Source organism: Cotesia typhae, unplaced genomic scaffold (genome assembly GCF_013202065.1).
Source record: "Cotesia typhae breed Kobodo isofemale line unplaced genomic scaffold, CoteBio_Ctyphae contig_42, whole genome shotgun sequence".
NCBI lineage: Eukaryota > Metazoa > Arthropoda > Insecta > Hymenoptera > Braconidae > Cotesia > Cotesia typhae.
The window spans coordinates 1,249,519-1,321,607 of record NW_027423751.1 but is presented as its reverse complement, the minus strand read 5'-3'; the positions used below and the strand labels follow the sequence as shown (position 1 = coordinate 1,321,607).

The 72,089-nt window shown below is 30.7% G+C and overlaps 7 protein-coding genes and 1 long non-coding RNA gene across 25 annotated transcripts in view; 3 read left to right on the top strand and 5 right to left on the bottom strand.

The window, feature by feature from the left end:
- LOC141528047 (uncharacterized) overlaps positions 1-491 on the bottom strand; it is a 13,417-nt gene extending 12,926 nt beyond the window's left edge. Inside the window, exon 1 of one of the 2 annotated variants that reach the window (XM_074243887.1) lies at positions 1-491. This exon is cut by the window's left edge and continues 92 nt beyond it. In XM_074243887.1, coding sequence (XP_074099988.1) covers positions 1-74 — 74 coding nt within the window. In that variant the 5' untranslated portion in view covers positions 75-491. The other variant, XM_074243886.1, reaches the window with a different exon arrangement.
- An 18,641-nt stretch (positions 492-19,132) lies between these two features.
- Smox (Smad on X) lies at positions 19,133-37,065 on the bottom strand. 3 transcript variants are annotated; one of them, XM_074243862.1, is made up of 7 exons: positions 36,682-37,065; positions 36,164-36,454; positions 24,886-25,094; positions 24,575-24,777; positions 24,283-24,506; positions 23,896-24,209; positions 19,133-19,802 (listed from the first exon to the last, which is right to left on the bottom strand). In XM_074243862.1, the coding sequence occupies exons 2-7, from the start codon at positions 36,364-36,366 to the stop codon at positions 19,534-19,536; spliced, it is 1,422 nt and encodes a 473-aa protein (XP_074099963.1). In that variant the 5' UTR covers positions 36,367-36,454; positions 36,682-37,065; the 3' UTR covers positions 19,133-19,533. The 3 variants fall into 3 exon arrangements, with proteins under 3 accessions (XP_074099963.1, XP_074099964.1, XP_074099965.1); XM_074243863.1 differs by having other exon boundaries at positions 36,688-37,065; XM_074243864.1 differs by having other exon boundaries at positions 36,164-36,449; positions 36,688-37,065.
- A 7,227-nt stretch (positions 37,066-44,292) lies between these two features.
- LOC141528029 (uncharacterized) lies at positions 44,293-48,252 on the bottom strand. Of its 2 annotated transcripts, XM_074243858.1 has the most exons (4): positions 47,857-48,252; positions 45,659-45,885; positions 45,182-45,278; positions 44,293-44,654 (listed from the first exon to the last, which is right to left on the bottom strand). In XM_074243858.1, exons 2-4 carry the CDS (start codon positions 45,838-45,840, stop codon positions 44,547-44,549), a joined length of 387 nt encoding a protein of 128 aa, XP_074099959.1. In that variant the 5' UTR covers positions 45,841-45,885; positions 47,857-48,252; the 3' UTR covers positions 44,293-44,546. The 2 variants fall into 2 exon arrangements, with proteins under 2 accessions (XP_074099959.1, XP_074099958.1); XM_074243857.1 differs by lacking the exon at positions 47,857-48,252 and having other exon boundaries at positions 45,659-46,490.
- A 9,461-nt stretch (positions 48,253-57,713) lies between these two features.
- Positions 57,714-59,105, bottom strand: LOC141528090 (uncharacterized). 2 transcript variants are annotated; one of them, XR_012479308.1, is made up of 5 exons: positions 58,942-59,105; positions 58,633-58,735; positions 58,418-58,550; positions 58,099-58,321; positions 57,714-58,015 (listed from the first exon to the last, which is right to left on the bottom strand). It is a non-coding gene; the product is annotated as an uncharacterized LOC141528090 (long non-coding RNA). The 2 variants fall into 2 exon arrangements; XR_012479307.1 differs by having other exon boundaries at positions 57,715-58,015; positions 58,633-59,097.
- A 262-nt stretch (positions 59,106-59,367) lies between these two features.
- Dus2 (Dihydrouridine synthase 2) lies at positions 59,368-61,899 on the bottom strand. The gene is made up of 5 exons (XM_074243947.1): positions 61,529-61,899; positions 61,111-61,451; positions 60,607-61,025; positions 60,186-60,530; positions 59,368-60,111 (listed from the first exon to the last, which is right to left on the bottom strand). The coding sequence occupies exons 1-5, from the start codon at positions 61,740-61,742 to the stop codon at positions 60,003-60,005; spliced, it is 1,428 nt and encodes a 475-aa protein (XP_074100048.1). The 5' UTR covers positions 61,743-61,899; the 3' UTR covers positions 59,368-60,002.
- An 824-nt stretch (positions 61,900-62,723) lies between these two features.
- On the top strand, positions 62,724-64,175 carry LOC141528015 (uncharacterized). Its single transcript, XM_074243836.1, has 2 exons — positions 62,724-63,080; positions 63,546-64,175. The coding sequence occupies exons 1-2, from the start codon at positions 62,973-62,975 to the stop codon at positions 64,173-64,175; spliced, it is 738 nt and encodes a 245-aa protein (XP_074099937.1). The 5' UTR covers positions 62,724-62,972.
- A 132-nt stretch (positions 64,176-64,307) lies between these two features.
- On the top strand, positions 64,308-65,801 carry LOC141528028 (uncharacterized). Of its 2 annotated transcripts, none has more exons than XM_074243855.1 (4): positions 64,308-64,425; positions 64,496-64,703; positions 64,756-65,131; positions 65,593-65,801. In XM_074243855.1, the coding sequence occupies exons 1-4, from the start codon at positions 64,367-64,369 to the stop codon at positions 65,784-65,786; spliced, it is 837 nt and encodes a 278-aa protein (XP_074099956.1). In that variant the 5' UTR covers positions 64,308-64,366; the 3' UTR covers positions 65,787-65,801. The 2 variants fall into 2 exon arrangements, with proteins under 2 accessions (XP_074099956.1, XP_074099957.1); XM_074243856.1 differs by having other exon boundaries at positions 64,756-64,928; positions 65,593-65,746.
- Positions 65,802-69,986: 4,185 nt separating this feature from the next.
- The window catches only part of LOC141528057 (uncharacterized), an 11,139-nt gene continuing 9,036 nt past the window's right edge, over positions 69,987-72,089 (top strand). For 4 of the 12 annotated variants that reach the window (XR_012479286.1, XM_074243905.1, XM_074243904.1 and 1 more), the window contains exons 1-4: positions 69,988-70,268; positions 71,126-71,224; positions 71,288-71,386; positions 71,450-71,564. The gene's annotated coding sequence lies outside the window, so the exon portion shown is untranslated. Of the gene's footprint in view, positions 70,269-70,741; positions 71,044-71,125; positions 71,225-71,287; positions 71,387-71,449; positions 71,565-71,644; positions 71,789-72,089 lie in introns of those variants that run through there. The other 8 variants (XM_074243911.1, XM_074243910.1, XM_074243909.1 and 5 more) reach the window with 6 other exon arrangements.

The following is a 72,089-nucleotide window of genomic DNA, read 5'->3' as shown; positions in this document are numbered from 1 at the left end:
TCCAAGATGAAACACGTTTCTAATATTTTCTTTTCATTTGATTCTAACGGTAATAATACTAATGCATGACTCATTGTTATTATTTTTTAATTAGTCCACAACTTATTTTGATAGATACTTATGAATAAAATAATCATTAACCGAGCGTGCTGGACCACAGATCACCGAATACTAATAATAAATTATAGTATCGACACCACCAAAGTATTTTTTGTAGTCCCTTGCCCCTACCACTAATTTCCCCATCGACACGTGCGTAAACCTTGTAGATAGACTGTAGACAAACAAGTGAGTGACTGCTCTCTTCTACGTAATATGTCCGTCTGTGGTTTCACGTGAACTTGAAATACTAAAACACAATGCTAATATAGGATACGATGCCTTTACACTGCTACTATTATCCCTTATTAGAAAAAGAGATTTACAAAGATTAAACCCATGTTAAAAGTATACCTATATAGTATCCACATCAAATCTTTTTTAATCTTTCAAAATCGTTTTTAATCATTTCAAAGCACTTTTTCTAATCAGGGATATGCAACCAATATTTTGTATTTGATATATATATATATATATATATATATATATATATATATATATATATATATATATATATATATATATATATATATATATATATGGGTATTATATATATATTATATTTATATTTATATTATTTATATATACATATTATATACACTAGTCACAAAAATTAAGGGATATAAAAAAAATTCCAAATTTTTTGGTGATTTTCAGCGAGCTGTAACTCCGAGGAAAATGATCGCACAGAAAAAAAAAAAAAAAAGCAAATTGTAGCTCCAAGTGTCTAGTTTTTAGATATGACCATGAAAATTTTTGTCATCGTCAAGTCTGGAGAAATCCTAAGAAAACTACTGAAAAAAATTTTTCGAAATTTTTTTCGTCTTAAAAAGGTCTACGGGCTTCAAAAAATTTTTTCGATTGTTTCGTTTAAAAGCTCTTTTAGTAAATTCAATACCCTTTAATTTGACGTAATCAAAAAGCCTGTACGATAATTTGCCGCGGAGTTATCGTCAATCAAAGCAAAAAGTTTTTTTGACTTTGGAAATCAATAACTCTGGAAATAATGACCGTATAGGAAATCGAAGGAGGGTTTTGAAAACTACACAATATTCTCTATAAGAAAACGTAAACCGCTTTTGAAGAAAAAATTTTTTTGAATTGAAAACTCGGACTGAAAAAAGACAAAAATTCGCATAATTAAGGATATTTGGATAACTTGGTATAACTTTGGATAAAATGGATGAACGAAGGATATCGTTGGTAATTTTTAACTTCAAAGTGTCCCCTAAAATCTCTAAGAAATTCAAAGCGCTGCGATTTTTTGTTCATAGTGCCCAGAAGCTTCAAATTCTGTGTTTTCGCAAAAATCACCATTATGAGCAATTTTGTGATTTTTATTCATTTTTCCATTGAAAAAATTTTTTTCAAAATTCTTTATTTTTCGATCAAAGAGATTGATTTTTCAAGAAATTTGAAAAAAAAAAATTTCAATTTTTTTCGAAAATTTTTTTCGAAATTTTCTCAATTTTTTTCGACTGTTGTTTTACCGCCGGCATTAGCGTTACCCAAAGCGTACCACGTGGAGGTTGCTCGGTCGGATTTATGCTTCTCACACACACACACACACACACACACACACGTGTGTGTGTGTGTGTGTGTGTCTTTGTCTGCGTGTTTGTCTGTTTGCAGCTGCCGAATGACCTCTGTACGCACGGCAGTAACTGCTCAGTACCGTGTATTGCCACCTCTGTTCCGAATCACAGCTCGTAAACGCTCTTGCATGTTGATGCATCGTCGAATATCACGTTGCGAAATTCCTTGCCAACAACGTAACAATGCTTGAGTCAACTGATGAAGATTGTGCAGTTGCATGAGGATAGTCTCGCCGCAATCGACGCCCAAGCATGTCCCAAACATGCTCAATTGGGTTCAAATCAGGACTCATCGCTGGATGATTAAGCGTTGTTACGTTGTTGGCGCGGAGAAAAGTTCGCGTACGAACTGCAGTGTGAGGACGAGCATTATCCTGCATCAAAATGAACCGTCTTGCCCCCATGCGTGTGCGCATAGGCAGGACGTGTGGCTCCAGAATTTCGTCGACGTACCTATCGGCAGTCAACGTCCCTCGAACGATGACCAACGGGGTTCTGGTATTGAAGGACACGCCTGCCTACACCATGACTGATCCACCATTGAAAGCTGTAACTGGTCTCGTAAAACCATCCCGATCTCGTTCTCCACGACGGCGCCAAACGAGAGATCGTCTATCACTGCCATGAAGACAAAATCGAGATTCGTCAGTCCATAATACACTGGTCCACTGTCTACGACCTCAATGGTGATGATCATGAGCATAGGCCAATCGGGCTCGGCGATGTCGTGGAGTGAGCATAGGCACGCGATTTGCGCGTCTAGCGCGTAGTCCTTGCTCTCGAAAGCGATTTCGAACCGTCGATGCCGATATGTGTTGTTGGGGAGGACGTTGTCGACGATTGCGACATTGATGAGCGATCGTGTGGGCATGCGCAGTAGGGTTTCGACGAGCTTCTCGAATGATAGCTCGATCATCACGCTCGGTAGTGATTCGTAGTCTACCTTGACCCGGACGACGATCGTAACTTTGAGTCGCGTTAAATCGGGCATAGGCCCGACTGATAACGGACTGGCTCACTCCCATAGAAGCTGCTACTTCCACCTGACTGTAGCCCTCTTGAAGGAGGGTAACAATGCGAGCCACATCTGTGGCAGCTAAATGTCGACGAGGCATATCAAAAGGTGCTTATCAAAGAAAAGCTTACATAAAATTCACGTAAGGAATTTAGGCTAAAAAGAAAACGTAAAATTCAAGTTTTGTGTGAGGAAAAGCCGAACTCCGCGGGGGGGTATATCAATTTGTTTTTATTGAATTTTTAAAATGAGATTTAAAACTAAGGCAGTTGTAGCGGACAGAAAAAATTGAGTTAATTTTTTTGACAATAGTGAAGCATTCTGAAGACGATAAAAAAAAAAATTAAAAAAAAAAATTTGATAAAAAATTTTCGAAAAAATTGAAATTTTTTTTTTTTTTTCAAATTTCTTGAAAAATCAATCTCTTTGATCGAAAAATAAAGAATTTTGAAAAAAAAAAAAATTTTCAATGGAAAAATGAATAAAAATCACAAAATTGCTCATAATGGTGATTTTTGCGAAAACACAGAATTTGAAGCTTCTGGGCACTATGAACAAAAAATCGCAGCGCTTTGAATTTCTTAGGGATTTTAGGGGACACTTTGAAGATAAAAAATTACCAACGATATCTTTCGTTCATCCATTTTATCCAAAGTTATACCAAGTTATCCAAATATCCTTAATTATGCGAATTTTTGTCTTTTTTCAGTCCGAGTTTTCAATTCAAAAAAATTTTTCTTCAAAAGCGGTTTACGTTTTCTTATAGAGAATATTGTGTAGTTTTCAAAACCCTCCTTCGATTTCCTATACGGTCATTATTTCCAGAGTTATTGATTTCCAAAGTCAAAAAAACTTTTTGCTTTGATTGACGATAACTCTGCGGCAAATTATCGTACAGGCTTTTTGATTACGTCAAATTAAAGGGTATTAAATTTACTAAAAGAGCTTTTAAACGAAACAATCGAAAAATTTTTTGAAGCCCGTAGACCTTTTTAAGACGAAAAAAATTTCGAAAAATTTTTTTCAGTAGTTTTCTTAGGATTTCTCCAGACCTGACGATGACAAAAATTTTCATGGTCATATCTAAAAACTAGACACTTGGAGCTACAATTTGCTTTTTTTTTTTTTTTTTTCTGTGCGATCATTTTCCCCGGAGTTACAGCTCGCTGAAAATCACCAAAAAATTTGGAATTTTTTTTATATCCCTTAATTTTTGTGACTAGTGTATATATGGGGTATTCCATGCCAAATCGACCACTTTTGAACCCGACCCCTTTAGATTTAGCTGAAACTTTTCTATTCTTTTCTACCCTTTGAAAGACATTTTTGAGAATTTTTTCAAATTTTTTTATCCAACCCAAAAAAAGTTATGAATTTTTCAAAAAAATGGCTTTTATTTTCAAATAACCATAACTTTTTTGGACATTGACCTTTGGGTACTTTTTTTTTTTTCAAAATTTTTGTTTTTAAATGTACTTTTTGAATAAATACAAATAAAAAATTAAATACAATAAATTCGACAAAATATTCGTGTTTTTCGAGTAAAATCGTTTTTTTTTCAAAGTGTCATTTTTTTTTAATTTTTTTTCTCAAAAGAAACTTTAATCAATTTGACAACTATTCCCGCTCATCCCGGAGTGGGCCGAATTTTTTTTATATTTTTTTATTTGATTGAAAAAAAAATTGTTGAATTTTCTAAAATAAAAAAAAATTTTTTTTTTCGTAAACTTTATTTCTATCACAAAATAAATGTAATTCAACTATTTTATGGTATGAGATTCTCAATTTATAGACTTAATTTACGAATGTAATGGCTAAGATTCAAATTTTAACATATCAGTAAGATCTATAAGTGTTAGGGTATGACAATTATAGACTTACCTTTAATCAATATACTAGAAGCCATACGCTAGTATGTTTTAATTTATAAACACGGCTCTTTTATACATAGATCTAAAACACAGCCTGTAAATCTTTTGTGCGATTTAGTGTTCAATGAGAGATTTTTGTCATTACGTTTGTTAAATGAAAAAATAATTCTAATAGTTTATGAACACTTTTTTGATTTTTCTTAATTTGAAAGGCTAATTATGTGAATTATCCTAATCTACATTGATTGAAATAATTTCATCGAGACGTGATGGCATCAAAGAAACAATTCCATTGCTGCTGTAATCCATTTGAGTTTGAATCATGTTACGTTCTGGATTTTCCGAGCTTCAATAATTATTTCTAGGCCGGCCGCGTTAGCTGATCGATAGATCCCCGGCGGGCCGCATAGATAATGTCTCGTACCATGATTTTTATTTATAAGATTATTATTAATTTTTACTGATTGAAACAGGATGGAACAGCTAGTAAGCGCTCCCCCTATAGAAATATTAGGAAATAGGGTGAAACGCTAAGAAGCGCTCGCCCCTATTAGAAGTAATTAGTCAAGATTAACATTGTAACATAAAAATTTAATGATAATAAAAAGGTTAGATAGAAGCCGGTGGACAAGGTCCGAGCTCGAAGAGCTCTCCCGGTCGACTGACTTCCCTTGCAACCTTCACCTCACTCTGGAATCACTCTGTATTCAGAGTCAGAGTGAAATCATATTGAAACCAGTGTGGATCCAGAGTGGTTTTGTGCCTTTTTTCCAGAGTCAAATCACAGTGAATCCAGAGTGATCCCAGAGTGAATTCAGAGTAATCTCAGAGTGAATTCAAAATGAAACTAGAGTGTTTTCAGAATGTCTTGAAAATGTTTTTAACGTGGGTTTAGCGCTTTTCAGAGTAAATTCGAATAATTCTCAATTTTGTCCTTAGTATATTTATGATAACTTTAACACGAGTGTAGTGTATTGAGTTTTCATAATTTACCTAATTATATTAATAGTTAGACGACAAATGGTTTATAAATTGATAATCATATAGCATTTTTCGACTACATAATTAACAACCATTTCATTCTACAAAATAAGAGATAACAAATTTTGTAATTTGAAAATACTTTCAATTAGTTAAAGGTCTATTTTTATCTTTATTATATTAAATTATGAAGTCAACAGGTGAATTTAGTATTATACATTATTAATTGATTCCCTATTTAAAAATTTTTAAATGTTATGAATTTTTGTATGACTTAAAAAGATTTTATTTTGAAAATACTAGAAATTCACATAGGGATCAGTTTGATCCCGGGAAAAAAAAATTATATATAATTCTATAGAACCATATATAATCTATATATGATTTCATATAATTTATATATAACTATATGTCTTTACATATGTTTGTTTTTAAGATTATATGTAATTATATAAAGCTATATATAATTGCAAATAATTTATATATAACTGTACGTCACTACATACATTCGTTTTTAAGATTATATATAATTTTTATATAACTACATATAATTACATATAATTTATATATAACTATATGTCATTACATGTATTTGTTTTTAATATTTGATCGAGCTAAATTTTAAATTATTTTAATTTTTAATTATTAAAATTTAACCAATTAAATAATTGTCTTCGAATAAATTAATTTATTAATAGTTAGTAAATCTTTTTATCAGTGTATATTGATAATTAATAATTTACAAACGAAATAAAAAATTTTGTTCATTACGCATTGATCGTGTATACGATTTGCATTACTTGTAGTTGTTAAAAACCCTGATATTCAAGTAATTCTCATCGGTAAACTGGTAAAGAATTAGTCTTTCAAGCGTCAGGTCCCAGATTCGATTCCCGAGCGTAACAGTTGTTTTTTATTTGATTCCACTCTGGCTTTAGTCTGGGTTCACTCTGGTTTCATGCTGGAAAATAGGCACAAAACCACTCTGGAACCATCATGATTCCATACCGTTTCCAGAATTTTTTCAGACTGATTTCAGAATGATTTGAAAGTCGCAAGGGTTAGTTAATTATTTAATTACACAAATGATCAGTAGCAGCCATTGTTGGGCTCAGGTTACATCTCGGGAACGTCGTCGAGGCCCGGATCCCATGCTGACGTATGTACATTAACGTTTCGCGGGCCGCGATGACTTCTTATCGTCTAAAATTTCCGTTGCCGCGTTGCCAATTCAGCAACGAAGCAATGAATCTCCTTTGGAATGTAATTCTGAGAAAATCATTTAATAATTTTACAATAAATTATCGGTTTACAGTTCAAATTTTTGCCAGAACGTCACAAATCACATTTTAGAAACATAGGTTTACGTCCAGCAGCTGACATTATGAAAGTAACGTTAGGATTAGGTGATAATTTTTTATTATGCAGTTCGTGTCAAAAACAAGCTTCAAAATCAGTAAAGGAACAAACAAATCCTATCGATGATCCTAATGTTGATGCAAGTGACTAGGAAGATAATTCTATAGTGACAGCAATGAGAACAATAACACAATGTTAACTGTATTAATCATCAAACTTAGTCATTAAATTCGTAAATTGAGAATGTCATCCTTTGATATAAAATTGAGATGAAATGTATGTGGCATCAATTTATTCGTAATGTGATAGGTCGAATATATCATAAGCATGAAAATATATGCAAACTCTATATTCAAGCGCGCGCTTGCGCGCGTAAATTCAAATTCTAGTACCATAAAATAGTTGAATTACATTTATTTTGTGATAGAAATAAAGTTTACGAAAAAAAAAATTTTTTTTTATTTTCGAAAATCCGACAATTTTTTTCTCAATCAAATAAAAAAAATATAAAAAAAAAAAGCCATTCGGCAGCCGAAATGGAAGTAGATTTCATAAACTATATAAATTCACATGTGAAGTATAAAAAAAATAAAATAATTATCATAATCATTATGTTTATAATTAATTTAATGTTCCCCTCCTGTTTCACAATGATTAAAATACACGCGTACATTACTCAGGCGGCAATGTAACTTTTTCATCCTTAAAAATAGAGTGGAAAATAAACCTTTCAGCATCAGAATGATAGAAAAAATTTAGAATTTTCTGGGACAATGTGATTCTCTGCGACAACTACCTTACGATGAAATTTAATGTAGAAAGTATTCATTATGATTAGAGCTGTATTTTTGCTTCCTTTCCTCCTCTCTACGTGGTAAAGGCCTACAGGGGACCCGCCACGTTAAAGAAAGGGAACGCATCTCATTACACAGTACCTCTTGGGTGATGTGGAAATCTGCGTAATAACTGAACGAATTATTGACTAACTAACATCAGTATGGCAGAATGACAAGGGGTGTTATTTAACATCCAAAACGACTACAAGAGTAAAATTTCATTGAAATAATCCCAGAACAGATACATTTTTTCGGGCTAAAAATACGCGTAAACATGTAAATTAAAGCTTATTTTCTCAGCTTTAAGATGCATTTGACCAGGATCGAATATCTCAATGTGTTCGAAAGTTACACGAGGGAAAAATAGCAGAAATACTCAATTTTCGAATTTTCAAAATTTTAAAATGATGTAATTTCTAAACTAATCGACCGATTAGGCTCAAATTTGAACTCGACCGTCGTAATTAGTCATAAACTAAGTATGTTGAGTTTCATTATGATCCGTTAAGAATTGTAGACGGTATCGTGCTGACAAGCCCGCGTTATATCCCATATATATATATATAAATACATACATTAGGGTGATTCAAAAAAAAAGAATATTTTTTTTTTCGTTTGGTACTCTGAAAAATAGGTTCCTAGACACCTCTAAGAAAGCCTCTCCAAGCATGAGTTCTTAATTGTAACGGGAAGGTCCTCCTTCTTACAGTTTTCTATTTTTTCTTATTATCAGATAGAAAAATTTATATCTCGCTTCCAACTACTTGAAAAAATATCTTGTTCCTTAGATTTTGTAGGAAATTGAATGCTCTACAAAAAAGGTCTCTTACGATTTTTTCGTAAACCCAACCGTTTAAAAGATATTAACGGTTAAAGTTTGATTATTTTTGGGAAAATTTTTTATTTCTTATGAATTTTATAACTCAATGAAAAAAATCATTATGAATGATGAAACTCATAGTTTTGTAGGAAATTTACTGCTCTATAAAAATGGTCTCTTATGATTTTTCGATCAAGTTGAGCGTTTACGAGATATTCATCGTCAAACATCAATGCATATTAATTTTTCTAGTTTTTGATCAATAATTCGAAAAATTTCAATTTATTCTGTGAGTTTCAAGGAAATTTAGACAAATTTGAGTTTTTATTATAAAAGCAACTCCTATAGATGTTTTCTGTTCAAAAATTCATTTGAAAGTTTTTATTCTAATAATATTTTTTTTAAATTTTATCTTTAATAATTTAAAATCTTAATCGCGTTGTCATTTATTATTATGAAATTTGTTCAGTGCGTATTTTTAAATTGTTTTTCACAAAATATACATAAAATTTTCGTTCGAGGGGATTTTTGTTTTGAATTCCATTTCTTCTTCTGTTTGTCTTCTGAAACTAACGCCATCTATGTTTTTTACTCTCAACTATCTTATCTACCCATTTAATACCGTATTTTCAGTGTTCCTAAAACTGATCATCTTGAATACGTAATAAAATAATTCATTTTAAATAAGTCTTATAATCATCACATAAATTTATTTATCATCAATTAACCTACAATGAATAAAGAAATACGTTTTATCGGAATACCTCTACAAAGAATTTCGGAACGTAAGTTACCAAAAGTGAAAGAGGTTATGCGTGTGTTTTTCTACCAACTTAAAATTTTAAAGTATTCAATCAAACAAAGTGCTAAAAATTCAGTTGACCAAGTTATTGAACTGTGGAGAAAAATTAGATTCCAACTAGTGGAGCTCCTAATGCAGTCAAAAAATTTCTTCGCTATCACAGTCAATGGTTAAAATTACAAAAAAATTTCGATAAAAAGAATTCAGCGCAAAACCAAAAGGAAATGAAATTTCAGACTGATCTTGAACAATTATTCGACATTGTGAGCGAAAAATCCTTAAAAGTGCTTGATGATAATATTAGAAAGTTGTATTTGGATCAAAAATTCGGTACCCATAAAGAGATTCTTTCTAATAATGTACCTGTATCAAACTTAACCACAACTATAATGGGAATAGATGAGAGTAGTAAGTATCTGAGATATTTAATTATTATAAAGTCAGGTAGTAGTGTAACTTTTCATAGATGACTAGATGACATTTGACTAGACAATTTTTGGAGTCCTTTCTTAATTATTTGTCATCAAAATGAATAAATTCTATACATTTTCTTCGTTTAATTTATAAAACAGATCTTATTCCAGACTTAGATCAACCGTCTACCAGTCATGCGATTGTTCCAAGTGAAAAATCAGAGTCGTTCTCTACGTATACATTAAGTGGAGTTACAAATTTTGGATCTGATTCAGAGTATGAACCTCCAATTCCGACAAAACGAGCGAAACTTGATGTCTTAACTCCTGAAGTCATTTTTGGACTCGACCGAGCTAATGTCAGCAGTAGAAATGCGATGTTTATTATTGCTCCGGTTTTACTAGCAGTAGGTATTAAAATTGAAGATACAACGCTCAGTTATAGTTCAATTCAACGAGCTCGTATGCTTCAAAGAGAAGACATTGCTAAAGGACTTAATGACAACTTTAAGACACACGATAAATACGTTGTGCATTGGGACGGAAAAATGCTGAATGACCTTGTTGGATCAAAATCTGTGGAATGGCTACCAGTTATTTTAACTGCATTTGGTACCGAACAATTACTTGGGGTTCCAAAATGAATTCTGGGACGGCAGACAATCAAACATCAGCCATTTTATCGACATTGAGTGAATGGGGTATTACTAATTATGTTAAGGCGATGTGTTTTGACACGACGGCAGTTAATACAGGTAACTTATCAATGATAATTTAATCTAAAAAATATTTAATTATTAACGTTCTAGTTTAATTTTTTGCTTACTGAATTTCACTTTTGAAATTATTGAGAATTATTTACTCATTTGGATTTTAAATATAATCTACAATTTGTTGAAAATATTAAATTTAACGATAGTTATCTATTTTCTTTATACAGGAATTCATAACGGTACATGTAAGGCAATTGAAAAGACTTTGGGAAGAGAGTTAATCTGGTTACCATGTCGTCACCACATTTTTGAGATCATATTGAGAAGTGCATTTGAAGTATATTGGCCTGTGTCATCTGGGCCAAACGTACCAATGTTCGGAAGATTTAAAAAATCATGGGATGAAATAAATAAAACTAATTATAAATCTGGAATTGAAGATACTGTTGTTGCTGATATCATTTTGGATAAAAAAATGAAATATCTAGTTTAATTGCACAATCCTTACAGGTATGATTTAACTGCGATTTTAAGAAAAAAATTTTCTTGTTTCTGACAAATTTTTAATTGTTTTTGATAGTTACTACAACCCCGAGATGACTATAAAGAATTGTTGGAATTGTCGTTGATTTTCCTTGGAGAAATGCCTCAAGAAGAAATTTTTTCAAACGTCCTGGTGCAATTCATCATGCTAGGTGGATGGCGAAGGCAATTTACAGTTTAAAAATGTTTCTATTCAGAAATGAATTTAAACTTTCTAATAAAGAATTGGACGGTCTTCGGCAAATTTGTATATTTATAGTTACACTGTATTTAAAAGCTTGGTTTTCATCAACTTCTGCAACAACTGCTGCTAATCATGACTTGCAGTTTTTGAAAAATTTATTCGAGTACAAAAATATCAATTCATTGATTTCTTCAGCAACTTGTGAAAAAATAATTTTGCATTTATGGTATTTAAGTGATGAACTTGCCATTTTATCATTATTTGACGATACCGTTTCATTGGAAGTAAAAAAATATTGTTGGAGCTGTTAATACTCGTAACGGTACAGATTCTAAAGCTAAAAAATTTATAATTGATAAAAACGATTTGAATTCATTAACGCAAAAAGTCTGAGTGACTTTGTTTCTAAAAAGTCTTTAAATCTCTTTAAAATCTTTGATTTACCATATGACTTCCTTGATAAAGATATTGAATCGTGGCCTACTAATGACAGTTACATTGAAAATAAAGAATACTTTAACCAATTGAAAGTTGTTAATGATTCAGCAGAACGAGCTGTTGCATTAGTTAGTGAGTATAATCAATGCTTGACAAAAATGAAGAGCAATTCCAATACTTATTGCAAATTATCAAAGAACATCGAAAAAACTACCCAAACTGCAATAGAGGAAATTATTTACAGTAAAAGTGTACCGTTATGTTGAAAATATTGAAAATTATATGGCAGTTGATAATTAAATAAATAAATTCTTCGATAAAAAAGTGAAACACATGTGAAACACACTAAATTGAATTATATATTTAAAAAAATGCACTAATTTTTTGTTTTAATGTAATCAAACATGTCCAAGACTAAAAAAACTAATTAAAAAATAGTTCATAACATATTTCTATTCATAGAAACTCAAATTTGTCTAAATTTCCTTGAAACTCACAGAATAAATTGAAATTTTTCGAATTATTGATCAAAAACTAGAAAAATTGATATGCATTGATGTTTGACGATGAATATCTCGTAAACGCTCAACTTGATCGAAAAATCATAAGAGACCATTTTTATAGAGCAGTAAATTTCCTACAAAACTATGAGTTTCATCATTCATAATGATTTTTTTCATTGAGTTATAAAATTCATAAGAAATAAAAAATTTTCCCAAAAATAATCAAACTTTAACCGTTAATATCTTTTAAACGGTTGGGTTTACGAAAAAAATCGTAAGAGACCTTTTTGTAGAGCATTCAATTTCCTACAAAATCTAAGGAACAAGATATTTTTTCAAGTAGTTGGAAGCGAGATATAAATTTTTCTATCTGATAATAAGAAAAAATAGAAAACTGTAAGAAGGAGGACCTTCCCGTTACAATTAAGAACTCATGCTTGGAGAGGCTTTCTTAGAGGTGTCTAGGAACCTATTTTTCAGAGTACCAAACGAAAAAAAAAAATATTCTTTTTTTTTGAATCACCCTAACATACATATATAAACATTTGAACCATATGTATTTTCTGATTCAGCTCGTCGAGCTGAATCAGGATATAGCAAAATTTTTCAAAAATTCCGACATGAGGACAAATACAATAGTTAGATTTCTATTAAATCTACTAAAAATTTCATTGAAATAATCCCAGAACAGATACATTTTTTCGGGCTAAAAATACGCGTAAACATGTAAATTAAAGCTTATTTTCTCAGCTTTAAGATGCATTTGGCCAGGATCGAATATCTCAATGTGTTCGAAAGTTACACGAGGGAGAAATAGCAGAAATACTCAATTTTCGAATTTTCAAAATTTTAAAATGCTGTAATTTCTAAACTAATCGACCGATTAGGCTCAAATTTGAACTCGACCTTCGTAATTAGTCATAAACTAAGTATGTTGAGTTTCATTATGATCCGTTAAGAATTGTAGACGGTATCGTGCTGACAAGCCCGCGTTATATCCCATATATATATATATATATATATATATATATATATATATATATATATATATATATATATATATATATATATATATATATATATATATATATATATATATATATATATATATATATATATATATATATATATATATAAATACATACATATATAAACATTTGAACCATTTGTACCATATGTATTTTCTGATTCAGCTCGTCGAGCTGAATCAGGATATAGCAAAATTTTTCAAAAATTCCGACATGAGGACAAATACAATAGTTAGATTTCTATGAAATCTACTAAAAAGTTCGGCTCACTCCGGGATGAGCGGGAATAGTTGTCAAATTGATTAAAGTTTCTTTTGAGAAAAAAAATAAAAAAAAACGATTTTACTCGAAAAACACAAATATTTTGTCGAATTTATTGTATTTAATTTTTTATTCGTATTTATTCAAAAAGTACATTTAAAAACAAAAATGTTGAAAAAAAAAAAAGTACCCAAAGGTCAATGTCCAAAAAAGTTATGGTTATTTGAAAATAAAAAAGCCATTTTTTTTAAAAATTCATAACTTTTCTTGGGTTGGATAAAAAAATTTGAAAAAATTCTCAAAAATGTCTTTCAAAGGGTAGAAAAGAATAGAAAAGTTTCAGCTAAATCTAAAGGGGTCGGGTTCAAAAGTGGTCGATTTGGCATGGAATACCCCATAGATATTAGACTGTTTCAAAAAAATTGACAATTTTTTTTTCTTTATTACATCGAAAATATTGTTGCAAATGGTGAACAATATTTTCTATATAATTAAAAAATAAAAAATTGATCGATTTTTTTGAGACGGTCTAATATAAATATATATATATATATATATATATATATATATATATATATATATATATATATATATATATATATATATATATGTGTGTGTGTGTGTGTGTGTGTGTGTATTTTTCGCACACGCGAAAAAGTAAAACAGTGTAACAGATTTGCTTTCTGTCCAATTGGCCCCTAATTAATTAATTAATAAAACTATAAAAATGAACAAACAACCAGATAAATTATTAGGGCACCACCAAGTTATTATCACGGTTCCTAGAACGGGTCCAGAGCTGAAAACTTATCCTAGGGTTAGAAAGAGTGGAGGAAGGTGCTGTTGAACAATAAATTATTAATTAACAATCTGGCCTATATTTATTAACAATAAAAAAATCAACAATATCGCGACTTAATAACAATAATAATAATTACGCTCACACACTCACACTGTACCAACTTAACAATATCCTTATTCCCGTTGTACCCCCTTCCGGGCGTCTATACAACGGTTTCTAAGTGACTTATTCTCGACGAGCCCTCTCCGGCGTCTACTCGTCAACTTGAACAATCCCAAACTTGACTAAACCGTATTAATTGCCTTGCACAGAAACCAATCGTATTCAAAAGATCGTTAACTCAGCTCACAGGAGTAACAGCCCAGTGACCAAACGTAGACCTAGATACTCTGCAGCTCACGCATAACCCATACCAACGTTACACACTGACACTACTAATTGACTTTCATTTTAAAATTTATTTTTATGACAAATTCTAATAATTTAATTTGACTTTAAAAACTTCAACCAAAATATTCAGTCATCGGTATATTAATTAAACAATCTTTCCAAATTAATAAGCTAGTTCTCTAAGACTCAATAAATAAATTTAATCTCAATTGTCAACTCCAATTTAATAATCAACGACGACAATTAATTAATTATAACCGAGTTTTTAGTAAGATTCCTCAACAAAAAATAACTATAAATTCCTGGACTTAATACCTATGCTGATAATTAGTAACAATCAATTCTCAATAATTATAGTACATTAATTTGTCTAATAATTCACGAACTTAAGTTCAATCTAATAAATTAATATGCAAGAATTTAATTCAACTCCAATAATGATTTTAAGAACTCAATTTTAAATATCTCTTAAATTAACTTTCATAAATAATTTGCGTCGTAATATTTATAATAATTTACAATTGATAAAATTAATAATTCACATAACGCGTCATAATGTTAATAAATAAATTCGCAATAAATTGTTTTATAATATAAATCAAATTCTAGTCAAATAATTGTCAATATAAATTTCAATGAATTCTATGCGAAAATTTCCAATCATAAAAATCGACAAAAGCCGGCATACTCAAAATAGACGCTAGAACATTCGCTGGTTTGGTTGTTATGACCTTAGGTAATCGAATTTACTGCGAAGTAAAATATCTACCGACGCTTGAACAAAAATTCGTGAGAAAAACACTTGTCGGTTTTCTTCTCAAGTGTAAAAATTAATCGTTCGTTTTACCGAATTAATTGATTATAAAAATTAACATAGTTATTTTTTTATTTATTTAAAGCCGTAAGATGGATGGCGGAGTATGAAGGTCCATCTATGTTTATAAGCTGAAAATATTTTTCATGCTTGTAAACTTTATAATGTGAAGTTTGGGCTACTATGCGTTATTATCCCTTATTGTCCGTTACTCTGAGATATTCTTCTCTAAAAAAAAAAAACCGTGCGAGGCATATACGGGAGTAGCACTGTGCTTCTTAAGACCTATGGGGTACAATCACTCCTAAGGAAGTTGAACTTGCTTCTCCTTCCAACGGAACGTCCCCAGGTCCTGACGGTATGTCCGCGAAAACCTTCAAGAGTGTTCCTTGTTGGGTATGGGCGATTATATTTAACATCTTTATGATATGTGGAAAAATTCCGGAGTACCTTCTGGAATCTAATACCACACTCATACCCAAGAAGGATGGAGCCTCCGAACCTGGTGACTTTAGACCAATTACGGTCTCTTCAGTCATCACCAGAACCTTTCATAAAGTCTTGGCCAACAGGATGAATAAACTCATCAAGCTGGACCCAAGGCAGAAAGGCTTCAGGTCAGTGGACGGTTGCTCTGAGAACATCTTTTTAGTTGATCTAATTCTAAGGTTTTCGAGACTCAATTGCAAACCATTATTCATGGCATCCATCGATGTAGCGAAAGCATTTGACTCGGTGTCGCACCAGGCCATAGTTGATACCCTTAAGTCATTTGGGGTACCTCTATCTATGGTCAATTATGTTGCTGGTGTGTACAGGAAGTCTAAAACGCGACTGCAGTGTGCAGGGTGGACTTCGGACTTGATATCCCCTAAAAAAGGTGTCAAGCAGGGAGATCCTCTCTCGCCAATTATATTTAACATGGTACTCGACCGACTGTTTTCCAAAATCCCTGAGGAAATTGGGTGCAGATTGGGGAGTGTCATTGTTAATGCACTTGCGTATGCGGACGACCTGGTATTATTTGCTTCATCACCAACGGGGCTCCAGCGACTCCTGGATACATGTAACGAGTATCTCAGCGAGTGTGGACTCTCAGTCAATGCTGCAAAATGTGCTACGATGGCTCTTAAGTCTGTTCCGAAGGAGAAAAAGACGGTCATTGATGCTAATCAGACCTTTCTATGTCGTGGGCAGAGGATTCCAGCCCTCAAGAGATCGGATGAGTGGAAGTATTTGGGTGTGCCGTTCTCACCCACAGGGAAGCTTAATTGTGACCCTTGTGGGATTTTGAAAAAGAACTTGAAGATCTTAAAGGCTGCCCCATTGATACCACAGCAACGGCTTTACGTCTTGCGAACTACTGTCATCCCTTCATTATATCATCTCTTGGTGCTGGGTAATACAACTGTCAGTTTGTTAAATAAACTTGACAAGATTGTGCGTGCCTCAGTCCGCGACTGGCTGATGTTGCCTCATGACGTCGCGAATGCATACTTCCATAGTGACGTGTTGGATGGAGGTCTTTCCTTATCATCTTATCGTTGGACAGTTCCCCTTCAGCGTTTTCACAGGCTTAGTAAACTGAAGATCTTTGAAGATCAAGAGGTTCCGGAGCCTGTGTCGCGCTTCCTTAAGGTGGAACTGAGCAGAGTTGAGCGGCGACTGAATGATCATGGTAATGACATCCGGACGTTACAGCAATGCAAAACTCGTCTTGCGAACATCTTGCATAACTCCAACGATGGAAAGGCCTTGTCCAACTCGCGCAGTGTGGTTCAGCAACATCGCTGGATCACGGATGGCAGCCTCATGGTGTCCGGTAGCGACTTCATAAACATGAACAAGCTCCGAATTAACGCCATACTCTTACGGGTTAGAGTATCTCGAGGTCGTGTCCGTGACAAGCACTGCAGAGCGGGATGCAATGATGCGGAAACGCTGAATCATGTGCTCCAGCTCTGCCATAGAACACACACTGAGCGTATTAGACGTCACGATGCGTGCCTTGACTACTTGCTCCACCGGTTACCTGATGAGGTCCGGGTTGAGAGGGAGCCTGTTTTCGACACCCCCTTTGGGAAACGAAAACCAGATGCGGTTATCGTAGCTGGCGACAAAGCTATTGTTGTCGATGCGGTAATCGCTGGAGAAAGGGCGAATCTCGACCTGGTTCATTATGAGAAAATCAGGAAATATAAGATCTTAACCGGATTCATTATAAGGAAATACAACGTCAGAAGAGTAGAATATACATCTTTAACTCTCTCTTCACGTGGTATTTGGTGCAAGAAGTCATTTGATGATCTGTGCCAATTTGGAATTGCAAATAAAGCTGACGCTAAGATCTTGTCAGTGAGAACCCTAGTAGGTAGACTCATAGCTATTAGAACATTTAACAGGGCCACTTACATACGACGTAGAGGTTGAATTACATTCTCATCCTTCGCAATTTAGTGTACTGCCGCACTTTAACTGGCACAATTATAGGTGGGTTTTAGTGAGTAGTGAGTCATGACGTTACACAGCTTCTATAATATCTTATCTGTGGCCGCTTACTGGCTTGTCATGTTCTTGAGTCTCACACACACAGATCATTATCATCTTTCTGTGTGTCTGGAAATGGATTTCGCCCTTTTTCTATAAGAAAAAAAAAAAAAAAAAAAAAATAGCAGGTTGCTAACTTCACAACAGCAACAATAAAGTTTCATTTCTAAAAATAATATAATTTTTAGATTCCAGATGTTGATTAAATTAATTTGATTAATTTTTGGTTAATTAAAAATTCTCACCACGAATATTATAAATGATTTTTCACCACAAGGTCGACTGAATGACTCTCTGGTATAAATCCCCATGAAAATCACTCAGTTCGAACGAATATTATCGAATCTTGACTAATTAAATAAATAACTCTTCTCGATTAAATAATCAAATAAAATCAAAAGAGGAGAAGTAAACCGAGTACTAGGTAGACCACGGTCCACTTCTTTCCCACAGAGTAACTATTGATACCTTGACGAATGAAACGACGATCTTACTTACTGCTTGAGGATGAAGTCCTAGTTGTAGTTTGCTTCCTTCGACTCGTCACTATTCCGGGAATCGGTCCTTCTTGATTTTCCGTGGCACTCTGTCTGGCGGCCACACCGCTTCTCCCCTTTACACTGCACGGCTCACCTATAATAACCCAAAACTACCCCCTCTCACTTTCTCTTTAAGCCCAAAGATCGAGACGCGACAGTGCTGCGTCGAATAATTATCGATTAATTCGGCGACTCATCGATTCAGGGTAATTTTACCCTGTCACAACAGGTATGTTTTTGATCTTAAAGAGCATAAAACTTCGGAGTAGATAATTTTTTTTTATTTTAAACTTATCTATTGCGGAAAATTCCAGGGATTTTCTGCAGGGTCCACCGTTTTCCAGATTTTTTTATTCTCATTAGTTATTCAATTTTCAAGAAAGCTGGCCAAGATGTTATAAACACAAGCACTTAAAGTTATGAAGAATATTTGCAATAATAAATAAATAAACAAAAATTATAAGTAAATTTTATTGAATTTTGAATCTGTAGAAGGTAGTAAAAGAAACATTTCAGCCAAACTTATTTTTAATTTAAAAATCAAGTTTCATACTATCTCTGGTTAAAAACACTGATTGAAAAGAATTGAGAAGCAGTCACTCCATGCTAACTGCGTACCTATATATACAAACAAAAGAATTGAAATTATTAAAACAAATTCGAATTTCATGTTTTTTAATTACTTTCAATCAGTATTTTTAAACAGGGATGCCCAGTGAAGGGAGCATATAGAACGACTAGGATTTTACATAAGTAATTGATTACTCAACGTTTATTTTTCAAAATTTTAAAAAGGAATCCAAGTATATGATGATAAATGTTGAATGAATTTTAATTATATTAAATACTAACGATTATTAAGGGAAAGTTACAAAATTATCATACAAATGAAACTAATCTCCAATTAAAAAATAATGACTAAAATTTTACAGATCTTTTCTTTTGCCAATGATTATTTCATACGTATTAAGTGATTATTCTTAAGACATTGAGGAACAAGGTAAGCGAGGCGATCCCATTTGCGTAAGAACTCGATCAAGCCATTGGAGGGGCCCATTTAAATGAAGTTCAATCCAACATGGTGTTGAAGTTACAGTTTGACGACGATATTCTGCACCCCAGCCTTTTACGAAACTCATCCTAATTGTGCACATTCTTGTTAGTTGATAAACGGCCTCAAATCCCTGAGATACTGATTGTGATAACAAGGCTGCGAATTCCTGATTGTTGAAGATTTTCAGATTGCAGCCTAAAATAAATGTCAAAAATTATTATTTATTTATATAATTCCCTGAAAACACTAAATTGTTTTAACAAATTATTTTAAGTTACATTGTCAATACTATAAGTTTCAAATATAAAACACATTTCTTTGTAGTCAAACAGTAATAAGAGCCTTAAAAATAAGATATTAAAACTTATTTTGACAATTACCAAATAATTGAATTTCCGTTTTAAAAGTCATTTTTTGTATATTGGTAGAAAATTTTTAATCATGACAATTATTTACGTCTTTACAAATAGCATTGACACCATAAAGCTTTGACCGACATTATTAGTGATTGCTTGGAATCTAATCCAGCAACAAAATTCTCATTACAGCAACTAGTAACTACAAACTTAACTCCACAAATAAATTTTTTTACTTGAATAATAACCGCGATACTAATGGTCAATACTAGACGATTTAATGTCAGCTTTACAGAGATCACTTTATTGTTTTATTGCTTATTGTAATTATTAGGACTTGAAGGACTTTATAAGCTCTATTTTTAATATAGCTTATAAAATGATACAACTTATATCCACGCAATTGAAGCTGATTTCAATGACATTTGATATAGTGAATCATGATAATCTCATTAATAAACTTAGTCAGTATAACATGAGAGGTAAGAGCCTAAATTATTTCTGTTTTTACTTGACCAAATGATTCGTAAAGGTATAAGTTTCTAAAGTAAAACATGAAAAAACTTCTTGTGAATTAGGTATTTGCATGATTTTCCAATCCCTTTAAATAGTTATGTTTTATTATTTAAAAAAAATTTTTTTTTATTCATAAACATTCAAACTATTTAACAATAAAAAAATTGTTAAAATTTAAACGAATAGGAAACTCCCTCTTGCGTATGTGACATCATTGTGCATAATCCATTCAAATTTGTTCGCGCCAATCCTCTCACAGAATGTTTTTATAAATACGCCTGATCAGCTGTTGTGATTGTTATTTAAAAAAACAACTGTTTAAAAAACAGTGGTTGTTGTTGTATTGTATCAACATGTAAAAATACCGGTAAATCTAATCCAAATAAAATTTTTATAAATTTTCCATCAAATAAATTAAAACGAAAAATGTGGTTGGATGCATGTGGAAATAAAAGTGATTATTCTTTATCAAGTCGACTTTATTGTTGTGAGGATCATTTTGATGTAAGTAATAATAAAAATCAAAATAATTTGTTTATAATCAACTTATAACCTCAAATTTTTTTAATAGTTTGACTGTAAATGAGTAATTAATTATCTTTATTTTAGTTAAAACAAATATGGAAAATTATTTAAAGTGGAGAATGATTAGTGGTAACAAACGGATGAAAAATAATATTTTGCCACACAAATGCATTGAAGAATCAAAACTTACAAGTGTAGAAGTTTCTCCAATGGAAGTAGATCAGCAAAGTTCTAAGAAATCCAGCTTCAATTTTTATGATAAAATGATAGGTTGAAATTCAAGCAATAATATCGATAATATGGATCTGGAATATTTTAATACTGTCAATTCTACTGCATCTCAAGATTTTAAAACCAGTGCATCTAATGTTTTTTATGATAATTTTCCTCCTCAAACTATAAAAGTTAATGCTGCAGTTCAAGTCAAGATAAGAAGTTCGTATAGGAGTACACAAGTTCAGTGTAAACCTCAACCAAAAGACCGTGCAACTTCTCCCATTAAAATATTCTCTGGAGTAAAAAATTTGGATGACTCATGTTCTTCATCAATTAGTAATAATCAAGTAATGAACACATCAAACACAACAGTAAGTCCTTTCCCAACTTCTTCAGATAACCTTTAGTCGACAAATGCAAGTACTGAAAATGAGTCGAAAAGCCGATATCAACAAGAAGAATTCCAAAAATTTAATTTAAAACAAACTTTCCGAAAAATTCAACAATTGCCTCGTAAATATATCGGTATTCTAAACGACTGTATGGATATTATCGATATTTTATAGACTGCTAAATTAAGTGATGTTGAAATCTTTCTCACGTTAAAAAAAAACTAGACTAAATGAAAGTTTTGCTATTTTAGCTGATGACTTTGGGATGTCTACTTCTAATATAAGTCGTACATTTACTAAGAATTTGTCAATCATAACTGAGTATTTAAAAAACATCATTATTTGGCCTTCATCTGCAAATATTCAACAACAATTGCCAATGAGTTTCAGAAGTCGCTATACCGCAGTAGAATCGATCATTGATTATTTGGAAATTGAAATTGAAAAGCCAACAGACCTAGTTAAACAATCATTGACATGGTCAGAATACAAAAAATGTAATACTATGAAATATTTAGTAAATCTTGTACTCCAGATGGTATAGTTAATTTCATATCACCAGGTTATAGTGGTAGAGTATCTGATGCGGAAATAGTTTCAAACTCTGGATACTTGGATTATTTAAAGTCAGATGCAGCTGTATTAGCAGACAGAGGTTTCAAACATATTGAAAATTTAGTATTTACGAAAAAATGTACATTGATTAGACTTCCTACAGTAAACTCTAATAAGCAACCAACTCATGATGAAGTCACTACGACGAAACGAATCCCTGGTGGAAATACGATTCTGTCATTAGTCTGAATCATTATTGTGGGACTCTGAATCAGAATGCCACCAGTCTGAATCTCTCTAAAAAGTTTATAATAAGAGTAGGTAAATTAGATAAAAGCAGATGTTGTTGTTTTAGGTTATTATTGACATAAATTTCGAACTTTACAAGACGACTAAATCAGACTTATTCAAAGCTATTGACAAAATTTCAAATGTGAAAGACTCAGACTTTTTCAGAGATATTATGAAGAAATATTAATAACTTTGATTTCTTGAAATAATGATATCAATTTATCTTTGTTATAAACAAATCATTTTTAGCGAATCTAGATTTTCTCAAAGGGTTATTAAGAGTTGATAAGATTTATTTAGTTTAACAGTAAAAAAAGAGATCATTTCTTTCCAAAAAATTTGCTTATCAGAACTGGAGAAAATTAAAAATTAAAATATAAAAGCGGATTAATGCATGTTTTGTAAAATTTTTTTTTTCAAATCATATTTTCATTACAAAAATACTGCAGTGCGCATCAAATCGCTCTTAGTTGAGCAAGTCAAAACATCAACAGCAAATAAAGTGCACTTGCTGTTGGAAACAGATACAAATCGAAGAGTGAATCAAATCGGTGTTTAATTTGGACTTATCATGAAAATTTAGACTTACAGGTTAGCTTTTGCGCCTTGCATTTCTGCAGATACAAAATTGGAGTTAGTAGCTAAGTAAGATGCGACCATAAAAGCATCAACAAGTGGCAGATTATCTGATCGAGCTTCACTGAAACCAAGATCGACTTTGCTTCGAGAGATTTTCATTTCTTTTTAATTATTTATTGTCAGTCACTATCACCCTGTTCACATGTACCACTAGTACCACTCAGCATTTATGGTAATATAGAGTATGATCATAATATCTATGCTAATTATTCTTGTCAGTTTTCAAAGAAAACTATTTATGCTACTTTCAGTAAATTTTAGTCTTAATAATAAAATATAACTAAACTCACTGTAAATAAAAACCAACTTGAAATTTTTTTCAATAATTTATCATTCGTCGTTTATCATGCATTCAAACAATGCGCCAATAATATGCACAATGACGTCAAACCAATCACATCACGTTTCACACCACGTGATCTTTATTTATTTATTTATTTAAAAATTATTTGTAAAAATTAAATTTCAATCATACTTAGGTATTTTATAGGTATCAAAGAATTTATTAACTGAAATTTATTTGCAGAATCATTTTCAATCAAATACCCAATTAAAGTAGTTATTATGATTTTAAATAAGAAATCAACGATGTACCAGTTACTAAGTTAACAGTTAATAGTTATTGCTCATTGAGTTATTTGACAAAGCAACTGAAATTTCAAAAGTATCCTCTAAATTAAAATACATGAAAGTCTTGAAATTAGTCGCAAAAAACGGGCCACGATTCCTTGTTGGTTGAAATTAAGGCGCGCGCGTAGCGCGCTATTTAAATTTCTAGTATCATATAAAAACATTAACCTGGAGGTATTTTGCAGACAGTCGCTGGATGCCATCCATAGCGTTGATTACAGTTTGGGCTTTGAACGAAAATGCTTGAATCAGATTGACACTCAGCAAAAACTTCCCCACCGATATAGTACAATCTAACTCCTTTGCCGATATGTCGTCTAGTTTGCTCCACCACTGTATTTCTATTAACATTTGACAATAAACCAAGACAAAAACGTTCAGAATTACTGGGATCCGTAAATCCATCCACTGTTATACTCGGTTGTGAAGCATGAAATGTTTCACCAACTCTTGTGTTTAATTCGTAGTAGCTTATCGAACACCTATTTAAAACATAAATACTAAATTATTGTTTCTACTACACAACAGAAAAAAAAAAAAAATTTAATAACTTACCAAAATGCTGGTTCGCAATACATAACCGGTTGAGCATCTACAGGACTAGGTGATAAACGTGAAAGAGACATATTGTCATTGTGATCAATATTATCACCGTCTTCGCTAATATATCCAGGTGGCGGAGTATCTGCCGGTGGATCCATTGACCCAGACGCAGGATGAGGTGAACCTTGAATACTTCCCAAACTTCCTACACTTGCGGGACTGGTTGCTTGCATATTCTATTATTATAAAAAATTATTTCAAAATTTTTATTAATTGTTATCAACAAGACAATTGCAAACCGAACCTGCATCGCTTGATATGGATTATTTGGTTGTTGCTGTTGTGATGAATGAGGGATGCCTTGCTGATTACTATATCGATGATTTAGTGTAGCGTGAAAACTTGTATTTTCAGGAACACTAACGTTAAGTTCTTCAAAAGATGTATTGTATAGTACCGAATCGTCATTTGAAAGATTATGTCTCGGTACTAAAATAGCTGGTAAAACTGTAAAATATTAAATTTAATATTTCGAATTTAACTCAATTCTAAATCAAACACAAAAAACTATTCAGGTTGGTATGATTTCTTATATTTCATCGATGACAAACTTACCAGGTGTTTGTATTCTCTGATAATGGTAAGGGTTTACACACACCTCATCCTTTTTTTGAGTAAAAGAGTATTCACAATGATCAGTAGCCTTAAGCTCGTGATGAGACTGAAGATCTGGCCACCTCCAAAGACGACAATAGATTACATGTGGCAACCCTTTTCCTCGTACACCTTGAACTCCGTTATCAGCTACACCACCGGGACTAGACCTATAAAAGCCAAAAAGTTCAGGTAGAATCAACCACTACTTTTAACATTAACAAATCGTCAAAAATTATAATTATTAAATAAATTATTAATCATAATCACTAACTATGTTTCGATTGAATTTTAGCATTTCATAAACTTACAGACCTATACAAAAAAATTTGTGCAGAAATTTTAAAACAACTGTTTATTTTTAAGGTTACTTCCATTTTTTTGTAAATCCAATTTTTAAGATTTTATAAGTTTTGAATTAAACCATGTCATTGAATTCTTTAAACAAGATAAAATTCGTACTATTCGTTCTAGAAACGAGCTGGATTAACGACTACATGATCATATGTATATCAGTCAGGGGATTTATATGTCGTTCACTTTTGATAGCCAAACCTTATTTCTAATAAGCGCATTTCCTATTGATACAAAAGTAAGCCTAATGATCTCTTGTTGCCAAAGTCCATTGAGAGTGCCAACGTCTATTATCAAATCTTTCCGTTAGCACTGACCAAAACTTGCTTTGCTGAGATTTAAGCTGAGATAGCTAAAGATCACCCTCTTTAAGTCCTGATCAAGAAAAACGTATTAACTGTACAGATCAGAATGTACAAGCTTCAGATGTCAACTTCGTCTATGTATTCCGAATCTTGTTAAATACTAACTAGACCTGGGAATACTAAAGTATAAGAAATCTTCGAATATGTACCCATCCCTCATTCTAGCAACTCACTCCCTACACTCAGCATGCTGACTACAACATAATGCGAACCACAAGGATGGCTTAAGCTAAACCAAGGGAAGTAGACGTCGTTCTAAGTAAATAACTCGAAAAAAAAAATGACACTCATGGAGTTCGATATTTTCCAGCAAGTAGAGATTGTGAGAATCCATTTAACACCGACTAATCCATGCAGTAACACGGATTTTAATAGACTCCAAATCAGCGAACTACTAACCTATGTTAAGAGCAGATCTTATGTGCATCGCGAAATCAAGTAATTAGACACTTCTACGAGTTGTTAATTTCTGAAATAAAAATCATTCTTTGTAATCTTCTAAGAAACTTATCTGACATGTTAATTCACGATATGTTAGTTGACATACATTTCTAAAAAGAATAATGCGTAGCCTGATATGATCATATGTAACCTAATCAAGATATGTCAGAGAATACATAATAATATCAGGGAATATGTAGCCATTCATAACAATTAGCTACATGTGAAAACTTGTGATATTCGTAAGAAACTATTAATGGTCGAGTGCCACAGAGTAGTGTTCTTGATCCGCTCTTGTATCTCCTCCTTATTACTCAATGGAGCTAATTGATTGTAAAAATATCTTTTGTACAGATGATTTGGCAATCTATCTAACGTATAAGCAATATGAAGTTCAGTAGCCATTAAAAAATTCAATGCTATTATTCTGAAAATTAAAGGTTAGTGTCATAATAATTTACTCAACCTTAATGCAGGCAAACAAAGACTGTTATCAATGGAACTCCACGGAAAATTAAAAATTACACTTGTAACTTAATTCAAGTGTCTTGGAGTTATTGTTGAAAACACTTTTTCTTGGCATAACCAGATAGTGTTTATCAATCAAAAAAATATGGATTGTCTGACTTGATTAAAAATTAATAGTAGGGTGTTAAGGAAGTACTTTAGTAAGATAGTATATTTTGGCAGATTAATATTCATATAATTCTGCATCGATTGGTGCAAATTGAAAATTTTTGACCATCTAGTTTCATAGATATTTAATTTCAAAGTTTGAGTTTTTGAACGCTCTTATACATAACTACTAAGCAATTTTAACTAACTGCTGAGCAATTTTTAGAAAGGTTTGGAAAATCCAAATGAGCATGCTTTCAGCGCTCACGTCATACACAAATTATTTAGATTGAATGTTTACATTACGGATTGTTAACTTTTTCATAAAGAATTCTATACTTTTTTTTATTCGTTTTTTTGTTTGAATTTTTCCCGCGAGTGGTGTTATCTCCTCTGTAGGTCAAGCTAATAAAAAAAGCTTAACTTGTCAAAACAACCAAACCAGCAAATGTTCTAGCGTCGATTTTAAGAACGCCAACTTTTATCGATTTTTATAGTTGAATATTTTACAATGGAATTATTGAAATTATTTTATATTATAAAATACTAGCTGTTACCCGTCCGCTTCGCTGGGCATTTTATAGAATTGTATTTTTAGGTCTAAACTTGAAATTTAATTAGAGTATTGTTTTGACTTTCACAAATTCCAAATTTCATCAAATTAGCATATACTTTTTATCCATGTAATTATTCCAGCTGATATTCATTGTGACTTACAATGTGCAATCATTATAATGTTTGCGTGGCTTTTTTTCAAAAATGAATAACAATTGACACGAAAAAAAAAATTTGAAATGAGAATTTGGAGTCTATAGGAGCTATAGCTTGGAAATTAAAAATTTTTAATGTTAACATCCACCTTCGCAAACCCCTGTGAGATGAGCTATCGTAAAATTCAATTATAGATTATTTCTACATCTCTTACAGAAGATTCCTACCAAATTAGGAGTCGATAGGAGCTATAGTTTAAAAACGGGAATTTTTCATTGTTAACGCCCCCGCAACCCCCCTTGTGGGTGGAATTTTGTAAAATCCGTTCTTAGCTGACCTCAACTCGGCGAAAAGAATATTCCTGCCAAATTTCAAGTCTCTAGGTCTTATAGTTCCAGAAATATCGTAATGAGTGACTATATCTATAGAAAGTCTCCTATATGTATACGTAAAAAAAAAGATTTTCCCGCTTTTCTGTTGAAATTTTTCCTGAATTTTCTTTGCTATAAACCTCACGGAGCCCGAGACCTTTCCAACGAATGCAAAACCGTGGAAATCGGTTCGTGCGTTCTTGAGTTATAGCGTCAGGAAGGAAAACCCGACTTATTTTTATATAGTAGAAAATTATATTGCCAATTTATGTTACAACGCGTAGATTATTATTATTGATTGAATCGATTTTTGTATGGGAATTTATACATTATTAAAACGCATAAATTATAACTGCTGATTAAGCAAAAGAATTGTGTGCGAAATTGATTTTAAGTTAATGATTTTTAATTTAATTCTTAAAATTGGTTATTGAGGATATCTCGGTGTGTGTTAACAGCGTTCCCTCGCATACGACAGTCTGTACAGAGTAAGTACAATTTTGATACGGGTAGACGCCGAAAGGGACCCGTCACGTGTAGACACCGGCAGGACCACATGTTAGTCATAGAAATCGACGAGTAGACACCGGGAGGGGCTCTTAGAGAATAAGTCACTCGGAACCCTCTGTTTCGTCGCCCAGGTTGGGAGGTGCAAAAGGGACTAAGTCAGAAATCGTTGTATAGACGCCCGGGAGAGGGTACAACGAGAATAAGGATATTGTTAAGTGTTTATAGTGTGAGTGTGTGAGTCATTAAATTTGATATTGTTAATAAATACCGATCGATTTGTAAATCAATTCTTTATTATTAAACAGCACCTTCCTTCACTCTCTCTAACCCTGAGATAAGCTCTCAACTCTGGACCGATTCCAGGAACCGTGATAATAAACCTGGTGGCGCCCTAGTAATTACTCTGGTTTTGCTAGTTCATTTGTAGTTTATTTATAATTAATTAGGGGTCAATTGAGTAGCAAGTAATTCTATACAGTCTATTCCTGATCCAGTAACCGGCCCAGCTGCAGCCACGAGGAATCTATCACCGCTGAACAACGTTAAAGCACACCAAAGTGGTAGAAGTACCTGTTGTAACTCAGGTGGTAGAGTATAATGGTAAGAATTAGACGCGGTATTGAACATACTTTGAGCTATATTTTAGATATTCGTATTTCGACGACCATTTAGCTCTATTTTTTTCATATCAAGCAATCAGAGGAGCAGTACGCGGCAAAGGTTGGTTTTGTGTCGGAGCTGAACCTATCTTTCAACGAGTATCGCCACCCATGATTTGCCCTGGACCATATTCTTGAAGCGAATAAAATCAGTTTTAAAGCTACAGACATCTGGAGCAGCATCAACTCTTGTAAGCTACGGCTTCGAGTTGGTTACACTCCGGGTGTAACGAGCGTGTCTTTTCGGCCCAGTTCGTATTTAATTAATAAATTAAAATTTATAAAATTATTTTTCGAATGTAAAATTTATTCACTCTACGAACAGTCGAGACCAACCACGTTACACAAAACTGAGGCTAGTCTCCAATTAGTCCATAACAACCACTATAACATATACTATAAAATATCTTAACGCTCATTCCCCTTTTCGCTCATTCCCTCTTCGAGCTCAAAAATAAAATTTTCGTGTTATTTTGAGCTCTCCAATCTCAAAGATCTGATAGAAGTTTAATAAAACACTATATTTTGAACTTTCAAATCGCAGTAATTTTTGAATGAATGAACCAATTTTTACGCGGTTGGCGGCATTCGACGCAGTTTTTTAAGCTCCATAAAAAATTTTTAAGTTTGAATTGATCGAACTAGGAATTTCGAAGTAATTCCGAAAAAACACTTTTTTTGGTATTCTATCGACAATGATAACTCACGAACGAATGAACCGATTTTGACCCGGCTGGCAGCGATCAGCGTGGTTGTTTGGTGTTAAGAGCTGATTAGTGTTCAGAATTGATCGGTAAAGCCGTTTAAAAGTTATTCCAAAAAAAAGTTTGGAAAATCCAAATGAGCATGCCTTAAGCGCTCATGTCATACACAAATTATTTAGATTGAATGTTTACATTACGATTTGTTAAATTTTTCATAAAGACTTCTATACTTTTTTTTATTCGCTTTTTTTTGTTTGAATTTTCCCGCGAGTGGTGTTATCTCCTCTGTAGGTCGAGCTAAAAAAAAATCTCAACAGATGATAAAACAATTAGTAATTATACCGTCATGTATGTATAGTTTCTGCTTGTTTGTAGTTATTTCAATCCTATTTTATGAAAAATAATACATATGGTTACCAAAATCGCAGAAAAAGTCACCGAACTGACAGTCGAAAAAAATTAACTGTATTGAAACGGAATTATTTTGACACGCAATTTTCACAAGGGTTTTGGCAAATTTCCTAAGGAATAAAACAAAAAAAAAAATTAAATCGTGAAAATGATTTTTGACAAAGTTGTAGTGTTGTCAAGCCTATTGCTCCTGTGAATACCACGCTCTTATTCATTTAATTCATCAGAAAAACGAGTTTTTCCTGAGAAATCTTATTTAATCGATAAAAACATTTTTTTAACGTGTTCTGTAGTTATTATTATTTATCTCAATATGCTTTTTATACATAATTTTTTTCGTTTAAATTATGAAAATCACGTTTTAATCGAAATCATGATTTTCAGGCGAGAGTAGAGCATACCTGCGCGCTTCGCGCTTAAGGCATGCAAAAAACCACATTTGGAAAAATTTTTAACTTCCCGCTAAGAAAATTGAAAATTTTCAAAAATCGGAAAGTTATTGGTTTTACCCCGTTTTTCAAAAATCGAGTTATCAGATCTTGACGTTTTGAGGTTCTAGGGAGCTTCCCTGAATGTTTTCGCGATGATGTCAATATATCTGTGTGTGTGTGTGTGTGTGTGTGTGTGTGTGTGTGTGTGTGTGTGTGTGTGTGTGTGTGTGTGTGTGTGTGTGTGTGTGTGTGTGTGTGTGTGTGTGTGTGTGTGTGTGTGTGTGTGTGTATATATATATATATATATATATATATATATATATATATATATATATATATATATATATATATATATATATATATATATATATATATATATATATATATATATATATATATATATATATATATATATATATATATATATATGTGTGTGTGTGTGTGTGTGTGTGTGTGTGTGTGTGTGTGTGTGTGTGTGACCCTCTCAGAACTTTTGAACGGCCTAACCGATTTCAACGCGGTTGGCGCCATTCGAACGAGCTTGACCAAACTTAAATTTTATATACAATTTGGATCGATTCGGACCGATATATTTCGAGAAATCTTAAAAAAACTACAAAAAATTTTTGTTTCAAATATGGCTTTTTTGGAATAACTTTTAAATGGCTTGACCGATTGGTTCCAAAATCTAATCAGCTCTTAACATCGAAAAATCACGTTGATCGCCGCCAGCCCGGTTAAAATCGGTCGATTCGTTCGTGAGTTTGTCGATTGTTGTCGAAAAAAACCCGAAAAAAGTGTTTTCTTGGAATTACTTTGACATTTCTAGTTTGATCAATTCAAACTTGGTGATTCTTTATGGAGCTTAAAAAACTGCATCGAATGCCGTTAACCGTGTAAAAATCGGTTCTTTTATTCAAAAGTTATTGCGAATTCAATTGGATTTTTTTTGTCATGCTGTTAAGAACCGTTCTTTTCTTTTTTCTATTTGCACTCATTGAGAGAAACCGTACTATGTCTTTATTGCACTTTTATAGCAAATGGAAACAAAAAAAATAAAAACCCTTCTTTTATTAAGAGATTTCATAAAAATCTAACTATTGTATTTGTCCTCATGACGAAATTTTTGAAAAATTTTGTATTTCGACCTAACTCGATGAGCTGAGTCAGAGAATACATATGGTTCAAAAATTTATATATATATATATATATATATATATATATATATATATATATATATATATATATATATATATATATATATATAACGCGGAGCTTGTCAGCACGATAACGTCTACAATTCTCTATTAATCTCAATGAAACTCTACATACTGATTCTATGGACGATTACGAAGGTCGAGTTCAAATTTGAGCCAAATCGGTCAATAAGTTTAGAAATTACAGCATTTTAAAATCTAATCAGCTCTTGACATCCAAAAACTAAATCGATCGTCGCCAGCCCGGTTGAAATCAGTCAATTCGTTCGTGAGTTATCGTCAACGAAAAAATCAAAAATAATTTTGTTTCGGAATTACTATGAAATTCCTAGTTCGATCAATTCAAACTTAAAGAGTCTTTATGAGGCTTCAAAAACTGCGTCAAGTGCTGTGAACCGAGTAAAAATCGGTTCATTCATTCATAAATTACTGCAATCTATACATACCTAAATACATACATACATACATTCATACATGTATATATAATACAACATACATATACATCTATACATATATATGTCGGAGATGACATCGAGCTGTTTTCCCAGAGACAGGGAAATTCCTAATATTTAATTTATCGTTTAAGTAGTTGTACACAGAATTGTAAAAAAATACAATATTAGTAATTATTTATGACTTAAGCTGATTATGTTCTTTTATGATTATGGCAATGGGCTTGAGTCTGGAGTGACAGTGGTCACCAAACGTAGCCGAGGTCACAGGATAGTAAAAAGGTATCGACAGACAATGAGGACTGTCGAAATATTTTTAGAGAAGTACTTAGTATACTTAGATGAGCAGTTCTGGTTGAGCATTGCTCGAGTAGAGACGTTGAGTATATCCTGCTGACCTCGTATTCGTTCTCAGACTTATTGCCCAGCGCTTTACCATAGAATTATATTCCAATAATTAGTTAACCTCCGATTTATTATATTACAAATATTTGTAGCTGCTGTATTATTTATACGAGTTAGTGTTTTATTTTAATCATTGTAAAAATAAACGAATATGGAATCGACAAGTCCACTGAATTCTACCGCCTCTGACAATGTTAATCCGACATATATATATATATATATATATATATATATATATATATATATATATATATATATATATATATATACGGATATCATCGCGAAAACATTTAGGAAGCTTCCTAGAACCTCAAAACGTCGAGATCTGATGAAATCTCGATTTTTGAAAAACGGGGTAAAACCAATAACTTCCCGATTTTTAAAAATTTTCAATTTTCTTAGCGGAAAGTTGAAAAAAGATAAAACGCAAAATAAACTCGACATAACTCCTCAAGGAAAGTTTCTCTCAAAAAAGTGACTGAGTTTTGCTATAAAGAACTCAATACTTGACTCTCAATCGAGCTTTAAAGCTGTAATCGAAGATAAAATAAACATCAACCACAAAATGCAACCACTTCAATGTCCGCTACGGACTTGGATGTAAGGTTATCCACTGCTTCATGATCGTACAGTCCGTTGAAACAAATTATCTCCAGAACAAGACATAGAATGCGACATTGAATTACGGTGATGCCATGATATACGCAAATGAAATAGATGATGATGATGAACATCTTTGAACACAATGTGAGTCGGATCAAAGTAATGAGAGCAATTTCTGATCTGGCCTTTTTCCCAACCCAAAAGGACAAAAGAGGTTATTTGATTCAGAAAAAACTAACAAATTATTTCACGCTGTTTATTCTATGAAGAGATGTTACAAACAATTATCTATAAAATGACTCGAAATTGATCAAGAAAATCAACTTTGTCTTGATTTATAAATCGAAGAGCTCAAAAACGTCATAAGTGCAATTTAAAGCGCCCAGGTATGGAATTAGCAGGAAGTTATAGGAGTGGCCTTCAGGGTCAACCGTTTTCCTAATTTTTTTTTTTTTTTTTTCAATTAATAATAAAGATTCCGTTATGTATTCATGTAAAGTTTTGAATTTATTCACGCAGGATACATTTAGGATTTAGCATGTATTTATTCAGATTATAGTAATTCAGAATGATTTTATGATGGTTTTAGTATGTATTCACTTTGTTTCTACGCTGAATACATGATGGACAAATGTAACCAACACACTCTGGAAACGCTCTGAAATCAGTATGAATCTAAGGTCACGAGGACATAGATTATTGCCACTGATTTCGCTGAGTATTTACGATTTATGGCCAATTTTTTTACTGAGTATTGTTCATGTTCTCACGGAATATCAACAGAGTATTCTCAAAGTTTTATTGTTGGTTTTTATATATATATATATATATATATATATATATATATATATATATATATATATATATATATATATATATATTTTTAAAAATAAAGAAAAAGGAAATAATTATTGCATAATATATTAGAATTCAATTCCGTTAAGTATACTGAAAAAAAAAAAATTATTTCGAATTTATCACTTCTGAAGTATGTATGTCTTTGTAAAAACTTATGAAATAGAAAAAAATTTAATGAATCAATAATTTACTCATAATGGCACAATCATGTAAATAGAAAATATGATACACTCTTTATATAATTAGAATTGAATTTTGTCATTTAAATTGAATGAATTTTCTATAGTAATCGATTTTTTTTGGGCATTTATTTCTATAAACAATACATAAGTTGTGTTTGAGGTTATTTAAAAAACCGAAAACCACTGCTAGAACTCCGAAAAAGGCTTGTGGAAAGATCTCATTGGCTCCGCAAATATTCCCAGAAATCTTTGCTGGGAAAACTCCATGAGAACACCGACAAAATTCTAGATAAATTTCGCGATAACACCGAAGAAACTCCGCAAAGATTCCGCTTGAACGCCTGAAATAATCCGTAGATACACCAACAATACTTTGTAAATACTTCGCAAACACTTCGTGAGAGCACCGACAATACTCCATGGATACTCTGTAAGAACACCGACAATAATCCGTGAATACTTAGTGAGAACACTGGCAATACTCCCCGGAAACCTGAATAAAAGGCTGTTGGAATCTTGTGTCATAAGTGCACACAATACCCCGCCGTAACGCAGCTGAAATACCGCGTATACTCCGTTCATTTCTCTATCAAATTCTAAAAGGGAGTATACCGCGTAAAATCCGAATTTACGCCGGGTCGTTGAAACTGCTAGGATATATGGAAAACTAAAAAAGGAGAATATTTTTAAATGTAATTCAAAAAGTCATCACTCAGACGAACTACTCAATGTTAGGCTCAGATTTTCAGGAAGTTTTCGTATCAATATATCGAAAATCTTAAAAATGTTCAAATGATTAGCCAGGGTCACCTTATAAAATTAATTTATTTGGTACATTGATTAATTTATATTATTTAATTTAGATGAATAATATAGCTCATTAATTCCATATTTCTCTTGAAAATATACGTATCCATCGCAGGGGCAACGGAAGTGCACTTTTCAGTATCCTTTTCCTTCTTTACTATTGTACAAATTTTTAACTCATTGCGAATAAGATTATAACTGTTATATATTAGAATGTTAATGTTCATTCATAAAAATGTATAATTAAACATTAATAGATCGGGTAAACTTTGAATTTAACTAATTATGTACGGTAAATATTAAATCATTTCTAAATAATAAATTGCTTATTCTCAATTAATAGCATGTAATAAACTAGGTAAGTAAGATTACTTTTCGCGCACGCTTGTTGATCAAGCGATACGGGCCACCACTGGCTTTAAACAATATGATCGTTATTAGTTTGGTTTGACACAATGAGACTCAGTCTACTGGAATTGTAAGTAACAAATAGCACGGTGGAACGCTTCTATTAATTTAAAAAAATGTTATTTTTGAAGTCGATAATTTAAATACATTTCTCGAAAGTCTTTCAATACTTCCAAATAATTTCCATCCAAGTTAAAAAATAACGATTTCAATATATATCTTAAAACTTTTTCTGCCTAAAAATATCATCTGTCATCTTAATTTTACTTAGTTGAGTTGTATATTGCATACAACAAAGCAGCTTGATTACAAAAAGAAATTTCAAATGAATCCAAACGACTTGAAAAGATTTAATTTGAATAATTTATGTAACTATAGTTTTTGCGTTGACAAAAGATTCCCAAATCCTTTTTCTTAATGAGCTAAAACTTTTGATTTGTGAAAAAAAAAATTCTTATATAATGTTGTGTAATGTTGTAATTAATTAAATTTCAATTAATCAATTCTAATACCCGATATTATCTCATTTTAATAATAATAACAACAATCATTCCGTTATTTTTTCCATTACTTAAAACTGTAATGTGAAAAAATTAAATCTAAAAAACCATAGGAACCTTTGATGTATTCAAAATTAGATTTTTTTGCGCTTTTTTTTTTTAATTAATTAATTAAGAATACTTTCTAGGTTTGGAAATTTTATTACATTATGAATAAAGAAAAATATAAACATACCTCGGTATAGTAATACACTTAGTATTGCAATTCTGAGTTGTGATAGCTTTCTCAAGTTCTTCCAAACCAGTAGATTTTTTAAGTTTTTTAACAAGACTTTTCACAGCTTTTTCACTCCACTTATCTTCTCCATCAGCTTTTTTCCAACCCAACAACCGCTTCACAATAGGCGGATTAAAGCTAGGCAACATCGAAGTCATCATTTAGTCTTAGCAAATTATTAATGAGCCGCATTGGGTTGTCGAATTAGTAATCACTATTTAATCTGTTTCAATAGATTTTACGGCTGCACTGGTAATTAAAATTTTCACATATACACACTACATGTACATTTCATGTTTATACATACAAATGAAAGAATTCAAATTCAAAGGGCATAAATGAAAAAATTTTCAAGTTGACAATGATTTTAGTACAAAAAATACTGATCTTTCAGAAAAAAGATATTAAAATCAAATATTTTTCTTTTCGCTTATACTCTTTCAGTTTTTATCCTTTCATGTATTAAATGTACTTACACTGACCTATGAATGTATTCATTCATACGTAAATTTCTGAAAAATACATTAATTACTACTTGTCGTTCACAACTTAACATTTCAGGGCATCGCCATTTTATTCCTAAAATTTATCGCGAATCACCAGTATACTATTCGGCCTAATTTAAGATCATGACAGGACACATAATGATGAAAAACGTCAACAAACGCAAATAATATTTTCGAAAGTATTACTACCTAAAAGCAGTCGGTAGATTCTAAGATAAAATTAAGTAAAGGTTTACGTTTAATCTATACGATTAATCTAGTTTGTATATAAATATGATTTAGAATTTCAAATAAATTAGGTTATTATAATACCAGCAATTCAAAATATATCGAAATGTATAATCTATATAATGTATTATCACAAGTGCTGATAGGTATAATATGATATGCTAACCATAAAAAATAGAATAGCTTACTACAAATATTACAGAATTATTGACGATACTGAGTAGCCGCGACGAATAATCTTGAATAGCAGTTTCATTCCGCCATTCCGGATCGCAATTTGCGGACTTTTCGAAAATCTGTTATTTCGTCAATTTAAAAAAGTTAAATACATCAATTATACCTTCTAAATAATCATCAAAGATACTCATAAAACACTAATAACTTATCATAACAGCCTAATATTTATTATATTCTGTAACTCAAAATAATCACTATGGTTTATTACAATTTGTACATATTATACGTATAGGAATGACCCCAAGGAGACGAATATTCAATTTCTTAGGCGCGTCGTATTGAATCATATTCAAAATAAATTATAAGGCTTAAATAGTATAATACGAACATCTCAATAAGGATAAAAAAAACCTAAAAGTTAAAAATGTATATGAGTCATTTAATAAAAAATTATTCTAATTGTAAAAATCGTATTTTTAAAATGAAATAATCAAAAACAAAATATTGAAGTCATTTTTTTAAACTTGAAGTGAAGCTTTATAAGAAAAATTTAATAAAAAAAAAATTTTGTTTTTTAATTTTTCATCGATGACTTTAAGTTTATTAGGTAACTAAATGAGTAGTTGCGGACAGTATCTCAAATAACTTAACTAGTAGAGCATTTGAAATGAAAGCAAATGGTCTGGATTCGAATCCCGATCTGGGCTGTCCAAATTATTTTTTCGGTAACTGAAAAATCCCCACTGATTATGGTTCCCTCTTTCCCTTTCTCGTTTATTTACCCAATTCCTAAATTTGTCTTTAATGACAAATTTAGCTATCAAGTATGGCTAAAACTAAAATTTCGATTTTTTTCAATAAATGACATTTTTTATTTATCTGCAAAAAATGTTATTCTCAACCAAAAAAAATGTTGTACAAATAATAAAACATTCTACGAATTGGCATTTATTTTAATTTATTTTCCTCTAAGTTTCAAATTTATTATTTATTTATTTGTTAGATCATAAAAACGGATAAAGAAATAAATTACCTACCAGTAATTACATATGTTACCGACCTAAGTTTTAATGAAATTTTTAGTATAATGTATAGAATAATCTTAAAGTTTATTTCAAATTCTCCCGCAAATTCTCAGAGGGTTCGAGTCTCACCATGATTGAAGTGAATGATCCACCAGGACCGCTTTATTATCCACCAATTGGGAAAATCTCGATTTTTTACGACTTGTGAAAATTCACCTATTACCGAACAAACCGCTGTATATGACTTATCATAACGTTCAACTAGAAAAGAAACTAGCGAAAAACAAAAAGAATATAGTTTATTTCTGGTATTGCTTTCATTGCTTTTTCAGCTGAACATAAGATATCCCATTATCTTTTTGCTTAAATTAACGCACAGTGCTCTCCAAATAAATATTTTAGCACTTCTATTCTGAATAATATCATTTATGTATAATAGGGTGTGCCAAAACGTAACTTCCCTGAAGAACCTTTTAAAATTGGCATTTTGAGCTCCGCTTTTAACAGCAGCTGTGTTTAGGCATTTCCTGAGATATTTCGGAGTAGGAGAATCTATTTGATTTTCATAGAATTTTTAACAAGATTCAATTGGATGCTTCCGGCCAAATTTTGAATTTTCAACGGAAATGCCCAAACTAAGCACCTGTTAAAAAATTCTAGAGGGAGGGACAAAATGCAGAAGGTATAAGGAACTTTTGAATTGTAAGGTTGGTGAACCTGCTGTACTAAAGATATCCTATAGAGAATCATAAAGGGGCGTTTATGATGGTTAAAAATGTTAAGCAGTGCTACCTACTAGCGACTAAGCTTATTGCTAAAAAAATAGATAAAACAGGCCGTTCTAATTGATGTAGCATTAATCTAATAGATGGCGCATACATGGGCATTTTTGCCTTAAATAATTTTTCATAGCATTACAGGGCTCATAGTGAACGTATATGTTTTACATTCATAATGCAGCTAATAAGTGCTCTATTGCTCGAGGAATATCCCGGGAAAAAATGATCAGACCTGATCAGACATGAACAGGCATGAGTCTTCAGCCCTGATCAGACATGAAAAATGACCATGCCTGATCAGGCATGAATTGACCTGATCAGGCCTGATCAGACATGGTCAGGTCTGAAAACCCATTACTATTTTTAATTAATTATTTTGCTTAATTTTATGGTTGTAGTACTTGATAGAGTCGTACGCAATTCTCTATAATAAAATAAAATAAAAAAAAAAATAATTACATATTATTGTAAGGATGTAACACCAGCGGTCAACCATCCAACTACCAACCATGCTCAATGCTGTTTAACTCTGGTGTTATCCGTTTGCCTTGAATTTCCCGCCTGCTGTGCTGCTATATTAGATGTAACAATTCTATGAAGTACATAGAGTATCGAATAAGTTTATGATAAATATAATGTTAAAATTGGTTTTATAATATATTTTGATAGTCCTAATTTATTTATGTAACCGAATCTCATTATAATATCACATTTATTTAAATAATATAATAAGTAATGATTTTCATATTAGGCAGGAGCAGAGCAGACCATAACATCCCATAGAAAATGTAATAAATTTTTTATTACAAAATTATTTAAATAAACGTAATGTTAAAAATAATTTTGCACTTTTTGTGATGACCAAAAATTTTTTTTCGTCAAAGAAAAAATTTTTATCATATCTCTGACTATAGTCAGAGAGGAACAGTCATAAACAGGCATGGTCAGACATGAATAGACATGAACAGGTATGAACAGGCCTGAGCGTATTTAACACTTCAGACATGAACAGGCATGGACAGGTCTGATCAGGCATGGAGAGGTCTGATCAGGCATGGACAGGCCTGAACGTATTTAACACTTTAGACATGAACAGACATGAGCAGGCATGGATAGGTCTGGTCAGGCATGGACAGGCCTGATCAGGCCTGAGCGTATTTAGTACTCCAGATATGAGCAGGCATGAACAGAACTGATCAGGCATGATCATGTATAACTTCAGGCCTGGTCATACATGAACAGGCATGATCAGGTCTAATTTCAGGCCTGATCATACATGAACAGGCATGGTCAGGTCTGATCATTTTTTCCCGGGATTATACTCCAATAAATGATTTTACTAATTGTGAAATAAAATATATATCATTTATTTAAAGAATTTAGAAATAATTGTGCAATAAATAATTTAACAGTGGTTTAACAGTAGTGTGAAAAAAAAAATATTTATGAATAAAATTGGAGTGCAAAAAATTGCAATAATAATAATAATAACACAAATACAAATAATACAAATTATACTAGTAATAATAATAATAATAATGATAATAGTAACAATATGAAATAAATAAATAAATAAATAATAATAATAATAATAACAATAGTCAACAGGTTACCGAAATCGGTGATGAAGAAAATATTATTTATTAATATTTTTTACAAACATATAAAATAATGTAATTATGAAATTTTAAAATATCCTTTTGTGATGTTTAAAGTGTACAATTTTATGAACATTAAAGGAGATTTCAATAAAATTTCTTTAATTAGATTTTTCAAAGACCTTTCCTATTTGCAAGTAAAAAAGTGGGTGTATAAATTAAATAATTTACAACAAATAATGCTCCAATAGTTACAATCTACAATAAACACGTGTTTTCTATTAAGGTAAGAATAATTAATCTAAATTGAGCTTTTTTTATAAAGTAAAAAAATTACAAAAATTACTATTGACAAAAAAAGATAAAAGTTTTTAGACTATGTAAAATAAACCACAAGGCAAGGTCGGCCCGATAATCTAGTAAAAGAAATATAAATATGGTCGATACTCTGCAAAGATTTTGAAAAAGAGTAAGAGCAGGTACATAAATCTAGTGAACCCATCTACACATAAGAACTTTAATTCGTTGTTTCATTAAAGATAAAATATAGTTGGCTTGGTACTTTTTATTAAAAGTAAAAATATTAATAACTACCGCGGTCCACCTTGCCACAGATAGCTCGAAATAATATATAATAAATTCAATATTATCAATCAGCTGCTGAGTATGTGTTACAAATAAAGGCGTATGAATATTATTCCACGAATTTATAAGCAAAAATAAAACGATGTAACTCATTGAAAATTAAATTTTACCGGTATCCAGCAGAGTACTCAATAAGACTACAAGTCGAGCAATCTCTTGACACGGATGGCACGAAATGTCATTGTGAAAATCAAATTTAATAAATACAATCCCGAGTATTTGTTATAATTAAAAGCGTGTGAATTATATCCCCCAACTGAGAAGCACAATTAGCACGAGAAACTCATTAAAAATTGAATTTTACTAATATTCAGCCGAGTGATCATTAAAATTAAAAGTTCGGCAATCTCTTGGCACGGATGGCACAGGATTTCGCATCGAAAATTTAATTTAATGAATAGAAATCGAGTATTTGTTATAAATAAAGCTGTGTGTATTATATTCCGCCAACTTTTTAGGAACCAATAGCCCAGAGTGAAATTGAAAATTAAATTTTACTTATATAAAGCTGAAGGTTCAATTTAATTACAAGTCAGACAAGCTCTTGGCACGGATGGCAGAGAATTTTATATCGAATATTTTATTTAACAAATTAAATTCCGGATATTTGCTATAAATAAAGCTGTGTAAATTATTTTCCACCAATTTACAAGCACCAATAGCCCAGAGTGGAATTGAAAATTAAATTTTACTGATACACAGTCGAGTGCTCAATAGAATTACAAGTCAGACAAGCTCTTGGCACGGATGGCAGAGAATTTTATATCAAAAATTTTATTTAACAAATAAAATTCCGAATATTTGTTATAAATAAAGCTGTGTAAATTATTTTCCAACAATTTACAAGCACCAATAGCCCCAAGTGGAATTGAAAATTAAATTTGACTTATATTAAGCCAGAGGTTCAATTTAATTACAAGTCAGACACGCTTTTGGCACGGATGGCAGGGAATTTTATATCAAAATGAAAGTTTTTAAATAAAATGTCGAGTAGTCGCTATATATATACACGGGTATGAATTATATTGCACTTATTTATAACCACAATTTGCCTAGAATAAAACATCATTTACTTTGGATGTGTTGGTTTACATGATATCTATTATTTATTAAAATTACATATTATTGATGCCTCGATTGTTTAAGAAAATAAAAATAATTATGGTGAATAATTGATCGGAATGTCGTTGGCATGGATGGCACTGAATTGTCCATATCAAATGCCGTTTTGTTAACACCTGTTCACGTATATATTCGTAATTTTGCTAGTCAATTACTTACCTGTGTCGTCTTAGCTAATTTATTGCTCCAGAATTATTCATCACAAATTTATTGAAGTTCATAACTGCCTAATCATTTTAGTATAAATTTTTTCGAAAAATTTTTTTTTTTTTTTTGAAAATTTTTTTTTTTTTTGAATTTTTTTTTTTTTAAATTTAAGCACTTTTGGAACGAAAATGTGGAAAAAGCTCGAAAAAACCATTTTTTTCTCATTTTTAAAAATTATGAGCTTTTCAGAGCAAAAAACGTGATCCTTTAATTTTTTCAAAAATTCGATCAAGTGAAACAAAAAAACGGCTGGCTGGATTAATTTGATTCTTTGTAGGGTTTTTGTGGACATATTGAACTGTAAAAGGCATACTTAACATTAGTGGTTTCCTCAATATTTTCGATCCAGCGCTTGATTTTCCAAAAACCACTAAAAGCCCTTTTTTGTTGTTGCATTTTCAAATTCATGTGACGGAAAGAAAAAATTTTTTTCGAAAAAACAATGGACAGTCGTTAAGGGGAATTCATTCAAGTTCTTGAAACCCACCTTTAACTTTCTGTGCGATCATTGGTTGCTGAGATATCGATAATCAAAGACAAAAAGATCCTTTTCCATTTGAAGACCGATATCTCAGCGAGGAGTGGACGTATCAGGGTGTTTAAAGAAAGAAATTAAAGCTAAATGAACAAAGTATCCGATCCTTATGGTGGTTAAGCTAAAAAATTTTTTCCACGCCCGTAGACCAAAAAAAAAAACTAAAAAAATTTTGAGAATTTTTTTGTTGCTGGTTTTTCTACGATTACTCAGAAACCGCGGAGGCTACAAAATTTTGAAGTTCTAATCCAAAAACTAGACACTTGGAGCTACAATTTCCTTTTTTTTTTATTTCCTGTACGACCATTTCTCTCAAAGTTACGGCCTGTTGAAAACTACCGAAAAATTTGGAATTTTTTTGATCCCTTAATTTTTTCCAGTAGTGTATAATTATATATAAGTATATATAACTATATATAATTATACACGATTATATATGGAATTGTATATGAGGTTATATATAATCATATATAATTATATATGACTATATATGGAGTAATATACAGCCATGCAGGATTATATATAGTTCCATATACAATTATATATAAATATATATAATTAGATATAATCATACATGATTATATATGGAATTGTATGAGGTCATATATAATTATATATGATCATACATGATTATACATGAAATTGTATATGAGATCATATATAATCATATATGACTATATATGGAGCAATATACAGTCTTGCAAGATTATATATAGTCCCATATATAATTATATATGCTTATGTATAATTACCATATATAAAAATTTTTTTTGGTAATCACAAAAAGTGTAAAATGATGTTCATAATTACGTTTAAATAATTCTGAAGTACAAAATTTGTTACATTTCCTATGAGATGTTTTGGTCTGCTCTGCTACTACCTAATAGTAAAATCATTATTTATTTTATTATTTAAATAAGTGTTATATTATAATGAGATTCGGTAAATTAAATAAATTATGAATTGTGACTATCCAAATATATTATAAAATCAATTTTTATATTATATTTATGATAAACTTATATGATACATTATGTAGATCATTGAATCATAAATATCTAAGACAGCAGCATAGCAGACAGAAACTTCAAGGGGCATGGAGATCACCAAAGTTAAGCAGCATTGAGCAGGGTTAATAGTTGGATGGGTGACCGCTGGTGTTATAACCGTAAAATTGTGTCTAAACATTTTTTTGCATTTTAATTGGTTATAGAGAATTGCGTAGGACTATATTAAATACTCTATCCATAAAATTAACCCAATAATTAATTAGATGTAATTAATATATACTTAAATATTGTTATATATAATTATATATAAACATGCATAATTATATATGATTATATATAATTATATATGATTATATTTGGCCATTTTTCATATATAATCATATATAACCAATTTATATATAAATATATATAATTATATATAAATATTTTTTCTCGGGTTACTACTGGCTTTTTCATTGTAAGTTTGTCGATGGTCTTGAGGGAACTCGGGCATGATTTTTGGGCATGAATTATTTTATCGCCACGTGGTTTTTTTTTTTCTCCATCTCTTGGTGGAGCTTGATTGCATTTTCCAGAAGGAGTTGTCGTTGCTTAAACGGTCCATCCCTACCGATAATCTGTAACAATAAAAAATCGAAACTTATTAAATCGTTAATTGCAAAAATGACCACCATACATAAAATGGTCAAAGCAAAAAACTTCGAAAATTATGAAAAGTGCTAGATAAAAACAATCGACATTTCTTTTAATTCGAAGTACATATAAATAACAGCGATATGTGGTCACAGGGAGAAGTTGCTCCATGACCAGAAAATGAAATAAAAAGTAAATAAAAACTTCAGAGTAGCCCGAGATAAAATTTAATAAGACGAATAGTTTAAGAACAATAGAAAATATATAATTTCGTCAATCTTCTAGTAATAAATTCAATTTTATAAAGTCAACAATATTTGTTTGATTGAATGTGATAGTGAAGAAAATTATAAGAGTAATTTGAAAATAATTAACAAACACTACAATGTTAATCAAAACATTATAATATTAAGAATTCATCGAAAAAAAGATACTCTATGTTTGTTTCAGTTAAACCATTTAAAGAAATACAATTTTTGTATTAAAATATTCCGACATCATTGTAACTTACCATTGGTGCATGGTTATGATTCAAATGACACTCATTAACCTGCAGTGTCTTTTTATGAGGAGAAGTGCTAACTGATAATCTCGCAGGACACGTATCTCTGTAAATAATAAGTGAATTCCTTAAATGATTTTATATTTACGTTGCATAAGCTCATTCACACCAACAAAAGTAGTATACAATATCAAGAGTTAAAAATTGATAAATTTCAAGACTTTCATCTTTTGAAATGAAGCCAAAAATTCTGCATTTACGAGAAATTTCTGAAACTGAAACGAGCTTTTGATCTAGCAATTTACCGCTTGATTATTTATCATTTAAATCTATCAGAATGGTGTTTTAAAATTAAATTATTTTTCTCTTTAATGGGTTTTAAATTATTAACATCAGAAATAAAACAAAAGTTTAACTCGTTACTTCGAATAAAACTACAGATAAAGAACAAATAACAAAACCTCAAAATTTGAATCAAATACTTACGCTGAATCGAGCTCGTTCTTCTCACGAGTAGAGCATTTATACTTGATACGATCGTAAATCAAGTACGGATTGAAATCTACGTAAGACCTCTTCTTATAAATTTTGATTAATGAATCACTAGTGTGAACATTGAACTTGTTCTGCGTCGTCTCCTGGTAATTTAATAACCAACGGTTCAACATTTCATACGACGAAAATTTTTTAGGGATGTCTTCAGCGTTTTCAGCCTTTTTTTGCAATAAATAATATTATTATTGACAATAAAACTATAAAAATGATAATAATAGACCGATACTATTTTGAAAATGCGAGAGTCTCAAAAATATTTGGTTCGCAGTAAAAGAAAATAAAGAAAGAGAGAGAAGATTATGACCTGAGGGCGCAGCAGCGACGCCTAGTATAAAGAGCGCCTAAATCAAAGAGTTTTGGATAAAATTTTACTCTGGGTCATTTGTGCTTAAAAATTGGTGAAATATGATTAATACCCGTGTATTTAGAAGAAAAATTGAACATTTCATGAATAAAATTTCATTTTTGCAATAAAATACCGTGCCATCCGTGCCAAGAGCTTGTCTGATTTGTAATTTCATTAATACTCGTTACATCTAATTTTTATTAAGTAACTCTGAACCATATTTGCTAATATATTGGTAAAAAATAATTCACACGCTTTTATAATAGTAAATAATCAGAATTTTATTCATTACATTCAATTTGTAATATGCAATGTCGTGCCAGATAATTGCCAGAGTTGTATTGGTATTTAGTGCTCGGCTGGATACCAGTAAAATTCCATTTTCAATAAGTAACTCTAGGCAAATTGTGCTAAAGAATTGATAAAATATAACTCTGTTTAAAAATATTCATTAAAAAAATTAAAAAAATTCGCTGCAGTCAAATTATATATCGATAGATATATACTGAGCAATTGAAATCAATTGAAATTATTGAAAAAATTCAAATCTCATGATAGTGAATTTTTTCAATGAATATTTTTAAACAGGGAATTCACACACTTTTATTTACAGCAAATAATCGGCATTTAATTCATTAAACTAAATTTTTGATATAAAATTCCCTGCTATCAGTGCCAAGAGATTCTCTGACTTGTAATTCTATTGAGCACTCGACTGTGTATCAGTAAAATTTAATTTTCAATTCCACTCTGGGCTATTGGTGCTTGTAAATTGGTGGAAAATAATTTACACAGCTTTATTTATAGCAAATATCCGGAATTTAATTTGTTAAATAAAATATTCGATATAAAATTCTCTGCCATCCGTGCCAAGAGCTTGTCTGACTTGTAATTAAATTGAACCTTCAGCTTTATATAAGTAAAATTTAATTTTCAATTTCACTCTGGGCTATTGGTTCCTAAAAAGTTGGCGGAATATAATACACACAGCTTTATTTATAACAAATACTCGATTTCTATTCATTAAATTAAATTTTCGATGCGAAATCCTGTGCCATCCGTGCCAAGAGATTGCCGAACTTTTAATTTTAATGATCACTCGGCTGAATATTAGTAAAATTCAATTTTTAATGAGTTTCTCGTGCTAATTGTGCTTCTCAGTTGGGGGGATATAATTCACACGCTTTTAATTATAACAAATACTCGGGATTGTATTTATTAAATTTGATTTTCACAATGACATTTCGTGCCATCCGTGTCAAGAGATTGCTCGACTTGTAGTCTTATTGAGTACTCTGCTGGATACCGGTAAAATTTAATTTTCAATGAGTTACATCGTTTTATTTTTGCTTATAAATTCGTGGAATAATATTCATACGCCTTTATTTGTAACACATACTCAGCAGCTGATTGATAATATTGAATTTATTATATATTATTTCGAGCTATCTGTGGCAAGGTGGACCGCGGTAGTTATTAATATTTTTACTTTTAATAAAAAGTACCAAGCCAACTATATTTTATCTTTAATGAAACAACGAATTAAAGTTCTTATGTATGTGGATGGGTTCACTAGATTTATGTACCTGCTCTTACTCTTTTTCAAAATCTTTGCAGAGTATCGACCATATTTATATTTCTTTTACTAGATTATCGGGCCGACCTTGCCTTGTGGTTTATTTTACATAGTCTAAAAACTTTTATCTTTTTTTGTCAATAGTAATTTTTGTAATTTTTTTTTTTACTTTATAAAAAAAGCTCAATTTAGATTAATTATTCTTACCTTAATAGAAAACACGTGTTTATTGTAGATTGTAACTATTGGAGCATTATTTGTTGTAAATTATTTAATTTATACACCCACTTTTTTACTTGCAAATAGGAAAGGTCTTTGAAAAATCTAATTAAAGAAATTTTATTGAAATCTCCTTTAATGTTCATAAAATTGTACACTTTAAACATCACAAAAGGATATTTTAAAATTTCATAATTACATTATTTTATATGTTTGTAAAAAATATTAATAAATAATATTTTCTTCATCACCGATTTCGGTAACCTGTTGACTATTGTTATTATTATTATTATTATTTATTTATTTATTTATTTCATATTGTTACTATTATCATTATTATTATTATTATTACTAGTATAATTTGTATTATTTGTATTTGTGTTATTATTATTATTATTGCAATTTTTGCACTCCAATTTTATTCATAAATATTTTTTTCACACTACTGTTAAACCACTGTTAAATTATTTATTGCACAATTATTTCTAAATTCTTTAAATAAATGATATATATTTTATTTCACAATTAGTAAAATCATTTATTGGAGTATAATATTCCTCGAGCAATAGAGCACTTATTAGCTGCATTATGAATGTAAAACATATACGTTCACTATGAGCCCTGTAATGCTATGAAAAATTATTTAAGGCAAAAATGCCCATGTATGCGCCATCTATTAGATTAATGCTACATCAATTAGAACGGCCTGTTTTATCTATTTTTTTAGCAATAAGCTTAGTCGCTAGTAGGTAGCACTGCTTAACATTTTTAACCATCATAAACGCCCCTTTATGATTCTCTATAGGATATCTTTAGTACAGCAGGTTCACCAACCTTACAATTCAAAAGTTCCTTATACCTTCTGCATTTTGTCCCTCCCTCAAATTCTATGAAAATCAAATTTATCGTCTCACCCCAAAATATCTCAGGAAACGCGCAAACACAGCCCCTGTTAAAAGCAAAACTCAAAATTCTAAATTTAAAAGGTTCTTCACGGAAGTTACATTTTGGCACACCATAATGTATAATAAATTAATAAATAATAAAGCCAACCCAGTTTTAACTATATCAATTCAAATTACCACTCTTTTCACTAGCAGTAATATCTGAAATATATATAAACACGACGTGAAATATTATTTGGATTTATTTTAGATTTATTTTTAAATAGACAAATTTTTCACATGTAAATATATTAATATTCCCTGGAAATATATCTGTTATAACTAATGATATAATAGGTGTCGCCTTTGATGCATTACGCGGCAAATTCGCTACGATTTTAATTATTTAATTTAGTTCATAACAAATTATAAATTATCCATTTTACAATATAGAGCTCAAAAATTGTTGTAGCACATAAATTACAAAAGTATAATACAGTCGAACCTTGGTAAGTGAGAGTCGATGGGACCAACATTTTATTCTCACTTATAAAGGTTTTCCATTAAACCAGGTTTCTCACTTATTGATGTGTTGTAATGGCGTTTGTCACTTAAAGAGGTATAAGAAAATAGAACCATTTAAATACAGGATCAATTAGGATTATCATTATATCTAGAAGTGGTAGTTTATCTGTATCCGTCATATTCGTGCATAGCCTTACTAGAAGCGCATTGAGACTTAACGTTTTCTTTGAATTTTATTATTTTATAATATGTTGATTCCGGAAAACCGAACTCAGCAAGAATTTCAGCTCGGGTTTTGCCACTCTCAAATGAATTAATTATTTGAAACTTTTCGCTTAGATAAAATGCTTTTAGTTTACATTTCGGCATTTTGATTACACTCTGGGTGAATGACACTGAGTAACTTTTGTAGGACTAACGAATATATAAGCAATTTGCTATACAAATTATTAATAAACTGTACAGAAATGTGTTAATAAGATTTGGAAAATGTAGAGAATAGGTGAAAGAAATAAAAAATATGCGCTTGAGTCTCACTTATAGAAGTCTAGCGTGAATAGTGATCTCAAGTATAGAGATTTTGACTTCAAAAATAGCTCTCACTTGCAAAGGTTTTCATTTCTCACGTATAGAGGTTTTTGAAACTAAACGCAATGGAACTCGATAATTTTTTTCATTTATCCAGTTTTTTCACTTATGCAGTTGTCACTTACCAAGGTTCGAATGTAATATCTTTAAACAAACAATAAATAAAATTAACTTTGTCAACATTTTCCAGAACTACAAAAGTACTCGAGCGGGCTTGCTCCTGTTACTCGACAATTAAACCTTTATGAAAACCAATAAAAGAAAAGCCAAGTGTTAAATGTCCTTCAAAGGTTTATTAATTACATATACATTTTCGTTAAGCATTCTCAAGAGGCCATAAATTATAAAATAGAATAAGACCATAGAATCAAGCCAAAAATAATACTATTTGCTAAATAAACAACTGACAAGCTATTAAAGTTACGTTCAATAATTAAATAATAGTTAATATTTAATTAAAAGTACAACATATCATATTAGTTAATCATATTAATTAATTAATTAATAAACCAAAACAGTCCATTTAATCGAAATTTACCTTTTTTCAACTTAATTTAACAGATTCCATTAAAAAACCTGAATTAATAAACAACAATAAATTTAAATAGATCCCGCGTGACTACAACTCACATCTCAGTCCAGAAGGAGGCAGCACGAGCAATCTAGTGACCTTGCTAGACATAACATATCCCATAGAAATATCTGACATGGAGTTATTATAAATTACGATATCTTCGGTCAAATCAGCCGATTTTGATCGGTCTGGCGGCGATCAACGTGGTTTTTGATGTTAAGAGCTGATTAATTTTTGGCATCGAGCGGTAGAGTCATTTAGAAGTTATTACGAAACAACCATCACATTTGAAAAAAATTTTAAATCTTTGATAAAAAAAAAAAAAAACAATCCAGTGTAGAAATTTAGGGTAGAACTCTATAGCCATGAAAGTGATGACTTAAACAACCGATAACATAGGTTCCGATGACTTGAATTCCTATAGCCCAGATTCCGATAGCCAAGATTTTCGATTGGATATAATTCCGATAACCAAGAATCCCGATGAAATAGAAACCGTTAGCCTAAATTCCGATTACCACGATTTTCGATAGGGTATAATCCCATTAACCCAGGATCCCGATGGAGTAAAATTCCCAATGCATCCGCGAAAAACTTTTTATTCAGCTTTCATTTGGATACCCACAGAAATTTTTATGTATTTTATATATTTCACAAATATGGAAAATGTTTATAAAATATTTGAAAAAATTCGTGTGGGTATTAAAATGATAGGTCTCGATGAGCGAAACATCAAGATGATCTTATATCTTCATAAATATCAATAATTAAGTAATGAAGTTGTATTTTGTGCATTGATGATATTTTTAACGATAAAAGCTCATCATAGAGTTACACTTATCGAAATCTTTCGTTTAAATACATACACGAACTTTAAATGTATTTTATAAATTTCACAAATATGAGAAATATCATATATATATATAATATATGAAAAAAATCGTGTGTGTACTCAAATGAACATTTCTGATGAGCTTAACTTCAAGATGACCTTATATTTTTAAAAATGTCAATAATTAAGAAATACACATGTAAATCCAAGTGTTTTGTTTCTATCTAGAAGCATTGTAGTCACTTTTAAAACACTTGGATTTACAGTGCAATTTGTAATAATATAGATAAATTCAAATGTCGATAATAAATATGTTGGTGAAAGCAAGCTCGATTTTCTAATATTCTATTTTCTAGTTTCCTTATTTTGAAAATAGTAGCTCAAAGAATGTTAAATTCTCCCTGAGGCACGCATTTTTCAGCCCGCATGATGGATCCAAATTCTTCGAGCACGGTCATGTCAATAAAAAAAACAATAGCTTCTTCCATTCTTCATCAATATTCTCTGGGGAATCTGAAGCTTCCTCTGCATCTTCTTCATCAGCTAACTCGATCTCCAGCCTGCCGGACTCAACTTGTTAAATCTACATTTCTGTCATCGGTCAAAGTGCTTTTGGATGAAATTAAAAAAATAATATTTTATTATTAGTTATTTTATGAACTAATTAAAAAATAAAAATGTTAATAGTAGCTATGGTATATTTGAAAAATAAAATTTTATAAATTTTGAGTGATTAGTTTTTATATTAAAATAATTAAAAAATCTTAAAATGAAAAAAATTCATTATTAATTTGGTGTTATACCTTTCAATTTAATTATTTAAAATTAATTAATTAATTAATTACAAATATAATTAGTTCTATACGGAATTAGAATCAAAATTTTAAAACTTTAAAAATTTTTTAAATTACTCCTTATAATATGCTGTCGTTTGATGTAAACAATCTTAAAGTATTATGGAAAATATGAGCTGTGTTATGTCCTGGCTGAACGATTTAAGCCAACAGGTGACAGCACCTGTGATATAGCGGGAACAGATATTCAAATCGTATATTTTAAATATTATCATTTAAAAATATACGATTTAACTAGAACTAAGAGTAAAACAACATGTTTGTTAAAGAATTTAAGTTAACTAAATTTTCGATAGTTCGTTGGGTTATTTAGAAAAAAAAACAAAAGATGTTGACAGAAAAGGGCATAGTATTGAATTTTCAAGAAACCCTAAAGTCTAAATAGCCCCAGGGCTGTTTTCTCGCCACAGGGCACTTGAAAATTTTGAGGAAAAGTCATAAAAGACACGTGTGGAAACTCAATGGGGTCTTGTTCTACAGAATATAAATAACGTAACCATAGGAATGCATAAACAATACATGTTACATAAATTTAGCTGAAAATATGTTATTTTATTTAATAAATAAACTAAAAGCCTTAAATAATATTAAATTTTGATATGTTAACAATTAAATTTCACTAGAGTTTAATAATTAAATAATCTTTTATTCTAATATAAATAAGTAAATAATAATTTAACATTGACCAATTATAATATAAGTACCAATTAGCAAACCCTGATCAAACTAATTACGATTATTATTATTATTATTATTATTATTATTATTATTATTATTATTATTATTATTATTATTATTATTACTATTGTTATTATTATTATCATTATTGTTATTATTATTATTATTATTATTATTATTATTATTATTACTATTGTTATTATTATTATCATTATTGTTATTAATATAGTCATTAATAGCATAATCATCTTCATCAGTAATACTACTATAACCCCATTAATAAAATAATATATAAAATAATTCAGTAGAAGAAAATAATCTATCACAGTGTAAGTTAATAAGTAATAGTGTTCAAGGAACTAGGTTGTAAAAGATAGAAATTATGTGTTATAAGGATAAGTCTCTATATATGTATTAGTTGTAAGGAATAGTTAAGTTGTAACGTAGTGTAAGCCTATGTGTGTGGAAAATGGAGGGAGATGTGAAGCTGAGGACTTCGAATCAACGCTTTTGTAACGACACTACTCCTCGAGAACTCAAGTAGTTGAGAACTATCTATTGTTAAACAACTGTCGAGCGATTTTACAAGAGTTTTTCTTTTTTTTCTATTAAATAATCTAATAATAAATTAAAGTTCAAATATTGAGTAAACCAACTAAACAAACTCGTCTTATAATTTATTATTAAATTTAAATTCCTCTCCCGCACTGAGACCGAGTATTTCAATACTCCCGGGCGAGAAGCCGCCGTCGGTAAGATCCTTAATCAAAAATAATAATATGTTATAAACTAGATGGAGGCATAACAGCTGCAATCAAATAGCGCCGCCTATCTGAATAAAAATTTTTTCGCAGATGCATTGGGAATTCTACTCCATCGGGATCCTGGGTTAATGGGATTATATCCTATCGAAAATCTTGGCTATCGGAATTTAGGCTAACGGTTTCTATTTCATCGGGATTCTTGGTTATCGGAATTATATCCAATCGAAAATCTTGGCTATCGGAATCTGGGCTATAGGAATTCAAGTCATCGGAACCTATGTTATCGGTTGTTTAAGTCATCACTTTCATGGCTATAGAGTTCTACCCGAAATTTATCACGAAATTTCTCTTCTATTTTATTTCCTAATTAATCAATTTTATACGACTGACAGGGCCAGTTTTTCAATCGATGATTGCGCTAAAACAGTGATTTCAAAGTTACCAACAAAAAAAATAAAAGTTACTAGTGGTATGAAATTGTTCACAAGTAAAGACTCTGAAGTGCGTATTTAATTTTAATGTGTACAACTTCAGATTTGTTTTGATAAATAACTGTCATCAGTATTTTATTAATAAAAAGTAAGGATAAATAAAAATAATGGACGCTGCATTGAACTTTATATTTTCATCTGATTATGACTCTGAGCCGGATGAAAATAACAATCCAATCGAGGAACAATTACCAATACAGGTTTTAGACCATGGTGGTCAAAATTATTTTAACATTTTAACCGATAAACAGTTTATGGATCGTTTTCGTTTCGACAAAAATACAACACTCCAGTTGTTCAATCGTCTCAATCATCATTTTGAATTATTTACAGAAAGGTATAGCTATTTTGATGTATTATTTTTCATTTTTAGAAATGAATTTAAAGTGTTGTTTTTAATGAAGAAATGATGCAGTTCCTCCAATGACACAATTACTATTGTTGTTACGATTTTGTGCTACTGGAAGTTTTATAATTACTGTGGGTGATTTTTTTGGAATAACTAAAAGTTGTGCACACAAAATAATAGATAGTCTTCTCGAAATGATTGCAAGTCTAAGTGATGAATTTATACGTTTCCCTTCAACTCCAGTTGAAATGCTGCAAAACCAAGTTGAGTTTTATCAAACAGCCGGATTCATCAGGGTCGTAGGCTGTATTGATTGCAAGCATGTAAAAGTTGAATCATTCGGTGGTGATGATGCTGAAATTTTTCGAAATCGAAAAGGACATTTTTCTATTAATGTTCAAGTAATATGTAATGCACGCCTAGAAATAATTGATATTGTTGCAAGATGGCCAGGTTCAGCTCACGATTCAACTATATTTAACAATTCAAGAATTCATATTCGTTTTGAGAATAATCAGTTTGGAAATGCATTACTACTTGGTGACTCAGGCTACCCAAATCTGTCTTATTTATTGACACCACTACAAGATCCACAAAGACCGGCAGAGCAACTTTACAACGAATCACAAATCCGAACCCGAAACACGATTGAACGCACCTTTGGTGTTTGGTCGAGAAAATTTGCTATAATTCAAGGCACAAGATTTAGAAAAATTGAAAAACATTAACTTGTATTATTGCTGCTGCAGTTTTATATAATATTTCGCGACAAGAAAAACCACTACCAATTAGAAATGTCTCTGTTCAGGAATATCTCCAAATTCCTGAGGTAGCAAACCCTGTAATTGGTTATGCTAATATTAGAAATGTATTAGTGAATGGATACTTTCAAAAGTAAGTAGTAATTTATTACATCGTATCTTCAAAATCAAATTAATGCTTTTTTTTATTTCAGTTTAATTGCACAAAATTGAATGCTAAGACAAGGAACAAAAGAGACACGTATACGTGTAAACAGATACGAGAGAAAAACACGAGAGAAAAAATTTGACAGATCAGCGCGATCATGTATAGATGATTGTTGCTCACGAAGAATAAAATTGCCTATAAAGTTTTCAAATAAAACTCTTGACTTGACTATTACGATTATCTTTAAATTACAATATTTAAAGTAAAATATAAAGAGTATTTAACGTAATAAAACATTTATAAGAGTGAGAGTAAATAGAGCGCAGCATTATTATGATTGTGGGGCCGATCATCAACATCATCATTATTATTTAAAAAGAGTTCTCCTTCAATCCCATTTTTTTACTTTTTCTCCGTATAATTTTATGCGTTATTTTGTTGTGTGTGGCCTCGTGCCGAAAAAGAAATTGGAATTAATTAATTTCTTATTAAATATTCAGAGTACGATGGTCGTGGCATCGTTATTGCTATTTTTGATTATAGAATAGATCCTGGTGCTGTGGTATTGTAGGTAAACAATTATATTTATTTATTTAATTATTAAAATTATATTAAATGTGGAGTATAATTGTTTATGGTTTGTAGGTGATAAGTGATTGCAAACCGAACATTTAAGCATGCCTTGACTGCAGTGGTGATGAAAATATTGATGCAAGTACTGTAGAACAATTAGAGGAAGGACTTATAACTATTATTGCTGGTCATAAGTTAATGGTAATTATTATTTTTTTGTATTTTAACTGTGTTAACTATAGCTGATTTGTTATAAATGCTAACATTTAGTTTGCTTATATGCATAAAACTTAATTAAAGTTTAACACTCAATCCAATAAATTTCATAACATCAATTATTATATACTACTGTAGAAATTTGAGACGAGTTATTCTAATCCAACCACTGTCGAAGATAAGTTGGTCAAAGAAGACTTGCAAACGTGAGTCGAAGCTTTGTAAAATGAAGAAAAAAGTATCATGACGTGGGCACAGCGTATGACTGCATTGTCTATCATAATTGAAAAAATCTAGAGGTAAAAATATTTATTTCTAATGAACAATAAATTTGCAACAGTAACAAAATAATTTGTTTTTCAGAGTCTGTATCGATAGATTTGAAGAAGGTAATGTGGAAGCAAGAATTCATTTTGGCGAGTACTCACTTACCCATTAGTGTGCTACGTTAGCTCAGCAAGATCAATTACATATTTCTGCAAATATTTACGATGAAGATTAAATGAAAATATTAAATTCACTAGTAAGTTTTTATTAATAACAGTATTTAAAATTGTTTTTATTTTTTATATAAAACCAAAGCCAGGAAATATTCAAGTGCTCTGAAAGCAGAAGCTATGAAAACAGGTAAATTATACTTTTTCTTTTAATTTTCTTGATATAATAATAAAATTTGTATTTAAATTATCCCAATTTTTTTCAGGAGGAGGAAAACAAGTGTTGACAATGATCCGGTGATGGATGCGGTTTTGGGTGTCATACCCTGGTTAAAAATATTGATTGAAAAGGATTGAAAATGATGAAATTAGAATACTTTTGAATAATTTCAATTCTTTTTCATGTATATATAGATATACAGTTCACATAGGGTGACTGATTCCCAATACTTTTCAATCAATATTTTTAATCAGGGACATCAAGCAACTGTTCGAGGATTTATTAATAAGTATGATAATGATGGTGATTCATCCACGGTGACGGATATCATTAATGTGGAGGATGAGGGATCCGAAAACGATGTTTTTGAGGTAATAATATCTTTCATATTGACCTTAAAGAAATTTCTAAATATTTTAAATTACGAATTACTTAATACATACTTTTTTTGTAAAAGTTTATAACCTTTATACCTTTAACTTGATCAAACTTGAATTAAATTAGTTTATCTGTTAGGATATGAGTAAAAATATAAGCTTTAAACATTTTTTTTTCTTAATTAGTATTTGCTGAGCAACCAACAAGTTCGGGATTGGGCGAAAATCGATCCATCTAATTTAAAATCTAAAATAAGTGCTCCATTAAAAGCCAACAAACATAAAAAAGTACTTCAGCCAAACCGTATGATAACGTCCTTCAAGAAAAACATATGTCTCCAAAAGATGAGCTTGCAGCTATATTAAAAGAGCAAGCTATTGAAAAACATCAATATGAGATGGAATTACTTAAAATTAAAATTCAAAGAGAACATTTATTATTTGAGAAAATCCAGGAAGGAGAATATTTCCCTGCTGATTCTTACAGCGAATAATTTTAATGTTTGTTTTATTTGCACAATAACTTGGTATTTTTAAAAATAAAAACTTATTTAAAGTAAATAATAAATCATCAAATAATGTATTTAAGCACTGTACAGTAATGAATGACTGGATATAACAATATACTGCAATAATAACTAATATTTATTGTTAAACTGTAGAATTTTTCTCGTGCTTTTAATTTTGGGCCTATCTTCTTAGGTACTGGTTTGTTTGTGTAGGGCTTGCAGAAGTAGTTATGGTAGTCAATTCGTTCTCTCGTCAAGTCCAGGATTTCTGCCTCGAGTCTACCAAACTATTCTGCTTCTCTTGCTCTTCCTAGATGAAGGCTCTTATCCTTAAGGGACATATATAATTCCTACTACCTTTAGGTTCCTATCCTTAAGAGAAATATATGATTATAACAATATACTACTAAAAATATTCATACAAAAAATTCCATTTCAATTGAAATCAACCTGAGCAAGGTGTAAAAGTGCAGCAAATCCTTTGTACTATGCCAGTGCCTATGGGTGGGTTCAAGGAGAAAAGTTCTGTGGTGTCCAGACATGTATCTTGTGACAGAATTTTACATTTTGCATTGTGCAGAGGCTGAGTTGTTTCAATTAAATAATATATTTGTTGGGAAACCAAGTTTATCCTTTACGGAATAATGCAATTTACACCGCCATGTTTTCGTGTCTCAATTTTGTGTAAAAAGAAAATTTTCAATAATTATTTATTAATTTTTAAGTTTCTTAACCTTTTCTTATTTTGATGTTATTTTCGTAAACATACCTACTTGAATATACACTCTTATAATTTTAATATACGAGTTCAGAGTATTAGTGATTTATTTTCTTAAGTTGGCAATTTTGAAATCACTGTTTTAGCGAAATCATTGATTGAAAAACTGGCCCACAATCTCCGTCTTAAATTAGATTTACAAATTAAAAAAATAAAAATCATTTAATTAAATTTTAATTTCAAAGTTCCAGCGCCACAAGACTCACAGTAAAACAGTGCATGCGACTTTATTACAGATTACAGATGATCCAGCAAATTTACATATACTTATTTTACATAGAGATATAGATGCATGGATTTATTTTAAAGCTGAATTAGGTGCGATTTCACGGTGACGCTTGAAGCCAGCTTCGAGCGTCAAATTTGATAACACTGTATAATTTCGATCAGAGTGCCATCTATATAAAACACTTGTTTGACACTGCTTTTCATCTTGATGGCACTTTGATCGAAATTATATAGTGTTATCAAATTTCATCCTCAAGCTGGCGTCAAGCGTCACCGTGAAATCGTACCTTTATCTTTTTACAGACTTCGGATGAATTTCGAAAGGAGTTATTTTACATCGTTTTATTTTTGCATAGAACTATTGTTAAATATACAAATTTTTCCTCTACCAATATTCACTAGAAATTTATTCAATAGAAATTTATATGGAGATATTTTCAAATACGTGTGTATCGTGTAACTGGAGAATTAACGGGAGAAATACATATATGTTACCAACTGCATAACAATCAACTGTGATGCCTTTAGATGCATTCAACAGATGACACTACCTGCCAGCAAAGCGCGAATTTAAATGCAATTTAAATTATTTTAAATATTTTATTGATTTACAATTTAAATAGTCATAACTGTTCAAATTAGAAAGTTTATTATTATTATTAATTTCAAATTAGAAAGTTTTATATTGTAAAATATTTAATACATAGAGTATATTTTGTTTTAAATAAATATAATTTATTATCAAGTATAATGGGACATTGTAGTTGAGTTCTGAGAAACCGTAGGTACTTGAGACTCTGAGGACAAGTCATGAAAAACACGTGTGCGAAAAATCCTATGATCCCTTGGTTCAACGACTGAATAATTAATGTAACCAATGTGTAACTAAAAATAATATTCTTAAATAACAGTTTGGTTACACTCGCTTTAATATAATATTGTAATAAAATATATTAAAACTAATTTGATAATTCACATCTTATATCCTACTTATAAATATTTATTAATTAATGTTAAAAGAAAGCTAGCGTTAAGCGTCATCATGAGGTTACAACTTAACAAAAGAAGTCAGAAAATAGCAAAATCTTCCAAAAGTTGTGTCATGAGGACAAATACAAAAGTTTGATTTCTAAAAAATTTACTAAAAAATCCCCTCAATTTTTGACGTTTAAAAAATTCAAAAACTACCTTTGAAAAATTCTTATTAAAGGTTAAATTTGAAATGTACTTTTTAAATAATTTCAAAATTCTATTTTGTATAAATTTATATAATTTAGTTTTGTGCCCGTTATAAAACAAAAGTTGGAATGCCTCATTTATATTTTGTTTTTATTTACAATCAAGCAAATTACTTTCGTAAACTTCCATTTTTTTTTAATAATTCTTCATCGATGACTCCTAATGCACAAAGACAAACTAATGCCGCACCTTGCTCCGCCCTTTTTTTATTTTTTTCCCTACAAAAAGATAATATTGATATAAGATCATCGAAAAATGAATTGAAATACATAACATAAGTTAAAAATTTTACCAAAATGACGAACTATAACTTTTATTATTGACAGTAACTATTGATCGAAAAAGTTTATCTTCAAACCATGTGTGATAAATAGGTACAATGTTCGTTTTTTCAGTTTCTCTGAGCCATTTTAAAAGTCTCGTTTTGGGTAAATCACCATCGTAAGAGAATCTCCTTCTAAGAAATGCACACCGCATAACTATTACATCTTCAATATTATTTTCATTTTTTTTTACATGATTGTCGTTTGCTATTCCACAATGTCTGAGAGGTGTTACTTGAAAACGACCATGAAAACCTTTTTCTTGAAACTCTTGAAATTTCATTCGGCAGTAATCATCTAAGTTCCAAAGTTGGCTTTATATAAAATACATACATAGCTCATTACTATCAATTGAAAATAAACATTATTTAATTTCATAAAATGACTTACCAAATTTGTTCTAAAGTTTGCGCCTTCAAAAATTCTTTCCCAAAAGGGGTGTCTTGTAGTTCTCGAATAATATTTTGTATACAATATTTGGTATTAGATGGTGAATTGTCATAATCAATAGCGTATTTAAGATATGACTTGATAACAACATCAATTGGTAACAATCCTTCTTTCCGAAAAATTGAACAATTCCATTGCGCCGCTCGGGCGAGCATCACACTACTTGCCATTGTTTTTGTTTTAAATTCTTTTATGTGAGAATAACATCCAATGTCTTTTGAACCACCATTGGCGATTACGGGTACTGATAAACGTTGAGCAATTATTCGAATTGTATCATGCCTATTCATATGCTGAGGTCTTTCATAAGCTGTACGACCATGGACAGTAATTGCTGAAATTCCACTAGATGCCAGAGTCTAAAAATAATAAATAAAAAGATGAAGTTTTGCAAACTTGTGTAGCATCACGAATTGGAGAATTTTTTAAAATGAATATCCATACATCACATAATTTTAAAGTCTTATCAAGATCGTCAAAAACCCGAATTTTACAGGTAACAGGTACTTTAATCCCATTAACCAAACTTTTTAGAATATCTTTTGCTTTTTCTTCATCATTCATTAGAGCTGCGCCCATTCCACCGTCGAGAGAAAATTTTTTAGGACATCCCATATTTAAATCAATACCTGATACATCTTGTTCAACCATTTGCGCAACTTTTGCAGCCCGTTCAGGATCAGATGTTCCTAGTTGCAGTACGATATGATTTTTTTCTCGTGGACAAGTCCGAAAAACTACGGTCCCATCTGTTTGATCAATGTAATCAACTGTTCCCAAAACATCTGAAAATTAGATAAATTTTAAATATATTTTAAAATTTATTCTATCAATTTTAAAAACTAGTAGCGGAAGTGATTACCATTTACGCGCCGGATAGAACGAAGTAATTTGAAATCTATTAACTCTTCTGTATAAACAATATCAGCACCATAATCTAGTGCAAGAAGTCGCATGGGCAAAGTGCCCACTCGAACCATAGGGGCCAAAATGACCTTGTTATCAAAAGTCAATTTCTTCTCGTTTTCCATTGTTGGATAGTTAATAACAACATTCAAATTACTTGAATATTTCATGCATTAAAAATGATTGAATTGTCAACTGTCAATCAACTTCTAACGCTCAATAGACGAGTATCTCATGTAATCCTTACGATCATAACCTAAAATATTTAAAGGTTATCTTAGCGAAAACATTGCATGATAACATAATATATAAGTCAAATTGGCACACAGGCAAAACCCCCAATCACATCGAGCCAAGATGATTCTCAGTCAAAAATTTTCTAACACAGTGTCATCTAGCAGGCAGGGAAACAACTTCACTCCAAATAACTCAACTCCGTGCAAACTATACTCAATAACCCATGAGTAAAAAAACTTTCTTTTGGATAGTTCAATCCTAACTAACTCAGTAACAAACGTGCACAAAACATCTCTATGTAAATAAGTCCATGTCAGATATTTCTATGGAATATATTTCTAGGAATTATTTATAAATGAAAAATTTGTATATTTAAAAATAAATCCATGCAAAAATATCTCTATGTAATATAATTCTATCCGCTAATAAATCTATGAGAAAATATTTCAATGTTAAAATAAAACGGGAAGACGTCGATTACCTACAGACCGATGAGTCAGATTACCGGTAACTTAGATTCCGATTACCTAGATTTCTATAACCCTGAATCCGATTACCTAAATTGTCGATGACGTAGGATTCCTATGGGGTAAATTACTGATTACCTAGAATTCCGATTACTTAGAATCCGATTGCCTATAATTCTGATAACTTACAATCTCTATCGCATTCTCACCAACTATCTGAGCAAATGTAATCTCGACATTTATAATTTAAAAACAAGCACATAGAGACACCTATAAACTATAAACGGCCTGAAAACAGCAACAACACCACACAACGACAACTACTCCACCATCCAGTGCAACGGCCGAGGCCGAATAGGAAACCTCCCAGAGCCAATAGCAATTATAATAATAATAATAATATGGTTATTATATTATAATATATAAATATATTATAATATATATATCACGGAGCTTAGATAGAAGGAGCTCGAACGGCATAGGTCATTTGGTATAAAATGTGTCCTCAAAAACAGCAGCAAATAACATGTACCTATTTTCACCACCAGAGTAGCGCAACGATCACTACAATCTCTGTGACGTCACAAAAAGCCGTTAAGATTTTATGAAGTATGTAAACATAAACAAATGTAAAATTAAGTTTGCTTGGACAGTGCTGTTAAAGTGTGAAAATAATTGATAAAATAATTTAAGAAAATGGTCAAAAAGTGTTCAGTTAAAAATTGCTTAAGTGGCTCAACTGCTGAAAGAAAACGAAACGTTGAATTAAACCGTCGTCAAACGACTTTATTTCAAGTACCCAAGGTAATATAACCAATAAGTTCAATCCATTTTATTATAAGTTAATAATATATAATTTAAATTAAGTAATAATAAGAGTTAATTAATTTATATTCTGTGATTTTTCAATAAAGAGTCGAGTTTTATTTTGTAATCACTAGTTTATAAAATCAAAAATTACGGGAATTATAATCAATAATTAATAGAATGAAAGTTGAGGATAAATAAGATATAAAATTTTTAAAAGTTATAATTGATTAAAGACATCACAGTTATTTATTTATTTAAATTTTTTTTTTTCAAACAAATTTCTATGAGTGTGGCTATTAGCATTTACCCGTGCTAGCATTTTTCCCCTGTTTTTGCTAACACTTCAAACTTTAAAGTATAAAAAAAAAAAGAAAATTGCACATTTTTTTGATTCAGCGTAATAGATGCGTACTAATATCTGAATAATCGTTGGAAATATAATTTTTTTTCTTAAATTAGTGTCCCGATGCATTAAAAAATTGGAACTTGGCATTGTCACAACATCTTCTTCATAAAAACTTTGTCTGTGAATTGCATTTTAAAGATGATGATATCATTAGAACATTTGACAGAATAAACTTGCCAAATGGTGAGGTTTTTGATTTACCAAAAGAAAGATTCCACTTAAAGCCAGGTGCAATTCCTGTACAGGCAAATATGATCGTAGACCACCATGATGCACGTGTATTAGATTCTTCAAATACAAATCCTTTACCTATGCAAATAGTTTCGGAGGAAGTGGTTATAAACGAAGAACTTGATACTGGCTGTTCTGCCGGAAAACATATGGAAGAGAACAGCAACATAAGTGACAATTTTTCCGATTGTCGCCAACAAATGTATAGTTCAAGTATCGTAAATGAAATAATTGAAGATACAACAAGTCATACTGGAGATCTTGAGTTGGAATGGCAAATATTATGCGAAGAAAATTATCGTCCTGCAGCTTTTGATGACAATCCTGGAACGTTTTCGTTAACTACAATATTGCAAGCACTGAAAGATCAAGGTTTACCACAAAATTGGTGTTGGTCAAAACAATCAGAACCACAAAAACTTTTAATTCTATATTACATAGATAGTTTTTGAAAAAACTAAAATTAGAAGTTAAAATTAGTAATAATCTAATTATTCAGGTACTTAGACTTTAGTATATTATCGGCCGGAAATATAAATTTTATCTTTCAATTTTTATCATTTATTATTTAGATAACTGTTATGGAAACAGGGGTGACTGTTAATTACAATTATTCATTAACATCAGTAATACATTTTTTAATATGCTCCAAGAAATTGAAAAATCGCAGTTTTGCAGTGGTGCTGGAGTGAACAACGGAAGGTTTTTATTATCTTCATTTCCTTGTGAAGTAATGAATAAAATGAATTACGAATTTTATCTTTTTTTGTAGGTGTTCAACCAGGTGTGATGGTATTTTACAATCACCCGAAAAATATAAAAGATTTATGAAAATGAATCGATGTTTCAGTTGTCGATCCTTACGAAAAAGATTGTTAATGTCGTCAAAACGAAAAAACAACGATATAACGAAACGTTACATTACGATTAAACGTAAACTGCATGTAAAACAAAAAAATTTACATCGTCTGAAGAAAAAGGTAATATTGGTTTTATAATGTAATTGCTGTTATACTATTTGTTGTTCTACAGAATCATCAATTGAAGGAAAAGATGGAACAATTAAAACACCAGTGTGCTGTAATCAAAGATAGTGTTATTGAAGAAGAAATCGCGGATCTCCCAGAAGCCCAAAAACAAGCAGTTCGTGCTTGTTTTCAAGCTGCTAAAGTCAAAAATTCGAAACAACGACGTTATACTATTGAGTGGGTATATGAGTGTCTAATGATTAGAATTAAAGGTCCTGCGGTTTATGATAAATTGCGTGAACGTCAAATATTACCATTACCTTGTAAGGACACACTAAACAGATACATAAACAAATTAGATAGCGCTTTTGGTTTTCCGAAAGCTATATTTGACACTCTCCGTTTGAAGGCATCGCGAATGGAAAGTTATGACAAAAGGGGTATAATTTATTTTACGTGACACGTGGTAAACTTTGCGATACTAACAATTTTTCTACAGTTGGTTACTAACAATCAATGCAAAGACAATATAACAATTGCTTCTTCGAAACATTACGTTAAACTATACGTGAATATGAGCTGTTGAGCTTTATTAGCGTTATAAATTATCCACTTTTATTTCTATTATTTTTCAAAAGCATTTGTTACAGTAATACAATTATGACATACACAACAATGATACACATTGTGTCATTTTTACATTTACAAAGAAATTGCGTAGTACTAAATTTCGAATAATTTACATAGGCTTAATATCATTTTTGCTAATATGCTTATTAATACGTAGATAATGCATTATTAACATAGCTTAATTAGAAATAAATTACTTTTGCTTACAATTTTTTAATACAAGTACTCCAAGCATTTTATTACACTAACTTTCATCTTCGTGTTTTCGCAGGTACCTTATTAATTGACGAAATCGCTTTAAGCGAAGCTGTAAAATTAAATACTAAAACTATGGAGTTTAATGGCTTCGTCAATTTAGGCAGTTACACGCCACAAAACTTAATAAACGAGAGAGCTGATCATGCACTAGTTTTTATGTACCAACCCTTCCGTGATACATGGGTCCAAGTGTTGGGATATTTTTAAGCAAAAGTGCAGTGACGAAAGACGTTCTGCATAAATTAATCATAGACTGCATCATCCAGTTAGAGAAAGCTGGAATGCAAGTAGATGTTGTCACCTCGGATGGTGCTCAGTGGAACCGCGGAGCGTGGAAAATTTTGGTATCGAAGACCAAAAATTCAGTTGTATGCATCCTTATGATACATCTAGACAACTATGGTTTATGTCAGACTTTCCTCATTTGCTGAAGTGTTTCCGAACCAAAATTCTTGAGGGACCTTCGTTTTGGGTAAGAAGTCAAATATATATGTTTATAATTTTGTAAATAGTATGTAAATTGACGATGCGTAATATTTAGTAAGAAAAAATATCATGTTTGGTATGAAAAATTGTTCTCATTACGGTAATTAAATAGCTTAATACATTTTTAGACCCCTGATGGGATTGTGAAAAAAAATCCATTGGGAAGTTTTATTGCAACACGAGCTTCAGTATAGACCTAACTTGAAAGTTTCGTACAAATTAACACCTGAACATATACACACCCGAAGGATATCAAAAAATGAATGTTCGTTTAGCGGAAGAAGTAAGTAAACTTTAATCTTTAATCTTTAACTTTTTATCTGATTCTTTTATTTTCATGAAAAATTAATATTAGTTGAAACAGTTGCCTTGTAAAATACAGATTCCGCCATTGGTCTCTTTATTCATTCATTGGTAGTTCAGCTTTTTTCATAATTATCGCGAATTTGGTATTCCATTTACGTTCACTATACTAACTTAATAATAATTTCGGAAGAAAACTAAGAGGCCGGAAATGCCTATTTTTTTTTCTTCGGATTTGAATATATAAATTCGTATAATATTTGTTTTTTAAATCAATCAGACCGTCTATTCAGCGTGAAAACAAGAATATGCGGTTTGGTCATTCTTTAAATTGCAATAATCTCGCATTAGGGATAGTTAATCAATTTCAAATTTAAAGGGTTAGTGCATTTCAATATCCTTATTAAGTATACAAAAGTTTAGAATTTTCCGACATTACTATTTCCGAAGAACGACTACCTCACTGAAAAAATCAAAATTTAATTTCAACAGAAATTGCAATTTTTTATTCTTTTAGTTATTCTCTAAACCATTAAGAGTTGCTATGATGACTTGGCAAAACGATTGCACCGAACTGCAAGATTGTGGACCTACTATCAAATTTATGGAAAGAGTAGATAATTTGATAAAGGCGATGAGTTCTCGCACTCCTGAATCTGCTTTACGTTCTAATGACGAATGTCCAATGAGACAGGTATTGTATTATTTTCAATAAAGTAGAAATAATTGATCATTTCAGTTAAAGACCAAGTGGAAATGAAATCGGTATATCACAGCTAACGGCGCATAAAACGAATATCAATACCTTCGAAAGTTTTTTTCTCCATCACAATATTTATCAGAAGGAGTAAGTAAACAATATAAAATTGAAGAGAGAGGAGAGTCACACTTCTACACACATCTATTCACAGTTCAGATACTCCATGTTCTTCATTCGGCAATAACAATAACAAATAATAACAAACAATTTTGTAGTATGTTGATTCCCAATATTTAGTAAAAAAATAATTAATATTTTATGCATCATACATCTTTTACTAAATCTAAGACAAAACATTTCTTATAATTTGAGTTAGTAATGCTTTGCCGCTCTGTTTTCTTATGTATTGTTATGAATTTCATTTTTCGTTATGAATTTAAAATTAATAATCACATGTACATATGTAATAACCATTCACTTCAAATTATTTCATTGCATGAACATTTTCCAATTCACCAACACTTCTTGATATAGTTCTATTTTTACGCTGTAGATTATCAAAGAATTTGACAAATATTTGAGAGAATGGGAAGCTGAAGCTGTTGATAACAAAAACAAATGTCGCAAGAAGAAAAATCAAAATGTAGAAAGTGATGACAGTATTGAAAAACATTTTTTTCTCGCTATTACCAAAAGCACGCTAACAGGATTGAAGATTACTTTAGGAGGGACACTTGAACTATTGGATTTTTTGACTGAAAAATGTAATTTTGACTATTTAATGACTGCCCGTCTTAATCAAGACAAGTTAGAAGTAAGTACAATGAAGATTTAATTGTATACAGTCACTTCTCGAAATATCATACTCTCATAGAGTCTCCCTGGTTTAAAAAACTGATTGAAAAGAATTGAAAAGTGATCACTCCATGCAAACTGTATATCTATATATACAATCAAAAGAATTAAAATTATTGAAAAAAATTTGAATTTCATCATTTTTAATTCTTTTCAATCAATATTTTTAAACGGCTCTATAGCTTTCATAAATTTTTAAATTTCTCATTTGTTCATACTTTATAGCAATTTTTTTGGGATCGTAAGGAGTGCTTGTGGGTGTAATGAACATCCAGATCCTATCATATTTGGACAAGTATTCAGATTACTCTGCTCCTATTCTTTAGTTACGCCACCAAAAGGATCAAATGTAACTGCCGTTGAACTTTTGCAATCATTGATGGAGACAAAAGAATCACTGATGCTAATTCAAGATAAAAATCAAAGTGGCTACAGAAATTAGATTCTATAATTGACAATGGATTTATTGAAGAAGACGATATTTACCGAAGAAAAAGCGTCGCAGTGAGTCATTTTGAGAATTTAGTTGATACGAGTGAAGATGACACTGACGTCACGTCTGCCACCAATGATTCATCAAAGTCAAGGACTATGAATTTTCTTGAAAAAAGGAGTGTAGCTAAAAACCTTTTGAGAGTTTAGTTGACTCTAGTGAAGATGAAAACAATAATGTTAATTTGGATTCTGCTATTGCTGATGGATTACAGGCTAATGATCCTCATGAACATCATGACTACGATGTTGTTAGTACAAGCGAGTTTGTTGTGTCGTATATTGCTGGTTACGTTGCCAGAAAAATGCAGCGATTTTCTCGGTGTCATCTTTGCTTGGCGAGTCTAGAGTCTGATAAATCTTCTCATAGAGATCGAGTCATTGATCTAATGAGTGAACAATGTATACGTCCAAGTAATAATCTATATTCTTTGATCCAGCAATTGGAAAATATTGTATTGACTGTTGTTGGGACAAAGACAGTTAGGTTTGATACGATGAATTGTATTTTAGATAAAGTCGCAGAAGAAAAATCACTACCTTTCGTTGGTTGCCAAGAACATCAATTCACGTTGATGAAAAAATATTAAATTACTTTATAACTATTAGAGGTCATTTCTTAGCTAATTATATTAATAAGAATTATAAGCAAAAAGTATTAAAAATAAAAAATTACGTAAAATTTCAAAATTAGTATAAGTTGTGCTTATCGGAGTTTTAAAAGATTTTTACAAATGTTCGTCAAACTTAACAATTTTATAATGATAACTTTTATAGTTATTAATTATTTTTATGCAGAGTTTTTATGTAAAAAAAAAAAAACATTTAAGTAACAATATATATTTTTTAATAGATGTTTACGTTTATTATTTGATTTTTTATCTTTATAGAAATTATTTTTTTCATACTTCACTTCTATGCCTGCTAATTATAAACAGACCAAGGAATTCATCGTTAATACTATTTTTGGTATTTTATAATTATAAGGCTTCTTTTAGAAAATAAATTTAATAATTTTAAATCTATTCAACAGGTCCTTCTCTTAATATGTTCAGTTTTTTATATGAAATAATTTATTATTTACTCAAAAATTTTAAAATAATTAAGTCATTATAAAAGTAACAATTTAGTTAAAAAATTAAATGTGCCGTTAACTTGTTATTTCAATATTATTTTCGAATTCTTAATTATTTATTGGAAAATCTGTAAACATTGGAGTTGTAGGTTAAGTATAGCTTACTCCTCGTTATACTTATACTCTTAACCGCTAAATTCAAAAACTGGATTGCAGCAGTAGCAGCGCACTCTGTAATGAAACTTTATTTTCTCTACTTTTCGTGGACACTTCTGATACTATACGTTCGAGCTCCTTCTATCTAAGCTCCGTGTATATATATATATATATATATATATATATATATATATATATATATATATATATATATATATATATATATATATATATATATATATATATATAAATATAATATAAATAAAAATAATAATAATAATTATAATAATAATAATAGGCGCAAGGTAGTCTCGTCCATTTTTTTGTAAACGAGTGTTATTAATAGTATGGAGGGTAGAGATATTATCTCTGTCACGGCAAAAAATCAATAGATAGAGTTAAATAAAAAATTATAAATGTAGTTTTCGAAAATGAAAACATGAAGACCTGATGAAAATTCCATGTGTTAAAAAATTTATAAAAATAATTAAACATGATTGTATGAAAACTTATTTAAGTAGTACAACAACAATTACCACAAGTAACTTCTTGACAAAAAAGATGGACAGCCATTAATGTGATCAGAATACTTAACTCATTGTTATGGAATAATTATTTCTAGGTAAATTTTTGAAATATTAATTTATATTAGAGAAATTATAAAAGCATACTAAAATTAGCCGACGTTTAATCATTTGTAAATTTTTAAATTAATTCAATTAAAACTAAAAAAATTTTTTTGAAAAAATTGCACGTATAATTACTCAAATTTTTAACATGTAACATTTTTTAGTTTAATTTCTTTCTAATAATTTATCAATACAATAAATTATAAAAATTTTTAGTTCATGGATATTTAATTTAATTTAATTTAATTTTTATTATTAAAAAATCTTTTTACTTAAATAATATGTCAAAAAAAAAAACATTTATTATATTTATTAAATATAACTATTGCAAGATTTATCACTGAATTTGTTACAAGATAATCTTACAAATTATTGAAAAAGCTGATCTAGCAATTAATAATTTATAATCAATGAACATTATTTCGTGTTGACGAAAGTTTTTTAACATTTTTTTTTTTTTGCTCAGGTAACCACTTGTCAGCTCGTCCGAAGAAATTAAATTTTCTTTTAAATGATGGCAAATTATTCCTGAAAAATGATACATGATGTTGATCATGATCATTTTTTGTTTTTTCAGGATCTTCCAATTTTGGGAATTTTACTGATTTTGTTGCGAATTCAGGATAAAATTTATCTATTTTTTGCTTCAATAGAATTTCCGAAAAGTTTATATCATTCACTTTTCTAATTGCAATAATTTTAGATTTTTTTTCATTAATAAAAATTTCTTCATTTTCACAATAACTTCGGGGCAACTGTAATTTAACGGTTTGTGATGCGGCTTTTGAACTCAGAGCTAAGGCAGTTGAAATTTTTAATCCTCCATTACTAATGACATCTTTCTTTTCAGCTGGTTTGGTGTTGGTAACAAATGATGATGGAGATTGATGTACTTCCACAATAGTTTCAGCAGGTTTAATAGGAATCTTCAAAACGTCTTTGGTTAAAGGTAAGTTCAGTTTAATTTTTTTCATTAGATTTTCTTTATTACTAATGACATCTTTCTTCTTAGCTGGTTTCGTGTTGGTAATAGAAGATGATGGAGGTTGATGTACTTCCAGAAAGGTTTCTGCGGGCTTAAGAGGAATCTTCAAAACGTCTTCGGTTACAGGTAAGTTCAGTTTCATTTTGTTCATTAGATTTTCTGTATTACTAATGACATCTTTCTTCTCAGCTAGTTTTTTGTTGGTAGCAGAGGATGATGGAGGTTGGTGTACGTCCACAGTGATTTCAATGGCCTTTGAAACACCATTAGCTGATAAATCATTAGGTGATTTGGGCGCAGGATAGTAAGTTTTTAATGGCACTTGTTGAAAATATTTTGAAATTCGAATCGGAGAATTATTTTTTAAATTTTCTGTTGCGGTTTCCGAAGTAACCGTACATGGTATTGTGGTTTTTGATTTCAATGATTGGAACGGTTGGATTGTCGACTTCATTGACATAAAATTTTTGTTTACCACTTGTTTTACGGGTTGTCTTTTTGCCAAAAAAGGATTACTAGATTGTGGAGGTATTATATTTTCAATATCACACAATATATCATTATAGTTATCTGTAGCTTCTTTTTTTCGGGAATGTCTAATTCCTCTGGAGCCACATAAAAAAATTTCTAGTTCATCTCCGTCATCGTCAATAATAGATTTTAATAACAATTGGAGCTCTTGTAGAGATCTTGGAATCATACTCAAGTATTGCTTGATATTAAATCTAATGTTTTCATTACTAATTTCTTGTCTTAATGCGTTTATATGATTTTGTCTTTTCTATAACGAATTGAGGTGTTCTTCTTTTCGGCTTTTTTCCCGTTGTCA

Bases quoted from the DNA above. Each gene is read 5' to 3' on its own strand.
- Dus2 (XM_074243947.1), bottom strand. From the start codon at position 61,742: ATGAAATATTCAAGTAATTTGAATGTTGTTATTAACTATCCAACAATG. The intron at 61,026-61,110 runs GTATGGATATTC...TATTATTTTTAG, and splicing joins AGACTTTAAAATTATGTGAT to ACTCTGGCATCTAGTGGAAT. The intron at 60,531-60,606 runs GTAAGTCATTTT...TTTTATATAAAG, and splicing joins CAAACTTTAGAACAAATTTG to CCAACTTTGGAACTTAGATG.
- LOC141528029 (XM_074243858.1), bottom strand. From the start codon at position 45,840: ATGTTGAACCGTTGGTTATTAAATTACCAGGAGACGACGCAGAACAAG. The intron at 45,279-45,658 runs GTAAGTATTTGA...TATTATTTACAG, and splicing joins AAGAACGAGCTCGATTCAGC to AGATACGTGTCCTGCGAGAT. The intron at 44,655-45,181 runs GTAAGTTACAAT...TTATTGTTACAG, and splicing joins ATCATAACCATGCACCAATG to ATTATCGGTAGGGATGGACC.
- Smox (XM_074243862.1), bottom strand. From the start codon at position 36,366: ATGATGACTTCGATGTTGCCTAGCTTTAATCCGCCTATTGTGAAGCGG. The intron at 24,507-24,574 runs GTTCGGTTTGCA...TTATAATAATAG, and splicing joins ATCCATATCAAGCGATGCAG to AATATGCAAGCAACCAGTCC. The intron at 19,803-23,895 runs GTTAATGTTTTT...CATTTATTTTAG, and splicing joins TGTCTGCAAAATACCTCCAG to GCTGCAATCTGAAAATCTTC.
- LOC141528015 (XM_074243836.1), top strand. From the start codon at position 62,973: ATGGTCAAAAAGTGTTCAGTTAAAAATTGCTTAAGTGGCTCAACTGCT. The intron at 63,081-63,545 runs GTAATATAACCA...TTCTTAAATTAG, and splicing joins CTTTATTTCAAGTACCCAAG to TGTCCCGATGCATTAAAAAA.
- LOC141528028 (XM_074243855.1), top strand. From the start codon at position 64,367: ATGCTCCAAGAAATTGAAAAATCGCAGTTTTGCAGTGGTGCTGGAGTG. The intron at 64,426-64,495 runs GTTTTTATTATC...CTTTTTTTGTAG, and splicing joins GCTGGAGTGAACAACGGAAG to GTGTTCAACCAGGTGTGATG. The intron at 65,132-65,592 runs GTATAATTTATT...GTGTTTTCGCAG, and splicing joins GGAAAGTTATGACAAAAGGG to GTACCTTATTAATTGACGAA.